We start from the raw sequence: 60,948 nt of genomic DNA, 5'->3' as shown, positions 1-60,948 counted from the left end.
CTTTTCTCCTCCAAATCTGCTCCATGTTCCCCCTCTTGGGCCCACCCCCAACCTGTCAGGACACACAGCGGCTCCCCTGCTCGCCTGTCAAGTGTGATCAGTTCACCAACGACCATCCTTGGGAGAAGGCCCACAGAGGAGAGAAGCGTGGACTGGAGCGAGGAGGGAGCCTCCCACAGACTTGAGCGGCAGCGGCTCTCCGATGCATCGTTTTTCTTTAAAATGTCCGTGCCCAGCATCCAGTTTAAAGACGAGCACGGCATGGCCAGGGTTCTGTGAACTTGTCTCATGGCCAGCAATCGCTGATGCCGCCTCTCCCAGCTTCTCACTAAAACACTACTGAAGGCGCAGAAACGAAAACGCTCACACGATGAAAACGCACTGGCAGCGATCCCCTGTGAGGATCTGGGGAGTTTCCACCATCGACAAGCCCTGCAGAGCGGAGTGGAGGCCCTCCATCGGAGCAGCACGTGCTGTGCTGCGTTAAGTGGAGAAAGCCCAGCAGCCTTCAATACAGAGGCCCAGAGGCACCTCCTCTCTCCTCGATGGCGTCAGAGCTAAGTTGTGCTGGCATGTCCGGAGGAGTCTCTGGGACGCCGGGGACGTGCCGCAATCCGGAAGCCTGCACAGCAGCCATCGTGCATGACGGCCGAGCCCTGGATGTGCAGTTAGCACATGGAAGGTTTTAAATAAGTTAGCGTTGGATAGGGACTAAATGAGATGAGGATCATGTGCAAACCGTTGAGCCGGTGCAAGCTACAACCACCACTCAGTGCCAAATGCTCTTATGCCGATATCACTTCTCCAGACGTACCAAGGGAGACAGAGAAAGATTATTTCTGTGCTGAGACAATTTCTCCAATGGGGACAGTTTTAATTTTTGAGAAAAATGGGAGGAAACCCCCGTGTTAGCTTCTCCTTTCTCGCTAAGAAAGATTGTGTTAATTAAGCACCCAGAGCAAATGGGAAAGTTAGAATTTCAAACGCTGACTTCCATTCTTTCCGAGGCCAAGAGTGAACGCCAAGGGCCTCTCCACACACACGTCATCCTAGGTGTGATTTGTCCCGGAAACCAGCGGGCACTTTTTAAAACCCCAGCTTTGTTCAAAGCCGGGTCTCCTGAAGGCGCCCGAGAGGAAGACGGCACTTCCAGGCCTTCCCCCCGCAGGCAGGTGAAGCTGCGGAACCCGCAGGGCACGAAGAGGGAGAAATGGCTTTGGGGCCCAGACCTCCCCCGGGGCCTCGGTTAGGGTTAGGGTCAGCGGTGGCCGCACTCACAGAAGCCCGGTCATGGTTTGTCGCTTTGTGTTGCTGTCCTAAATGCGTCTCCCTGCAGCTGTGGCAATGGCATCAGGGGCTCATCAAGGCCAGAGAGGGGCCCGCGGAGCTCACACAGGCCCCGGCTCTAAGGCAGTCACTCGCCCGCACATCATGTCATCGGGGGGGGGGGGGGGGGGGGGTCGGCCCCCAGGTCACCACCATGGCGTCTGCATTTCCTCATACTCACCGCCCTGGACAGAATTCAGAGGCCTCTCGGGGCGGCACTCAGCCGTGTCAAGGCTACTCCAAGCTCCTTCTCGCTCGACTGGGCCTCGGGCAGGATGTCCCGGGTCCCCCAGCTCTGGGGCAGGAGGAGTCTGCTTGGCCCGGGACCCTCTGGCTTTCAGACACCGTGCTTCAGCATCCCAGGGAGGCTGGCTAACCGGAGACTGCGACGCCCACCACTTCCCAGCTGAGGACAGTGCACGTCCTCCTTCCCCAGGTGCTCCTGCCGCTGCCAGTCCCTGAGAACCAGCTGTGAGTGGGCACCCTGCCACTGTGGAGACGCCTCCCTCCCTGGGAAAGGCCACCCTCAGACCAGCCTCCCCCCATCCTTCCTTCGGGGACCACGGAGCCGATGCAGGGCTCCCGCGCAGGGGCTGAGGGTCACCTGGGGTGAGGGCTCCCGTCCCGGAATCTGACTCAGGAGCCCAAGGAGGCAGGTAGGACGATAATCAGACCAACAAGAAAACCACCTGCCCTGAGAGTGAGGGCCAGGGACGGGGGGTTTGGGGGGAGGGGGTGCAAAGGGAGGGCAGGGCCCGTCCACCAAGCCCACAGCTGAGCCTGGGATGAGCCGGCTCTGCCTTCACCAGCAGCTCGGGGCAGGGCAGCTCTGGGCCGGAGGCTTCTACGCTGGCCCCCACACCCTGAGCCACTTCTGATGCCATGGGCTCGCTGAGGACACTGTGGGGTCAGTGGGTCTTTAGGAGACAGGCTCGGCCCTGGGGCCAGGATGCAAGGCCGAGCGTGAGGCCACAGCATCACACTCCCCGACCCCACCTGTGAAACTCGAGCATCTGCCACGACCTGCCATGACCCCGCTCCTGTCTTCCACGTGGGAGTTTATTATGTTTCACAACCATGAAGACACAGGAAGTGGCCGAGAGAACCTTCTGGCGGCAGAACCAACCACATGGCACCCCCCACCCCCCACCCCAGCCTCGTCTCCTTCCCGGTTGGTCCCATGTCCTTCCTCTGCGAATCCAAGGACATGCAAGGTTGACATCTAAAGTGGCAGGAGCCAGCGGCGACATGAGGCCGGACGCAGGAACACGGATGGGGATGTGGCAGGAATCTCATGTGTGACGTTGGTGGGAGAGATGCCACCTCGTGTCCACCTCCTGAGCCCTGGTCACACGGGGCCCTCGGTAGCGCCCTCCGGGGGCAGGCTGGGCGCACTGTCGGCCACCGGCACCTCCTCCTCCTTCAGCGAGGCCGGCCCCCGGAGGCTGATGTAGGGCTTGTGGCACGCTGTGTTGGCCAGAGGCGGGTAGTGCTGTCGGTAGCAGATGTAGGCGAAAAGGAGGCCAATGACGCCGCCCACGAACGAATCTAGGCAGAAAGAGCGAACCGGGAGAGGGGTTACGATGATGAATCCTTCTAAGGGGCCACGTGTGTCTTCCAGGGAGCACGTGTTCTAGGGCCGGCTTGCTCGCTGGGCCCTGACAGCCGCCAGGAAGAGAAGCTGCACCGGAGGAAGAACTTGGTGCCTCTGCAAAGTGTCCTGGACCTCACACATCCCTTCAGAATGTGTCCCTGGGCCCGTGGTTGAGCGTTGACCCATGAACCAGGAGGTCATGGTTGGATTCCCAGTCAGGGCAGATGCCCAGATGGTGGGCTCGATCCCCAGTAGGGGAGTTGCAGGAGGCAGCGATCGAGGCCTCTCTCCATCCCTCTCCCTTCCACTCGGGCGGTCAAAGTGCCATACCTCATCCTTAGCTCAGAATGTCATGTACAGCTCATCTTTCCGTTCTGTCTCTGAATCTGCCGTGAATGTGGGCCTCTAATTCTCTCATGTATGTGGGTCTCCCGTACGCATGTAATTAAATGTGGCCATTTTCTCATATTAATCTACCTCATGCTGGTTTGATTATTAGATCCGCAGAGAGAATCGAGAAGGGCCGAGGAAAATCCCTTCCTCCCCCACAGCCCCAGGTGCTGGGGGCAGGAACGGACTGCCGGTTCACTGCTCTCTCTCAGACGTCTCCTCTCCTACTCCAGTGGCTACTGCCAGGGCTGAGCGGCACACAGCAGGCTGACCCTGGGCCTCACATTCCTCTGAGCCTCCATGCAGGTGTTTGAAGCTCTTCTGTGACGCAGGCCACGAAGGCAGTCTGTGAGGTCACCAGTGGGGTGGCCTGGCCAGGCGGGACCATGGGAGTGTGCTGAGGATGCCTTCCAAGGGCCGGCCCTGCAGGGCAAGCAGGGGCCACAGGGGAAGTGAAAAATGGAGGCAGGGAGGCCCCGCAGGCTCCCAGCCGGAAGGAGAGGCTTAGCCAATGTGAGAGACGGGAGGCAGGGCACCGAGGGGCGGAGTCCATGGGCCAGGCTCCAGTGTGGGCCCTTCCGGGCTCCAGTGAGCTCTCAGACCAGCCAGGGCCCCCCTGGCTCCGGGGGCTCCTGTCTGCATCTCTTTAGTCTCTAAACCCCCACTCAGGGCCTGGTAGGGAGGCATCACACTAATCCAGGCAACAAGCAGCGGGGGTTTGCACTAGACAGGGACGCGGACGTTGGATTCTGGAAATGTTTCGGACACAGAACCATGAAGAGAAACTAGGGAAAGCCATGAGTAGCCAAGGGGGCGGGGGGTTGCCTGGAGGAGCAGGGAGCGAGGCTGCCTGTGGGCTGGGGAGCCGTGTGAGACCCCGAGCGAGGCCTGGGAGATGTTGGCTGTTCACTCGACATGAATGTGTCATCAGAAGCCAGACTGACTTCGCAAGAGGAACGCCGCCCCCCCTCCCCCGCCCCTGGGCACAGCTACTCAAATGGAAACAGAAATGGAGGCATAACATCTCGTCCTATTCATGTTAACGATGTCTATGAGGAGCTGCTCAGACTTTTCTGGTCATGATGGGTGGCCCCGCCCACGGACGCTGGCAGCTCAGTCACCACAGAAAAGCAGCCACTCCTGTGTCTCAGTCAGGCTGCTGCCCTGAGCCACCTCCGCGGCAGCCCACGCCTCGGGTCGGTCCCTTCTCCAGCTGCAAACCTGAGCCTCCTTGGTTACCCCCAATAGGTGAGTGGGATGGACAAAGCCCCCCAAGCCATGTGCATTGCTGCTCCTAATGAGTGATGAGGGGGAAGCTGAGCTGAGGGCTGTGCGGCTGGGGGTTTCCCCGGCCCTGACTGCTGCCTCCCCACCTGCACACCCCCCTGGAGAGGGGAGAAGGGCATCCCGCTGGCCTGGGCCGCAGGAACAGGGAGGGTGGAGGAGGAGCAGACCTGGGCAGGAGGGGGGCTCACCTTGCCAGTGGTGCTTGTAGTCGCACATGCGGGACAGCGCAATCATCATGGCGCAGTACAGGGGCAGGATGGCGGCGCACAGCCGCCAGCTCTTCCCCCGCCCGCTCTCCGTGAAGCAGTGCAGCTTGCCGGCCAGGTAGAACGTCGTGAAGCCCAGTCCCGAAAAGGCAACTGCCGGAGAGAAACGCAGGGTCATCCGGCAGGTGGTGAGTGGCAGGGATGCAGAGCACCCGGACACCTGTCTGCCCTCATGCTCTCCCCCAGGATGGCACTGGCACCATCTGGGCAACCTGTGCTCTGCTAGGACCAGGCGGGTATGAAGCTCTCAATCATGAGAATGCCCTCCCAGGCTTGCATGTGACCAAATCTATTTTATAATATCCAGCCAGCCAGCCAGCCATTTACCCATCATCTATCCATCCATCCATTCATGCATTCATCCACCTATTCATTCATCATCCATCCATCTATTCATCATCCATCCACATCCATCCATCCATGCATTCATCCATTCAACTTACCCACTCACCCACCCATCCATCCATCATCCATCATCCATCCATCCATGCATGCATCTATCCATCCTGTTGAGGAGCACGGGTTCCTGAGACACACCAAGCAGATGTGGTTCTCAGCTCTTCCATTTGCACCTGTGAGCTCCCCTCAAGGCCTCAGTTTCCTTATCTGTGCAATGGTGGTAGCACACCATTCACAGAGTGACCATGAGGGTTAGTCTGTGAGGAATTGTAAATTGCCAGCATAGTGCTTGGAACCTACTGACCAAGCTCCTCACACTGCTGGTTCAGTAGCCACCGCTGTGCACAGCCTCAGGTCTGGAAAGTTCCATCCTGGAGAGAAGCCTTTGAAGGGCTATCTGCGCTCCTGAGTTATGTAACAGCAGTGATTGCTTAGAGAGGATTCCAGAGCCAGGTTCTCAAGATCTCATCATGCTGCAGCCTTCGGGGCTCTCAGCAGATGCAAACCATCCCCGCTGGTGAAGTAACGAACCTGAAGGCTCTGAGGTGAATCAGGAGATGGCCTTCCCATCCTGCTCTGCAGAACGCCGAAACTCAGCTCTCGCTGAGACGAGAGGGACAGCCAGCCAGGAGCCATGCCTGCTTTTCTTCAAGATTCTTTGGAAACAAATTCCACTTTCAGAACCTGTTTCCATGCCTCCGTGGCCCCAAATCCCTTAATATGGTCAGGTTTTTTTTTTATTATAGTTTTAATTTCACAGCTTCTCAATCCAAAGTTTAGCCTCACTAAGATGCTTGTTCTGTTTCCTTTTTTATGACAAGCTCTATGCACTAGTATTCTAGAATATTAAGGAATTTCACTTTCAACAAGAGGGTGAAAGACGACGGTTACAAATCGGAGAAGGCAGGTCTGCGGTGCATCTACAGGTGAAACCATTCAATGAGCACTGGGCAAGGCAGTGACTTCTTCCTCATGAAATCACAGGAGCTCATTACCATCCAGTGACCCAGCCAGAGTTCAAATTTCAAGGAAAATCTTGATGAAAACTGCAGAGCAGACTCAATATGCACAGTAACTTAAAAAAAAAAAATCTCACTTCTCTAAACCCTCAGCCATGAGATACTTATGCTCTGTCTGATGTAGGAAACAAAGTCTGTCTCTGCTGGGTTAAAGAGAATTCTCAGATTCCTTGAAATCTGAATCTCACACCAATAATTCCTTTAAAATGTCTTTTAAAGACAAGAGTTCATTGCAATCATTGGTAGCAGTAATTCAACAGCCTAAAAAAATCAATTAAATTCAACTAGATAATTTAGGGGAAATGATTTGGGTCCAGATATAATTTTTTAAAATATATTTTATTGATTTTGTACAGAGAGGAAGGGAGAGAGATAGCTAGAAACATCGATGAGAGAGAGTCATCGATCAGCTGCCTCTTGCACACCCCCAACTGGGGATATGCCCACAACCAAGGTACATGCCCTTGACCAGAATCGAACCCGGGACCCTTCAGTCCCCAAGCCGACGCTCTATCCATTGAGCCAAACCGGTCTCGGCTAGGGTCCTGATATAATTTTATAGGCTTGTTTTATGGATGAGAAATAGAGGCTCAGATAGTCAATTATTTGCTGAAGGTTAAAACCACCCTTACAGAAATGAACTGCCCTGGTGGTGTGACCCATGAACCAAGAGGTTGCTGGTTTGATTCACAGTCAGGGCACAGGCTCGGCTGTGGGTCTGTCCCTAGCAGGGGGCATACATAAGGAGGCATGCATAAGGCAGCTGACCAATGATGTCTCTCTCTCTCATTGCTGCTTCTATCTTTCTATCCCTCTCCTTTCCCCTTTCACTAAAATCAATAAAAATGTATTTTTACAAAACAAACACCAACTGTGAATTATTTCTAAACAGAAAAGAAAAACACACCATAGGATTCCTTGCAGAAGGCAGTCACAGGACTGCTAACTGCCCATTTGTTTCTATGCTCTGCAGGTGTGTGGCCATCAGAATGGAGTTAATACGGAGGGAAGTCACCATCCGTGGTGACTGAATGGATATGAATATCACTGTCTGCTAGGGATTCCTGCAACAGACCACAGTCCTTGGGGGCAGAACGACATACATGGCCACAAAAGGTCATGCCCTTCACCCCTGTTTTGGGCAGGGCGGTACTTACACTACCTGAGCCAGTGCAATGTCCATCTCAGAATGGAAATGATAGTGCAATCTTGTGTGAGCATGAGCAATGGGGAAAAGGAAAAGGAACTAAAATGCTTGTAATTAGGCTGAAAGCAAATGTCAGCGGCAGGAAATGCAAACAGAAAAGAAGCAGACAATAACCTCTTTCTGTGGCACCAGCTTGCATCTTCCAAGAGGATTGTGTTTTGGGGGGGGGGGGGAATCCCACCTGGGCACAATGCACAAAGGCACGGAGGAAGCATGAGGGGCAGGGAGAACGGCTTTGCGGGGAGAAGTGGCTGCCCTTTGGTCAACCCTGTGGTCCTGGGAGTGGGCAAGGCCTTGCCCGGGAGGATTAAGGGCTTTGAAATGACAGTAGCCACTCTGTCCCTCCCGCCCCCCCTCTTCACCCCGCACTACTCAATGAAAAATTCTTATTAGATGCTGTTCCTTACCCTGGAGAGAGCTACGAACCGTCACTGAGATCGGAAGCAGTTTCAATCCCCAGGACAACCTTCGCATTTCCCATCTCAAGGATGTGCCACAATGATCAGAAACATAAATATGAGAACAAGACTTCAGAAGGGAGAAATTACCCTGCTCCATAGCACCGTTAGGGGAGCTGGTAAGAGCCTGGGCAGGATTACATAAAGATAACATTTTTATGAAAAATAATTGCATTTTACTTCCAAAGGCCTCACTAGGACATAAAAGTGATAGCAAGATTTGAATGCAACGTACATGTTTGAGAAACAACTACGAAGACTGTAGACCTTATTTACTGGGTGCTCATGGGATTACCATCTCCTGGGGGCAGGGACCTCAGGAGTCCTGTAAGCTGTAATGACCGCCACTGCCCAGCCACCATCTGAGGAGATGCCTCAGGTGCACCTGCGTTTCGTGAGATGTTGTATCACCTGCACTTGGGTTTGTTAAGAAAAAGCAACCCTTCGGATCAGACCCCTAGCCGTCGAGATTGGGGACTCGAGCCCACACAGGAGGGAAGGTATGAGAGAACAGAAATAGATATTGGCCTCTGCCCTCGGTTCCTGGCACAGAGCTCCTAAACTATGTGGTAAGAGCACCAGGAACAGCTTCTATCCTAATGAGGCAACATGGGTGGGTCCTGAATGGAGGCCGGTCACCGGAAGACCAGGTGATGAGAAGCTTAGATCACCCATTTTCCAGAGCAGGGGAGGGGCTGGGAGCAAAATGAAGACTTAATCAGCGTGATGAGCCTCAATGGAAATCCCACCCTGTGTTCATTGCAGAATTATTCAAGGTGGCCAAGACATGGAAGCAACCAAAGTGTCCTGCGATCGAGGACGGGATCATGAAGATGTGGTCCATATGCACAACGACACCACTCATCCATAAGAAAGGATGGAATATTGCCATTTACGACCAATGGATGGGCCTTGAGAAAATGATGCTGAGTGAAATACGTCGGACAGAAAAAGCTAAGAACCGTAGGATTTCATTCGTAGGTGAGATGTAAACTGAAACAGCTGTGCGGTGGTTGCCAGAGGGAAGGAGGTGGGGGGGGGGGGGGGGGGGCGGGTCCTAAAGTATGGTGACAGGAGAAGATTGGACTCGGTGGTGGGCACACTGTGCAATCAATAGTTCTTGTAACACAGAGACCTACCCCTGAAACCTTGTGCATGGTGACCAATGTCACCCCAATAAACTTAATTTAAAGAAAAAAAGAAATCCCAACAGCACAGGGTCTAGAGGCTTCCAGGCTGGTGAACATGTCTACATGCTAGGGGGTTATTATATAGCATGTGAGGCCGAAACCGGTTTGGCTCAGCGGTAACGCGGTTCAGTCTGCGGACTGAAAGGTCCCAGGTTCGATTCTGGTCAAGGGCATGTACTTTGGTTGCCGGCACATCCCCGGTAGGGGGTGTGCAAGAGGCAGCTGGTCGATGTTTCTCATCGACATTTCTAGCTATCTCCTTTCCTCTCTGTAAAAAATCAATAAAATATATATATATTTAAAAATAGCATGTGAGACAAAACCTAATAGAGAACTAGAATTGGAACATGATGGGTAGAGAGATGATAGAAAACATGAACATCTTGAAGGAGAGGTTAAGTGACATGGATAACATGGTGAGAAAGTCTAACGGATGTCTAACTGGAGTTCCACATTAGAGAGAAATGAAAAGAAAATGGGGAAGAACCAATATGGACACACATAACGGCTGAGGATCTCTCAGGATGTTGAGGGACACACACCTGATTCTCCTACAAGAGCTGTGACAGGAAACCCACACAACACTTGACGACACACAGGAAAAGCAAGGCACTGAAAGCATCCAGAATGGAGATGTGGTGTGGTAACAGAGATTCTAAAACCAGACAAGTGTGGTACAAGAAATGAGAATAATCAACCAATATCACTGAGAAGATATTTACAAAAATCTTAAACAGAATATTATCAACCAAATTTAGCAGCGAGTGAACAGGGAATGCATCTTAATGGAGATGGGTTAATTCCTGGAACAAACACTGGCTTAATGTTTTTAAAAATGATTACTATAAATCATCATTAAAGGGAAAAATACCAACTTGTTAGAAGCACAACATTCAAAATTCATCCTTAGCAAACTAGAGATAGAAGGAAATGGGGAGCAGGGGGCAGAGAAGTCTACAAAAAAGGTCATGCTTAGAGGTAAAATGCCGAAGATCCCCTTCATAGCAGCCATAAAACACGGGTTCAGGAAAGAAAACAAATAAAACTCATTGTTTGTAGGTGATATAATTATCCGTGTAGAAAACCCAAATAATTGACAGACAAGGAATTAGAATTACTAGGAGAGTTAGAAAATTTATGCATTAAAAAAACTAATACATCAAAGTCAATTGCATTGCCGGACACCAGGAAACCATCAGCTAGGCAATTCAATTTAAAGTATAAAATTTACAAGAGCAATAAGAACATAAAGTGCCTGTGGACAGCTAATAAGTACTGTGTAAGGCCTTTACAAAGAGGAGGGTAAACGACTGGAAGACACCAAGTCCTAAACAGACATACAACGCACTGAGACAGGAGGAAACCACTGCTCCCCCAATGGAGCCATGGAGTCAGCAAAAGGCCAATCAAATCTGAGAAGGATTTTCCTGGAACAGATTCTCAGACACACAGGGAAGAGCAGAAGACGGGACCAGCCACAACCACATGGAGATTCTGGCAGAGGACCAGCCAAAACCTCATGGAGAACACGGCAGAACATGACAGGCTCTCGTCCAGTGCACAGGTGAGTCGCCCTGCACCTGTGGTCACATGACGAGCTCCACTGAGGGGCGCCGGTGGAGCTGACGGGGGACCTGTCCGGGAGGAAGCTGCAGGAGCCGAGTGTTACTCCGAAGCTCTCTTCTCCCTTCACGCTGGGTGAGAGCAGAGCCTGTCTGTCTGAGCCCTGAGGGATGACAATCCTACAGGTAGCAGAAGCGGAAACAGCCTTCCTGGTTTTAAGCCAATGAGACTCAGATGCAAAGACAAGCCATCCGATCCTGACGACATGGCGTTTGCCCTACAAATTTCAAAAGTTTTACAGACCTACAATGATTGAGACACTCCAGAGAGGGATCAGAATAGAGAGGCCTGCCCTGGCTGGGGTGGCTCAGTGGTTGGAGTGTCAGCCCATGGGTTCAATTCCTGATCAAAACACATATGCACCTGGTTTGCATGTTTGGACCCCAGCCCCAGTCAGGGTGAATGAGGGAGATAACCAATCAATGTGTGTGTGTCTCTCTCTCCTTCCCCCCACCCACCTTCCCTTCCACTCTCTAGAAATCAATTAAAAAAAATATATCCTCAGGTGAGGATCAACAACAACAAAACAAAACAAGAATAGAGAGAACCAAGAAAAAAGCCCATTCTCACATGGGTATGAGATGCGGCAGATCAGTGCAGATCAAGCATGTCAAACTCGCAGCAGCCGGTGGGCCCCGTGCCTGATGCCCGCACCTCCCTCCGGTCAGGGGCGCTCGGCCTCTCTGCCTCCGCCAGCAGCAGGAGAGAGCAGTGGCCCCCCTCCCTGCACCAGCTCCATCGGCTCCCGCCTGGCCCACCCCTCGGGCAGACTGACAGCCTTCCAATCACTGAGCAAACCCTCCACGTGGGAATGAGGCTCAGGGCACAGGGGGGCATGGATTCAGTCAATTCCGTGTTTGTTTTAAAGAAAAAGCAGCCACCGCAGCAACCACCCGTCAATTCCGTCAACACGTCCACTGGCCCGCCAGCCAGCAGCTCTCCTGGGAATGAGCAGAGGGGGTGCGTGGGGAGCCCCAGAAAGGGGGTCGTGACCCACAGGTTGAGAACCACTACCAGGGTCGCCCAGGACCATCGGAAAGCACAGATATTTACATTACGATTCATTAACAGTAGCAAAATTACAGTTATGAAGTAGCAACGAAAATAATTTTATGGTTGGGGTCACCACAGCATGAAGAACTGTATTAGAGGGTTACACATTAGAAAGGATGAGAACCACTGGTCTAGAGAAAGATGACTTGATCCCTAACACAATGCAAGGTTTTGTCCAAGACAAAGAACCTGACTTGCCAGGATCTAGAAAAATAGGCAAACGTCACAAGACACACACATCCTCAAAAAGCAATGGCCATCATACCCACCTGGGGCCAGAAGACTAAGGATTCTACCTTAAAGGTGTTCTTCCGACAAACATGTGTTCAGTTCCTGCTGCACAGCAGGCAGATATGAAGCTCAGCTCGAACAGTGAGAGGCAGGGTTCTTGGCCTTAGCTAAGGACGCAGAAACAGAAGTGATTACAAACCTGGAGAGTGCTAGGAAAGGAACAAACGGGCTCTCGGAGGAGAGAAAGCTGAGGGGACCGGGAGGCATCGCTGGGTATAAGGTCAGGCGGTGAACATGGGAAGGAGCAGGAGAGTACAGAGCATGGAGAGAGCGTCCCAGCAGGAAACAGCACTGCAGGCCTTGGAGGACAGTGGACGCAACCAGGAGCTGTCGGAAGCCAGCGTCCTGACCCTGGAAAAGTGCTGGCCGTATGTCCCGGCCGGCATGGCTCAGGGGTTGAGCTTCGACCTATGAACCAGGAAGTCACGGTTCGATTCCCTGTCAGGGCACAAGCCCAGTTGTGGGCTCGATCCCCAGTGTGGGGCGTGCAGGAGGCAGCCGATCATGGTTGTCTCTCATCACTAATGTTTCTCTCTCTCCCTCTCCCTTCCTCCCTGGAATAAATAAAAACATACTAAATAAAAACATACTGAATAGTGGAGGAAGGGAGAAACTGCGTCTCCTGCTGGAGAGAGTGAGCTGGAATGCCGACCTCCTGCCCCAGAACTGGGACCCTCGCCATCAGCATCTGGTTCTTGGGCCTTGAACCCAAACTGGAACTTACCCCCAGCTCTCTGCCCCCCCAAACCCTTCTGTCTGCAGATGGCAGATCGAGGGATGTCTCAGCCTCCATAATTACATGAATTATGTATTAAAATTCCCCACAGTGAATCTCATTATAGCTACACCATCGGTTCCGCTTCTCAGGAGAACCCTGACTCGCATGGAGAGAAAATGCAACTTGCTCCAGCCTGGCTGGGGATCCCCCGACTAGAATTCCCAGTGAATTATTCAAGAAGCTGCTCGGCTGTGTTAACATAAAAAACCACTGAAACCTTAAACAATTTTTGTGAGTTTATTTGAGCCAAACTGTCAACATATGCCAGGAAGCAGAACCTCAACGAATTGAGATGATGCTCCGGAGAATGGCGGGTTACATCTGTACTTGTACATTGCCATCAAAGGAGGGACATAGGTGGGTTACATGAAATTCACTGGTGATGGATTAAGGAGGTGGGATAAAGCAAAGAAGGGAAACCCCTGGGATTGGATAAAAAGTAAAATGATGGACACATACTTAGGGGGTGCAGGAACAATTAATATGGTAATGAAGGAATTGGTGGTATCTGTCCTGGCGCCCATCACATTTGGTTGTACCCTGAGGGGTCCAGAAAAAGGGAGGTTACCAGTCACCTAGACATTTCAAGGGTGTGTTATCTTAGATGCAAAAAGGCAGAATCTTGTCAGGGAAGATACCTGCCTAGGAGGTGATTACCCACCATCACTGCTTTTAAAGTTTAATTTCAGACCATCCTTTGTGGTGACTTTAGCTCTGAGTTTGCAAGACCGCCACGCAGGCCTCCCCTGAGCTGACTGTCAGGTCAGCATGTGGCCCCTTCCGTCCACAGCTGCTCGGAAGGACGCTCAGCCCGTCTCAAGCCTGAAACACGGAGGAGCCGCGAGGCGTCGGGCCTCCATGCGAGAGGCCGGAAGAGGAAGACGGCACGTGTGCACCTGGGCGTCCGGGAGGTCACCCAGGTCCAAGTTTCTTTTCTGGGAAGGATTTAAACGCAAAGCTGAAGCACAGCCAAGCCTTCATCCAGTGGCCTTCGCACTGCACTGCCTCGACCCCCCGCCCCCGGGGCAGAGTGAGGGAAACGGAGTGACGTTCCAGGGACCCTCAGACCCGGCTCTCCACCTGGGGCCCTGGGGCCACCGTCTCCGCCTCGGGGTCCACAGGCAAGCCCGTGCTGGGAATCGCTGGGAGCTACAATGCTGATGATGCTGAGTGTCCCTAGGACTGGCTGCTGGGCCCTCAGCTGGGGCAGGGCCAGGGCGATGGGTCCTGTTGGTCCTCCTTTCTCCCCAAGGTGGCTCAGCCCTGCCACCCACACCCCGAACTGGCTGGGGAGAGAGCGGTGTCCCATCCTCCGGCCAACTTCGCCTCCCAACAGAGCTGGTCCAGCTGCCACTAAAGTGACTGCATTTCCCAAGCCGATGCCAGCGGATGGAGAGGCAGCCCCGGCCTGAAGGGGCCAGGAGCGAGCCTGGAGGGAGATGGTGGCTGGGGACCACAATGGCAATTGCTCAGGGATGTTTCTGAGTTTTATGCGAAAGGAAAAGAAGGACACATCTTATCTTTCTAAGGATGCCCACACCAGCTACAGGTCAGAGAAAATACGGAGGCCGTATATGCCCACGACTGCGCCAGCTGAAGCCCGGCACCGCTCAGGGCTTGGACACTTTCCAGAGGAGGGTTTTGTGAACACTGTTGGCTCATGATTGATCAATCGATTGATTGATGGACTGATTTCTCTCCTTTCCTTTCATCCATTTATCAATCCGTGAATCTACCCATATCCTCAAATATGTCTATTACAGAGGACATGTGGTGATTTGAATTTTCATCTTTAGAATACTCATAATATCTGGGACAATCTTTGGGCCAAATTGGAAGTCTGAGCTAAGAGCCAAAGGTCTGAAACAGCGGTGAGGAACCACACTACGCCGCCCAAAGAGGCGAGGAGGGCTCATGGGTCGACACTCAACCACTGAGCCGTGCCGGCCGGCGCGATGCATCTTATTTATCGTTGTATCCCCAGCGCCTGGCACCGCGCCCAACACGGAGCCCTCCAGCAAACATGGCGGCAAACGCGCAGAACAGCCTGGGCCTTGGCTTTGGCGATAAACAGCAACACGGATAACAATGTCCATTTAACACCAAGTACCTGACATACGCGAGTGGATCAAATAAGACAACGCGCCCGAACGCTTAGGAACAGCGGGCGCTGCAAAATGCCAGGATCAGCATTGCTTACCCCAATCCTCACCCACAAGAACCATGCATCGTCTCCCCACCGACCACAGGAAGGTCATCGCAGAGCTGATGCCGGGCAGAGCGGGCACTGCCATCCTTCCAAGTCCCGCTCTCTCCACCACACCGCCCTGTACCCCTCTCTCTCCACCACACTTTCCTGTACCTCTCTCTCCACCACACCGCCCTGTACCCCTCTCTCTCCACCACACTTTCCTGTACCTCTCTCTCCACCACACCGCCCTGTACCCCTCTCTCTCCACCACATCGCCCTGTACCCCCTCTCTCCACCACCACAGCTGCCTGCACCCCTCTCTCCACCTCACTTCCCTGCACCCTCTCTCCACCACACCTCCCTGTACCCCTCTCTCTCCACCACACTTCCCTGCACCCCTCTCTCTCCACCTCACTTCCCGGCACCCCTCTCTCCACCACACCGCCCTGTACCCCTCTTTCCACCACATCGCCCTATACCCACTCTCTCCACCACCACAGCTGCCTGCACCCCTCTCTCCACCACCTCCCTGTACCCTATTCTCTCCACTCCTCCCTGCACCCCTCTCTCCAGCACACCTCCCTATACCCCATTCTCACTATTTAGTCTTAGTACCAGCTGGAACATTTATTATAGATTACATATTGTGTGTAGGCACACATGTATACGTATGTGTGCTACATAGTGATACAGTCTCTCTCACACACACACACACACACACACACACACACACACACACACAGCACGTCCCTGAGGGAACAAACTGGAGCGAACCCGGAGCTAAAGGCAGCAGCCCGGTGAGCAGGCCCAGCACCCGAGTGGGTGAAGGTCACATGTGACACCTGCTGGGCGGCAGCGGCACCAACGTTTCTGAGCCCCGGAGCCTCTGAGCTGAAGTCCCTTTGTGAGCCGACGCCCCACGGCGAGGAGTCGAACCCGCCCAGCACTCACACCCTCACTGTCCCCATCTGACCCTGCAGGGCGACAGGACCGCAGGGAGCCATGTCCGCGGCACTTACAGGAGGAGTGGATGCTGGGGAAGCTCTTGCGGCCCTCGGACACCAGCTCAGGGTCCCCCGTGCAGTGCATCTCGGCGTTCATCACCCCATCTGGAAAGCAGCGGTGAAAGAAATCGGGGCGCGGTCTACAAGAGACACCACGGACACGTTCCATGTAAACGCTGCCGTCAAGAGCTGGAGCTCTGCCAGCCCCAGCCACACCCAGCCCCTCGGCCACACCCAACACCTCCACCCACACCCCAACTCCTCCACCTACACCCAACTCCACTCACACCCCAACTCCTCCACCTACACCCCACCTCCTCCACCCACACCCCAACTCCTCCACCCACACCCAACTCCACCCACACCCAACTCCTCCACCCACACCCAACTCCTCCACCCACACCCAACTCCACTCACACCCAACTCCTCCACCCACACCCCAACTCCTCCACCCACACCCAACACCTCCACCCACACCCCAACTCCTCCACCCACACCCAACACCTCCACCCACACCCCAACTCCTCCACCTACACCCAACTCCACTCACACCCCAACTCCTCCACCCACACCCAACTCCTCCACCCACACCCCAACTCCTCCACCCACACCCCAACTCCACCCACACCCAACTCCACCCACACCCAACTCCACCCACACCCAACTCCTCCACCCACACCCACCTCCTCCACCCACACCCCACCTCCTCCACCCACACCCCAACTCCTCCACCCACACCCCAACTCCTCCACCCACACCCAACTCCACCCACACCCACCTCCTCCACCCACACCCCACCTCCTCCACCCACACCCCACCTCCTCCACCCACACCCCACCTCCTCCACCCACACCCCAACTCCTCCACCCACACCCAACTCCACCCACACCCACCTCCTCCACCCACACCCAACTCCACCCACACCCACCTCCTCCACCCACACCCCACCTCCTCCACCCACACCCCAACTCCTCCATCCACACCCCAACTCCTCCACCCACACCCAACTCCTCCACCCACACCCAACTCCACCCACACCCCACCTCCTCCACCCACACCCCAACTCTTCCACCCACACCCCAACTCCTCCACCCACACCCAACTCCACCCACACCCAACTCCTCCACCCACACCCAACTCCTCCACCCACACCCAACTCCACCCACACCCCACCTCCTCCACCCACACCCCAACTCCTCCACCCACACCCCAGCCCCTCTGACCCCACCCTAACTCCTCCAGCCACACCCAACTCCTCCACCCACACCCCACCTCCTTCACCCACACCCAACTCCTCCAGCCACACCCCAACTCCTCCACCCACACCCAACTCCTCCACCCACACCCCAACTCCTCCATCCACACCCAACTCCTCCACCCACACCCCAACTCCTCCACCTACACCCAACTCCACTCACACCCCAACTCCTCCACCCACACCCCAACTCCTCCACCCACACCCAACTCCTCCACCCACACCCAACTCCTCCACCCACACCCCAACTCCTCCACCTACACCCAACTCCACTCACACCCCAACTCCTCCACCCACACCCCAGCCCCTCTGACCCCACCCCAACTCCTCCAGCCACACCCAACTCCTCCACCCACACCCCACCTCCTTCACCCACACCCAACTCCTCCACTCACACCCCAACTCCTCCACCCACACCCAACTCCTCCACCCACACCCCACCTCCTTCACCCACACCCAACTCCTCCACCCACACCCCAACTCCTCCACCCACACCCAACTCCTCCACCCACACCCCACCTCCTTCACCCACACCCAACTCCTCCACCCACACCCCAACTCCTCCACCTACACCCAACTCCACTCACACCCCAACTCCTCCACCCACACCCCAACTCCTCCACCCACACCCCAACTCCTCCACCCACACCCAACTCCTCCACCCACACCCCAACTCCTCCATCCACACCCAACTCCTCCACCCACACCCCAACTCCTCCACCTATACCCAACTCCACTCACACCCCAACTCCTCCACCCACACCCCAGCCCCTCTGACCCCACCCCAACTCCTCCAGCCACACCCAACTCCTCCACCCACACCCCACCTCCTTCACCCACACCCAACTCCTCCACTCACACCCCAACTCCTCCACCCACACCCAACTCCTCCACCCACACCCCACCTCCTTCACCCACACCCAACTCCTCCAGCCACACCCCAACTCCTCCACCCACACCCCAGCCCCTCCAGCCCCACCCCAACTCCTCCACCCACACCCCAACTCCTCCACCCACACCCCAACTCCTCCACCCACACCCCAGCCCCTCCGGCCCCACCCAGCTCTTCCGGCCACACCCCAGTTCTGCCCAGGGTCCCAAACAGGGCAGACAGACAGACAGACAGTCGGGGTAGAGCTTAGGCCTCAGGTCAGAGAAACCCGAGCTGAACTCCTGCTATGCCGCCTCCAAGTGCCTCCTGAGCCTGTTTCCACTTTGGTCAGGGGGAGGCCTTTACCTACAAGGTGAGGCCTGAGGGGAACAGGGCCCAGTGCTGGTGACGTCAGCACCGCACCCGCCCAGAGCCCTGCATTGAGGCTGCGTCGGGATCCAAGCCTCAGGGGGGCTCCTGTCCCTTCACTGGGCCTCTGGGTGGCCGGCTACCCCTCAGGGCTCAGCTACCCCCCAAGAGGACCCCGAAGGTCCCATCCATGAGCCAGTACCCGGCCATGCAGTGAGGAAGGAGATTGCCCTCTGCAGGGGAGCGCCCAGGCCTCCGGCTACAGACTCGGCTCTGCTCAGCCCGGGACCAGATGGTGCTGAGCGAGCAGCTGTGGGGGTCCAGGATCCCTGACAATCCTGCGGCTGTCCTGGGACATCTCACTTTACAGGTGCAGAACACAGCTTCGGAGGGTACCCCCTCCAGGTCACACAGAGCTAGCTCTGACCCCCCCCACACACACATGGGTTCCTGCACCCACACACCTCACCCTGCCACTCTGCCTCCTTCCCGTGAGGGTTCTCTCCCAGGTGTGCAATGGCCAACCACCCCTCATGGAGGCAACCCAGGAACGCCACCATGGGCAGGGCTGCCAACACGGGGCCCCTTTTCTGCACACACTGGGGCACCGTTCACACACACTGGCTCATGGACACCCCCAGCTCTAGGAGATAATCACCAGCAATCACCAGTGCCATGCCAATAATCAATGTTAGTCATCTATCAGAGTCTTCCCCTATTGAACCGCACCCTCCGAGCAGGACGGCCCGAGAACCAGCATTCCAGCAGGGCCCCTGGCGGCTCTAAGCACGGGCTGCTTGCAGGCGCGGCAGCGCAGGCCATGGACCGCCTGCCGGACAGGTGTCCCTCCCCTGCTCCTCGGAGCCAGCCCGCACCTGCCCCAGGCAGATAGATGGTCAGTAAAGGCCGAGGCTCTGGGGTAAATAACCTGCCTGAGACCTACACCTGGTCAGGGCCCAGGCAGGTCTCGAGTTCAGGCCATTTGGCTGCTCTCCTCTACGGAGACCGCCCTTCCGGGCAGGCGGGGAAGAAGGCAAGTCACAGAGAACGGAAATCACTTCCCAGGAGGGTAAGAGCACCTCTGTGCCGATCCACCCTTCTCATCCCCGAGAACGGGAAAGGCTGACCTGACTGATTCTGGAGGCAAAACCGATGAGCGAGTGGGTGTGGGAGGCCCTGGCAGCACAGGACTGGAAACACCTGCCCCGGCCTGACTCCTGAGGAAGTGGAGTCGGTGGGTCCCCCTTTACTCCTCTCCTCCCCCCTTCCTGAGACAGGGGCTGGGAATTCAAAGTGAAGGGAGGAAAGACCTGTGCTGAGGACACAGCCCAGGACAGCATCAGAGGGGAACCAGCCGAGCTGGCATCTGCCTCGTGCTGTGCCCTCCCCGCGGCCCAGGTGACCCTGAGCGCCTCAGTCACAGCCGTTTCCCTGGGAACTCACCTGCCCACGATCAGCTTAATGGTGTTTGTGCAGACACCGTTCAGAGCGAGAGCCAAGGACACGGCTGTGAGACAGAACCACAGACAGAAAAGTGACCAGCTGATCTCAAAAGTCAAAATCACCATCACATCACAAAGCACTATTTCCTTTACGGCCGCAGGAAGACGATCCAGCAGCAGCTTTCAACACAGGGATGTTTGGGTGGCAAGTAAATGTGATTAGGACAGGACTTCGGAAAGCGACTCATAAAATCCTGAATCCTGAGCTGCGAGATTTATCTCCTCCTCGACTGAATGCTCAGTATCACTGAGGAGCCATCGGTCACGGGCAGATTTAAGGCTGCACAGGCGGTTTCTTTTGCTGATAGCAAAAAGCGTGAACTTCTCATTTCCTTCTACAACCTTCTCAGACACAGTTTTCATGATTAAGTCCTTCTGCAAACGAGGACACACCCATTTGGCAAGTATCCTTTTCATTTTATTGAACTTCGGGGGTGACGTTGGTTAACGTGGTCACACAGGTTTCGGGCATGGACGGCTGGGTCATGTGGCGGCTCCAGTCGCAGCTTTTCTGAGGGACTCTGTGTTGCTTGCAGAGTGCCTGTACGTCTCCCTTCGCACCAGCAGTGGACAGAGGAGGGCTCCCTCTCCTCCACAGTGTTGCTATCACCTGCCTTGTTGATAATCGCCCTTCTAACAGGCACGCCATGGGTTCTCACTGTAGTTTTGATGTACATTCCCCTCATTGCTAGCGAGGTTGGACATCTCATATATCGATGGGCTATTTGTATGTCTTCTTGGGAGAGCTGTCTGTTCAGGTCCTATGGCCATTTTTTTTTTTACTAGTAAACCTTTATTTTGAAAGTATCACATGTTTCCTTTACTCCCCATTGACCTAGCCTGCTCCCAGCCCTGCCCCTCCCCCAATCCCAGGCCCTCAGCATGGCTTGTCTGCACCCCTAGGTTATGCATATATGCATACAAGTTCTTCGGTTGACCTCCTCCCACCCACCCACCCTATGGCCATTCTTTTCTTGGGTTGTTTGACTGGTGTTGAGTTTTTTGAGTTCTTTATATATTTTGAATATTAGACCTTTGTCAGAGCTCCTGTTTGCAAATATCTCCCACTTGGCCTCTGCCTCTGTTTTGTTGTCGCTTCCTTTTGCTGTGCAGAGCTTTTCAGTTTGAAAGCAGCAACTACCTCCTGTTGACTCGTCACCTGCCAACAGCTGCCATCTATTATCCAGCAGGCAGCTGTGTCTGAGTGGGTTCTGAGAAGGCTGGCCTAAAGCACCAGGAATCCCGGGATACTTCCTTTAAAATACCCACCAGGGGGCTCTCTGGCTCCGAAGGACTTTGATGTCTGAGGGATAGGCCATCCAAGGATGCGAGTAATGGAGTCAGGGAGCTGCCCCTGCAGGGACGTCATCCCTGTTTTCACTGTGACCTCACACGTGGCGAGCCGTGTGCGGGAAGCTCAGACGTGCACACGGAGAGCCCTCGGAGGCCCGTCCCCATTGCTCTGCTGAACGACGAGGCACTGGAGCTGCCCTTCCTCTGGCAAACAAAGGACCCAACAGGAGCCGAGACTCGCATGGGAACAGCAGTGCAGGGACATTTCTGGGAAATGCTGCCCAGAGCTCCTCATGGCCATCAGGGGACGAGCGTGTTGACCTTATGAGCAGAGAGAGCTTGGAGTGGCAATGGGCACCGCGGGCACAGGGACGAGACGGAGAAAGCCGCTTGCCTTGTTAAGATGTTTGTGTTGGGCTGGGGTGACCTTGGTTAATAAAAAATTATGAAGGTTTCAGGTGCACAATCCTACATCACCACCCACAGGCTAGTCTCTCCCATCATCATTTACTCCGTTTACCCTCCCCCCCCTTCCGCTGGTAGTCACTGCTGTCTGTGTCGTTTATTTTTGCTCAATCCCATCACCCTTTTCTCCCAAACTCCCTTCCCGCTGACAGCTGTCAGGCTGTTCTCGGTATCAATGAGTCTGTTCGTTTATTTTGGTTCATTATATTCCACGTGAGGAGACCCTTTGGTACATGTCTCTCTGACTGACTGATTTCATTTAGCATAATGCTCTCCAGGTGCATCCATGCTGCGTAAAGGTTAGACTGCCTTCTTTTTTACAGCTGAGGAACCCATCACCTCACACCCCAGGATGGCATCATCAACAAATCAACCTACATTAAGTGTTGGCAACGATGTGGTGGGAATGCAGACTGGTGCAGCCATTGTGAAAAACAATATGGATTTCCCTCAAAAAGTTAAAAATGAAACAGTAACCCTGGCCAATTTTGCTCAGTGGGTAGAGCATCAGCCCTCGAACTGAAGGGTCCCGAGTTTGATTCCAGTCAAGGGCACATACCTCTCGGTTGCAGGCTTGATCCCCGGCCCTGGTCAGGGTGCATGCAGGAGGCAACCAATCAATGTGTCTCTCCCTCTCCCATTCTCTTTAAAAAAAAAAAATCAATGGAAAAATATCCTCGGGTGAAGACTAACAAAACCAAAAAATTAAAGAAAGAAAAAAAAGAAACAGCATGACCCAGGGACCCACTTCTAGGAATATATCCCGAGAAACCCAAACGCCTCTTGGAAAGAATGTGTGCACCCCTGTGCTCGCTGCTGCGTTATTTACGACAGCCACGTGCCCATTGGTGGGCGAGTGGATGAAGCGGCTGTGGTACATGCACCCACCTGCTTTAACAAGTCGGGGGAAGCAGAGAGAATGGGAGCAACCAGTTCCAATGAGCACCTTTGTCAGAGAAAGACTGACCACCTGAGTGTGAGGTGGGGGAATTGCCTATCTTGGGGAGGGGGGGGGTGAGAGGAGCCACAGCGGCTCAGCTGCATGGTCCTACCACTTAGACACCACGCCTGGGGCAGCTGGGGGCGGGGGTGGCGGCTCAGGAATGGAAACAGAGTGGGAAACTCAGGGAAACCCTCTGGTTGATCCTGAGAGCACAGACCTCCTTCCTAAACGCTGGCCTCTGCCGTCTCGCAAGCTCGAGGCCTGCTGGAAGGTCTCCTGGGCTGAGGAGGGGATCCCTGGTTTGTCTTCATGCCGCTTCTCCCAGAGCCGTGACAACGGACAGGCTGTGAGGACACCAGGACGTGACTGGGTCTCCCGACACCATGGTCCGAGGGCACACTGCCATTCTCCAGCCGGTCCGACTTCCCACCTGGTCCTGGCCTGGCCTCTGGCACAGACCAGTCTCTGGGAGAAAGTGTCTCCAGCTGAGCTGCCAGTGCATCTGGGAACTTAAAGGGGAGGCGTCAGTCCAGAACCCCACACCCCGGCCTCTGCACCAGGGGCTCGCTGCCGCACAGAGCGGGTCTTTAAAAGACCAAGTAGCCGAGCTGGGAAGCGTGTGCATGTCACGTACTGCCCACAGCGGGCAGCCTCACTCCTGACCCGAAAGCCAAAGGAGAAGAAAGGAGGGGGATCTGGGTGACAGTATCCAGGGCGGATAGAATCTCCTCGTGGGAGCAATGGTGAGCTCCTGCTGCCAGAACACAGCCAGACTCCTCATTCTGGGAGCGACCTGAGTTATTTCCATCTGAGCAGCACCCCAGGGCATCGGCATGGCCTCTCAGGCGGACACCAGAGAGAGGGCAGCCGAGTGCAGATGCAGGAAAGGCCGAGAGCAGGAAATGAGTGACCTGATCCGGAGCTTCCTGACGGATAGCAGTCGGGGGTCTGGTGTGAGGGCTGGTCTGCAGCATCCACAGCTCTGCGGGCCCAGAGGCAGCATGCCAGCCAGGCTGTCTGCTGAGAAGATGCAAAGCCACGTGGTGTGAGGAAGGGGTTACTGGGGATGAAAGGGAGACTCTGTAATATCTTTAAGAATAAAGATAATTTTTTAAAGTGAGAAGGGATTTCCAAGTCAGTTAAGAAGGCCCCGAAGAGGACATCCTGGGACCACAGTGGTATCCATCCTAACCCAGCCCGGCTGCTCGGGACATGGGTGGGAGGGCTCCGGTGCCCCGGCTGGAAAAGCTGACCTCCCACCACCAGCCTCGGACACTGGGCCACGTGACCACCAAACCCAAAGCCACAGATGAGCAGCCGGGTCGTCGCCTGGCCTATGGGGGAAGCGGGAGGCATCCACAGGCTGGCCGGAGATGACCAGGCCTGAGAAATGATGGAGCCATACTTTGCGAGTGTGGACACGGTCAATTTCTGAACTGCCTGTGATATGGGCCTGGTAGCCACAAACATGAGACGGACAGGCAGTGGTGACCAAGGACCAGGTTTCTTTCGCCACAAGAGCTGCCCTGTGCTGAGCCCGAGCAGCACCATCTCTGGGGGAGGCAGACGCCAATGTTCAGCACAACGGACAGCGGCCATGGCTACAGGGAAAGCAGGGCTGCTCCCACCTGTGCCCTGGACTTTCCAGGCTTACAACGCGTGCTCTTGCTTCTCCCAAGCTTGATTTGACCCAGAGAAAAGTTAGCTGGAGCACCTGAGGTTTTCTTAAACCCAGTCATCTAATCCAGTCCTGCCCCACCCCTAAAACCAGAACAGTGGATACTCTACCTAGGAAGGCCTCCTTAATTTCAGTCTTGTCTGTCTGCCGGATAATTTTCACCACACAGATCACAGCCAGGGGCGTGAGGAACGAAATGGCCTGGAAGAGAGGACAGACCCCGTGAGGACAGCGCTGGGCCATCTGAGGCTGGTGGGTCATCAGGGCCAGAGATGCCCCCCCCCCCCCCCCCCCCCCCCCCGTGAAACCCATACAGTAAACTAGTCAGACACACCCCGGTCCCTTTGATCTAGGATTCACAGATTTGACTTAGAGCCAAAATGGAAGAAGTCTCATTTAATACTCAAGTGTTAGGTAGTGCTCTCCTTATAAACACCCTAGTTTTTAATTTCTCTGAGATTGATGAAAATCGTTTATTTTCCAGCAGAAAAGCAATGATTAAAAAGCAATGAAAATAAGACTTGAATGCTCACTGTGCTCTGAGCTGTTGAAGGAGTTTGCAGACACAAAGACCTTCCCCGTCATCGCTAACGACAAGAGTTCCTCCATAAAACCAGGGGATCTCTTTCAAAATGCAACCATGCTTCTCCTGTGCTCTGGGAGAGCTTTGGGACCCGGGCCACTGGCTCCAGAGGCAGAAAGGCTAGCAAAGAGGAGTGACCTTCCTCTCTCATTGCCGCGTGCCTGGAGGGCTCCTCTCTCCCGCAGTGAGGCCGGCACCAGCCAGGAGCCCTGAACCCGTCCCAGAAGCCGAGACCCAGGCACTGCCCAGGGCTGGCGTCACATTGAGTGCCTGGTCGGTGGCAGGCAGCTGACCAGCTGAAACCTGTGGCGAAGACCTCAGCTTCTCTTTGCAGCAGGCGAGCTTCGGTTTGCAGCCGATTTCACTGTGAACACTGGGGACAGCCCAGCGCAGCTTGGCTGGCAGGCCCCTCCTCCCAGCGCCCGGCATCACTCCTCCTCGCGTGAGCCAGCGGTGCCCACCGAGATTTGGTTTTGAACTCGAACCTGATGGACTGCTCACCGTCTCTCTCAGGCAGCCCCGTCTCCAGGGGGTTAGAAAAGCTGACAGGGAAACTCACTGGGTTTGCACTTGGGAGGAAGGCCGAGCCAGCGGGAGAGCTGGTACTTACAAACATGAGGCGGGTGGGGATGTTGTCCGACTGCACCAGGGGGTTTTTGTACAGCCAGATCTCCTCCGGCTGGATGACTCTCTGGAACGGGTCCAGAAACTCCGTGAAACTGAAACAGCAAAGAGATGCGTGAGGGCCGAGCGCTCAGCTGCTGTCTTAGTTCTGGGAAGGCCGCGTCCTCCGCATCCCCTGGGAGCACCAGCCCACCTCACACCCTAGGGGAGGACCAGCCCACCTCACACCCCCAGAGAGGACCAGCCCACCTCACACCCCCAGGGAGCACTAGCCCACCTCACACCCTAGGGAGGACCAGCCCACCTCACACCCCCAGGGAGCACCAGCCCACCTCACACCCCCAGGGAGCACCAGCCCACCTCACACCCCCTGGGAGGACCGGCCCACCTCACACCCTAGGGAGCACCAGCCCACCTCACACCCTAGGGGAGGACCAGCCCACCTCACACCCCCAGAGAGGACCAGCCCACCTCACACCCTAGGGGAGGACCGGCCCACCTCACACCCCCGGGAGGACCAGCCCACCTCACACCCTAGGGGAGGACCAGCCCACCTCACACCCCCAGGGAGGACCAGCCCACCTCACACCCCCAGGGAGCACCAGCCCACCTCACACCCTAGGGGAGGACCAGCCCACCTCACACCCCCAGAGAGGACCAGCCCACCTCACACCCTAGGGGAGGACCGGCCCACCCCTCGGGAAGAGCAGGGTGATGCTGCCCCAGCTGGTGGCTCTCAGCCCCGACCAACTGGGGAAAGACAAAGAATGACAGAGTGGGTGGTGTCTTCCCTCGACACCTGCCAGCGGCATGGGCCGATTCTGGGCATGAGAACAGCTGTGAGCATAACATGCAAAGACCCTAAGAACCGGGATTTCAAGGTGAATGGTTCTAGCTCTGCCTGATGCCGAGCAGGTGCTCAAAATGAGGGGCCCCTAATTTCAGAGAGAAAACACGTTCGCTGCTGTCCCCTCTGACAAAGGATCGTCATCGCACTCTAGCTGCAGAAGAGAGTTCTGGGAAATGAGGGGTCACGCCCTTCCCGCCCCCCGCCGCCCCCAGACACCGGGAAGCAGTGTGTCGGCAGGATGGCAGGCTGGCAAAGCCCACAGCTCGCGGCCAGGAGCCTGACGATTCGATGCTCGCCCGTCCCTCTGCTCTGACAGCTGACTGTTAGGAAGAGCTCCACAAAGGAGCGGGCTCACGTGGAAACCCTCCCTCCCTGGTTCGTGGGAACGCCCAGCTGGACAGGCTCAGCTGAGCCGAGACCCCGGAGGCAGGCGGGAACACCTGTCGTCAGTGGCCGAGCCGAGTGCGTTACAGACCGGCTGAGCTCTGAGTCAGTACGTGGCCGGACGTGGCTCCACAGCCAGGAAGTGGCGGCAGGGCCTGACCCCAGGGCTGTGACTTCTGCTCCGAGCGGCCCGAGGGAGACCAACGCCTGCGTGGCACCAGCACGGGGGGTGCTCGGCCGCGTGCTGCCCGGGGATCTCCACCCCGAGCTGCTGGCACCGAGGAGGGAGAGCTGCGGCCGCTCTGCTCGGGCGGCGCCCGCCCAGGAGGAGCCACGCTCAGTCCCAGCACCAAGACCGCGAAGCCGAACGGCGAGAAGCCAGGTGAGTTCGAGTCTGGCATCGCCCAGACTGCCGGGACGGGCGACAAACTCGGACCTCAAGGCCCAGCCCCGGGACTGGACGTCACAGCGGCCAGGGAAGTGACGTTGGTGGCAGTCGGAAAGCTATCATCTTTGTTCTGGTTCCTCAACTCAAGTCTTTACAGGAAATCCACGTCCGACTGGACCTCGAGCTGAGGTGGTGGTCCTGGGAGGCACGCGGTCTTCATCGGGCAGAGGAGAGTCTGTCTGCACCAACCCCAAAAAGCTGGACAGAGGACAAACAGAAGCATCTGGAGCCGGACGCCGACTGCCATCCTGGAGCCTTGCTCTTCCGAGAGCCATCGTGGGCAAGAGGATCTGCGAGAAGCTGGACGCAGCCGGCTCCCAAGGTGCATCGGGACACAGTGCAGCACAAGGCTGAAACTTTCTCCCAAGTCTGTAAGCAGCTCATGGCAGGGACGTTAGTTGTGAATTCCCAGAGTTCCAGTTGAAAAGAAAAATGACTAAAACATCGTTCCCAGTTTTAAAAAAACGAAGGGTGAGGTGCCAGCCCACACACAGAGGGGCAGGGGTCGGGGGCAGGGGGGAAGGGCAGGGGTCTCTACTGGACGGGCAGAGTCCACAGCACTGATCCCACAGGAGCAGGTGCTGCAGAGCCCAGGGCACCCACAGCATCCCAGGCCTCAGGGCCCAGACCAGTGACTGACAGCGTCTCAGGGGCCTGGTCTGCTGGGTGGAGCCACGAGAAGCACACCCCTCAGGGAGGCGGGAAGCAGTGTTGATGTAGGGTTCGTTATCACCATAGTTTTTTGTTTGTTAACCTTCACCCAAGGATATTTTTTCTATTGAGTTTTAGAGAGACTGGGAGAAAGGGACGGGGGGGGGGGGGGGGGGTGATTGGTTGCCTCCCAGATGCACCCTGATCCTCGAGCCTGCAACCCAGGTTCGTGCCCTTGACCAGGAATCAAACCCAGGACCTGAGTTACAGGCTGACTCTAACCACTGAGCACACCGCCCGGGGCTATCCTTCATTTTCAACTCCTCCCTTTCCAGTTGGAACATCCTCTCCACAATCAGCCGAAGGTTAACGGAAGGCCCCCAAGCCTGTTCAAGGAGCGGTGTCACCCCCACCCCCCGCCACCCCCGTGCTCCTCCGGACTCCCAGGATGGTCCACACCTGGGCGTGGTCTGGCACAGCCTCCACAGGTCCATCACCTGCTCCCACAGGATAGGTCTGCACACCTGTCACTACCTGGTGGTGAGGGGGGTGAAAATCCGAAGATGTGGGGCCCAGAGCCCTCGCCCACAGTCTAAATGGAGAGGCCCCTGGGCATCTGCTGTGTGCCAGTCGCGGTGTCGCTGTTCAGGGCAAAGGACTGACCGCAGACAGTCAGACTTGCAGGAGCCCCAAGTCTGAAGCAGATGGACAATCAGACAATGGCCGCCTTAGGGGAGCACTGTCCAGTGGGAGAGGCTGTCGGGTGACGGACTCCACGCTGCAGACTTGGAGGAGCTTCTCAGGAAAAGTCAGAGCCTGGCTGGGCCCGGAAGCCAGAGCGAGATCCGTCAGGGTGGGGCGGGGTGGGGGCGGGGAGGGGAGGGGGGTGGGTTCGGGAAGCCGAGCTCCAGGAAGGACGCTGAGGCAGTTCACATCCTTAGACTTGCAGCTCCTACTGCAGTTAGTGACAGTTACATTTACAGTCACCACCTGGGAGCCCCAGGCCTTGCTCTGCACCACCTGCCTTCAGGCTGGGCCTCCCTGCCCTCCCCCCTTCCCCCCCTCCCCCTCCACTGCCGGTCTGGCTGCCTGCCCAGCAGGACCTCACAGGTAATCCTGTTAGGCCCCCTTGTAGTTCAGCCCCATCATTCCTGCCAAGATTTTTATGAACCTTGATTCTATTATCCTACGTATTAGCCTTCCACCCGGGTTCTGTGTCATTCGAAAATTCAATAAGCTGCTTTCTATGTCCTTATCCAAGTTGCTGATAAAAACCTTGCACAGGAGGTCGGAGGTCAGAGGCCAGAGGCCTGAGGCCTGGCCCAGGCAGCACACACGCACACGCACGCGCGCACACACACACACACACACACACACACCGCTATGCCCTGAGCACAGCCAATGCCTGCTCTCTGGATGCTCTGCTGGTTCACCCTCCAGCTACTTCAGCAGCCAGAGGACTTCCTCCCCTGTCCCCCAGGGGCACAGACTCGGTAACAATGGTAACGCCTCACCCCGAATCACACCAGCCAGCCAGCACCCAAACAGCCCCTGGGTGTGCAGAACTTGAGCCTAAGCGGGAGCCTATCGGCCCCTCGGCTGAGCCTATAATCTCATGTCACCCACAAGCATATTTACACGTGACCACCTGCCTTTCTTCCTTTCAAGGAGCATAACTTGGTTTAAGTAAGTAAAAGGTCTGTAGCCTTTCAAGAAGACAAACCACAATGATTAAATTCCCACTACTGCGCCCGGCTGGTTTGGCTCAGTGCATAGAGTGTGGGCCTGCGGATCAAAGGGTCCCGGGTTCGATCGAGTCAAGGGCACGTACCTCAATTGCAGGCTCTTCCCGGGCCCGGGGCCCTGGTCAGGGCACCTGCAGGAGGCAACCGATTGATGTGTTCCTCTCACAACGATGTTTCTGTCTCTCCCACTCTTCCTAAAAATCAATGGAAAGATATCCTCAGGTGAGGATTACAATAAAGAAAAAAAAAATCCTACTACTGCATGGGAAAGGGGTCTATGCCTCAGTACACCAAAAGGAACCACGGACCTCAGTGGTTGAGCGCTGACCTATGAACCAGGAGGTCACAATTCAATTCCCCATCAGGACACATGCTGGGTTCCAGGCTTGATCCCCATTAGAGGAGATGCAGGAGGCAATCAACTGATAATTCTCTCTCATGGATGTTTCTATCTCTCCCTTTCCCTTCCTCTTTAAATCAATTGAAAGATTTTTATTTTAAAGGAATCACAGGTTCCACCAATGACAGGTGGGACAAACAGAAAACAACCAGGTGGCAGACTTGTCAACCTTAAAAATAAAACAGCCAGTTGTTTTTCCAGCAAGAATGACTTCACTTGGGAATAGCAGAGGAGCTGCAATTTAGGACTTGCAAATTGTTTGAACTCACGCACGTGTGGAGAACATAGGGGGGAAGTGTTACTTTTTAGAGAAAAAGGAGGAAGTTGGGAGGAGCAGTTAAGAACAACTCCGTCGGAGAGCCCGAGTTCCTCGTTGCAGTGGCTGGTTTCTCATTGGCTGTGTTGTTGCTGGGCAAGGAGAAAACCTTCCTTCCAATGCTGGGGTTACCACGTCAGCTTCTTCCTGCCCCCCACTGTCAACGAGAGGGGGGGTGTCCACTTAAAATTCCACTGCATGCCCGACCACATCTGTTTCTGCACAGTCTTGCAGCCCTTGGTTTTTCTTTAAATAGTTAGCAGATATAAAACATAGAAAGGCTGATTTCTGACACTCACTACAGGATTCCCAAAGCAATCATGAAAGAATTAGAGCTGCTCTGAGGATATTTCTGTTTTCCCCCAAACAGGAAACATCAATACTGATCTTCCTGATTATGAATGAAAGTAATACACTTTACTGTAAAATAGTTTAGACCATAAACAGTATTTAAAAAAACAAGTATTACAAAGTTCCATGCCTTGAAATAATCATCATTAAGATGTTTGTGTATTTTCATAGACATGTTTCTTACAGACGCGGACGCAAATTCGGGTACTGCATCGCTTGCATTGCGCACACTCCTGTGACTGGCTTCTTACCACTTAACAGATTGTGAGTATCCTCACAACTCATCTACGTAATCAATTCCAGTGGCTGCATGTTCTTTCCGTTGTAGCACATAAAGCTTGCTCCCATCGACTCTCAGAGCACACCTGGCATTTCTATGGGAACCACAGCATTGGGGTGTCTTAGTTATCAGCATCTGCCAGTTCCCTCTGCTCATATCTGCTACCCCTGTGTGGACTGAGGCGCTCTTCTCTACTCTCCCTTCTGATGGCAGGCGCTGTGTGTGAGGCTCTAACGCCTCACCCTGTAAGCTAGGACGGGGCGGCAGAGATTAAACCATCTGAGGGTGCCAAGCCCCTAGCACGAAGCCACAGGCAGGGAGCTCTGCTGTGGCCTCCCTCCCTCCCTCTCCCTGCTCCACCTCCCTCCCTCCTTCCCCCCAAGGTGGAGGCCCAGGGCATCTAAGAGGTACCTACACACGCGCACACACTGGCCGCTTCTCTCCCAGGGGGGTCCCGGGTAATTCTTCAGAAGGCCTTCCCAACTTCCTACGTGCTACTCCGGCCTCAGCTCCGAGAGCTGCACCCTCATCAGTACACTGTGACATGAGGAACCTTTTGAGTGACCTTTGCCTCCGCCTCCTCCGAGGAGGGAAAGGGGGTGGAGAGGGGAGCGGAGATGGGCTTTAGCGCGGACCTCGTGCCAGCGTGTGCTGGGCACCATCTCACACGACATTTCATCTTCACAGCTTCCTGGACGAATACACAACTCAGTCAGGATGCTTGTCTCACAACCAGTAGGCAGGTTTCGCCCCAAAGCCTGAGGGAACGGCCCTCCTGCAAAGCGGGGCCCAGCTCTGGGCGTCCTTGTGGCTTCACCCAGAGCAGCTGCTCTGCAGACCGAGACGAAAGCAGCGCCGGGCCGTTCTCTCTCAGAACGAGGGCTGTCTAGAGAAGCTAATCCTTCTTACCTCAGGTGAATGCCAGCACGTCCACTCCTTAGTGTATACCAGTGGTCGGCAAACTCATTAGTCAACAGAGCGAAATATCAACAGAACAATGACTGAAATTTCTTTTGAGAGCCAAATATTCTAAACTTAAACTTCTTCTAATGCCACTTCTTCAAAACAGACTCACCCAGACCGTGGTGTTTTGTGAAGAGCCACACTCAAGGGGCCAAAGAGCCGCCTGTGGCTCGAGAGCCGCAGTTTGCCGACCAGGGGATCATTCACCAATGAGACAAGCATTGGGCGTAACAGCCCAAACCTACAAACAACCCAGGAGTCCTCAGCAGCAGATGGGTGAATGAGGAGAGGTACCAGGATGCAATGAGACATTCACCGAAGTGCAACCCACAAACCACCACCACACACCACGAGGACACCTGTGCTTCCGTTTCTCCACCCGCAAACAGCGCTGTCAGCATCCCCATCTGAGGGCTCCCCACAGACTCGGGACCCTCCTCCTCGGGGCCTGGCACACGGTGAGCCCCGCATGCAGTCACCACCGGAGTAAAGCTGGAAGGAGCGGGCGCTGGTCTCAGGGCTGCTGACCGGCCGCCACGTCTCCTCGCTGTCTTGCTCACACAGGCCGAGGGCTTCAGCATCTGCAGAGATGCCCCCAGAATCTCCCCTGGATGATGGAGGGCATCTGTGTGCCCTGCTCCTGCTCTGCTCTGCCCACATCCGTACATGAGGGCCAAGGGGCCTGTGAACCCAGAGCTTCACGGTGCCCAACACAGCCTCCACGACGTCGCACTCGGACTTTTCCTAAACCCCTCGTCCCTCCACCAGTGCCTTTCCTGTTCGGTCACCTGCCTGCACCAGCTCTGGTTTGCATTACTCACCCCTCATTTCCTTCCCAGTGATGTTCTCAGGCTGGACTGTCCCAAAGGCACGGAGCACCCTTCGGGGCGACTCTCAGGGCAGCTCTGGGGGCTGGGAGCACCTGCCTGCACAGTGAGCACTGGTCCCCCGGTGAGCCGGGGACACTGTCACCCCACCATGGTGGTCCCAGATGCACGTCATTCCCGCAAACACAGACGCCACAGGACCCCCTGGCATCGGGGGATGGGCTTCCTGGCCTCACACAGAACAACTGTGGTCAGAGAACAGGTGCGTCCACAGGTGATGTTTCCCCAGAGGCACCAGTTTGCAACGCAAGGTATCCCTCCCACCAGATTTTTCTCTTGTCTGGGGCAATAAACAGGGTAGAAACACCAAGCAGAACCAGGTGAATTAGATCAACATCGGAGACATTGGGTTCTGCCTGCCCGAAGGGACTGTCCACTCCTGCCCAGGTGAGGCCTTTGGCTGAGACCACCGTCTTCATGAGCAGAGTACAGCCCGCCCACCTTGCCATCCGACCAGCGCCGGCAAACAAAGAATAAAACTCCCCTGCCAGCCTCTGCCCTTGCCAGGCCTGTCTGAGAAGACAGAGGGTCATCTGTGTCTGGGAGCCCAGGGCCTGCGCTCCGGAAGCCGCCATCTGCCTGCCAGTACAGCTCTGAAGTCAGGGTCCCACAGGGAGGCTCCTGCCAACACTGACGCTGGTCTGTGCAGGTAAAGGAGCCACTAGTTGACACAGCGATTTGATATGAAAACCAGGAAATCGGCCCAAAGTGCCATCCATGCCCAGGTGTGCGTCCCTCTGGGTGAGAGCAGATCCCCCGTTAAGTCGTTAATACCAAGGGGGGTTGGAGAGAAGAATATAAACTGGCTTGCTTTTACATATCAAGGGCACAAGAAGCACATTCACAGTAATCATAAAGCTTCCAATTCCACTGCACAGATCTTTATGTATTTGTAAACATCTCATAAATGTTTGAGGAAACATGAAGGAAAACCTGAAAACAATACAAATACGACTGGACTCTATTTTTTTAATCCTCACCCAAGGATATTGTCCCATTGACTTTTAGAGGGTGGAAGGGAGGGGGAGAGAGAGAAACATCGATGTGTCAGACACATCAATTGGTTTCCTCCCTCCTGCTCCCCAACCTGGGGCTGGGGATCAGGCTGAGACTGGACCCTTCACTCCCAGGGCCAACGCTCCATCCACTGAGCGGAACCAGCCCCGGGGTGTGGACCCTCTCCCACCTTGATGTTCTCAGCAGCAGGCAAACCAGGCAGCTCTCCTCACTGCCCTTCAGCACTACTCAGGCCCCAGCAGGTGCTCAGTTCTACCTGCACCCAACTCTCATTTCCGACACATAATTTCATGAGCAGAGTACATTGGACATTGTCCAGTCACTAGTCTGAATGTTTATTTCAAAGGTAGAAAAGCACAGTAAGAGGGAACCGTGTTGTCCCTTTTCCCAAGATGCACTGAAGCTCCGGGCTCCTGTTCCCTGAATCGCCGGTGTTCCCTGAGGCGGGAGGGCTGCCTGCACTGGGGGTGGGAGGAACACTGGTGGCTTTCACCCGGGAAGGACCCGGGGAGACAGGGCACTTCTGTCCCCGGTGCCCGCTGCCAGCAGCTCCCAGCCTCCCACCTGCCCTCAGCCACTGGCTCTGCAGAAACCCGGGAGGGGCCTCCCCCTGGAATGGCTCAGCGAGCTTCTCAGCAACACAAACAAGCGAAACAGCCAGCAAACCCACCAAGTTCACGCAACTTGAACCTGTGACACGTGTCAGAACAGCGTGGGCAGAGGGAGAGGGCCTGCGGCCACTGGGGGGACAAGGCCCGGGGAGCCCTGGTGGCAGTGATGGGGGCGGGGTGAGCTGGCAGAGGCGCCAGGGCTCCTGCTCTGGGCCCGAGGCCGGTGGGTGGCGGGCCCAGCAGCACCCACACCTGTGCCAGGCGGACCTCCTCCTTCCCAGATCTCTGTTCCGCCCACCCCCCCCCGGGGCTCTGGGTCCCTCCCGGCGGGCGGGCGGCGGGCGTGGGGAGCCCCCTTCCGAGCTCCCGGCCAAGAAGCGCCGCCGGCGCCCCCCGCACCGGGCGCTCCGCCGGGGACACGGCAGCACCGAGCCCGGCCTGGGGCGGCGGAGCCACGGGAGCGGAGCCCGGAGCCAGGGCAGCCACAGGGGCTCCGAACTCGGAGCAGAAACTTCCCGAGGGCGCGCCCGCCTCCGGGGGATCCCCGAGCCCCGGCCGGTGCGGCGGCGCCGGCTCCGCCCGCTGGGGGGGCGGCGGCGGGAGCGGGTCTGAGACCCGCGCGGGGGTCCGCGGTCCCCAAGGCGCAGCCCGGCTGGAGCGGGGCCGGGACTGGAACCCAGGCCCCGCGGGACGCCGTGGCCCCAACAAAGTTGGGGCGCAGCATCGCTCGGCCCGTGGTCCCCGGCCTTGCGCCGCTACTTACACGAAGACCCCGAAGAGCAGGGCTCGGACCCCGATCTCGACGGCCAGCTCCCGCATGGCGCGGCCGGGCGGACCGAGGCGGCGGCGGTGCGGCGGCGGCGGCTCCGGGCTCCGGGCTCCGGGCTCCGGGCTCCGGCCGGGAGGCGCTCCAGGCCGCGGCGGGGGCGGGCGCGGCGGGGGCGGCGGGCGGGCTCTGCCTAGACCTCCCGCCTCCGGCCGGGCTCAGGGACGCCGCTCGCCCTGCCTCCCCGCCGGCCCGCGCCTGGGGACTCCCGGCCCCGCCGCCTCCTCCTCCGCCTCCTCCGCCTCCTTCTCCTTCTCCGCCGCGTGGAGGCCTCCGCCGCCGCCGCCTCCACGCGGAGGGAACCCCGCCGCCCCCGCCTGCACGCCGCTCCCCGCGGGTGGGCGGCCCCTGCGCCGCGTCCTGTCCTCCGCGCGGAGTCCCTGCCCTCCCGCTTTCAGCTCAGTGGGCGCCCCCCGCCCCCCGCACACGCCCCCCCTCGCCCCCAGTACACGCCCCCCGCACTTGCACACGCCCCCGGCACACGCCCAGGCACAGGCACGCACGTGGCTGCAGCACAGACGCGCCGGGATCCTCGGAGCTCCTGGCGCTTCTCCCTCCTCCCTCCGCACCCCTGCACCTCCCGGACCTGGAATCCTGTTTCTAGGAAGTTTCCCTGCCACTCGGGGGAGCCAGGTGCCCATTGATGGGACAGGGTAGTCAGTCAGTGTCTGTCTCTGTCTCTCTCTCTCTCTCTCTCTCTCTCTCTCTCTCTCTCTCTCTGAATTTATAATTAAGGACAGAAACGCTTTGCTCCTATGAAAGGACTGGCATGGCCCCATTGGTGTCCCAGATCCCATAAGGCAGCCAGCCGCTCCAGCAGCTCCCGGATAAAGGATGGACCTGCAAGCAGTGAAGGCAGTTTCAAAAGCCCTCCAGCCCCAGCACCCAGGTCCCAGCCGGACTCCTCTGGTCTGCATGACCCCAATGTTCTCTCATCAAGGACGCCTGGGTGCGAGGGCCTACCTGCTCAGAAACCCTCTCATTAGAGAGTCAACAAGTTTGCCTGAACAAAACCAGCTCCGTAACTGAAGTGTGAGGCTGATCTTTGAAAATCACTTCAGGATGCAGCCACTCAAGTAAGTGCAGCGCCCTCCAAGTGCCGCTCTGAAAATCTCTCCTTTGGTGTCAAGGAAGTCACCTCACAGCCGTGCCTCTGCTGGAGGATCTTTTAAACCCCCAACAGCACTGTCCGGTAGGATGGTAGGATGACCCCATGTTGACCAGACTAATTTCAAAGAGAAAGCCACCGAGGAGAATATCACTTGGCAACAAATTCTTATAATCTAATTTCCCAATGAGAGGGTTGGCATGGAGACCCTCACCTATAAGAACCCGTATTTCAGGCTTTCCAGGGTTACCTGGTGTGAACTTGCTAATAAGCCTAAAACACCAAGGATCCAAGAAAAATTCCCAAGAGGTCATCAAGTTCAACCCAGCACATGACTGTCTCCCATGATGGTCTCAGTAAATAGGTCTTCTGCACACCTCCAGGATGTGCAGCTGGTGGGCCGACAGCTGTCATGTCCTCTCAGTGACCTCTCCTAGTGAGTGATTGTCAGATGTTAATGATTCCATTCTGAAAACAATTACTGCCCATCTCTCATGCTTCTGGAATTTGAAGAATCCACACTGGGTTGAAAAGGAGGTCTTAAAAACCCCGTGTTTGTATTTGTAGCCGTGTACCTGTATGAAGACAGACTTTTTCTTCTCCACACGATCCAAACACTGCTATATTATCATCATGTTGCCTGTTCTGAGCTTACTCTCTCCTGGTTGAAAATGCAGATGAAAGAGTATATTTGAAAGGAGTTTTGTGGGGATTTAAAAAAATATTTTCTATTGATTTTGAGAGAGGGGGAGAGGGAGAGAAACATTGATGTGAGAGCAAAGCATCAGGCTGCCTCCTGCATGGCCCCCACCAGGGATGGAGGCCAAAATCCATGCATGTGCCCTGACCGGAATCAAAACAGCAACCCCCTTCCGTGCAAGGGACGATGCCCAACCCACTGAGCAACATCAGCCAAGGCAATAATAGCTATAGTTTCTCAGCACTCACTCTATGCCAAGCATTGTCTTAGGAACTTTATATTCTTCATGAACTTAATTCTTACTCAACAGTGTCATCTGTATATTATTATGCCCATCGTTCAGATGAGGAATTTGAGATACAAATAAATTAAGAATTGGGCACAAAGTCACACAGGAGTAAATAGTGGAGGCAGGAGGTGAACCTGGGGACTTGAGTCCCTCTGTCCCAAGCTGTGCTTCCAGGGAGGAGGAGCATGTGGACGTGAAGATGAACAGCCATGGGGAGAGCCAGTGAGGGGGTGTTGGCTGGAAGGATCCTAAATGCTGGGAAAGTGTTGAGGTTTTAGCTTCAGGAAATGATTTGTAGGAGACAAAAGGAGGGTGAAGCCAGCCCTGGGCAAGAAGTGCAAAAAGAAAGCTGAGTCTGCCCTGGCCCATGTGGCTCAGTGGATAGAGTGTCAGCCTGCAGGCTGATGGGTCCCGGGTCAATTCCGGGTAAAGGCACATGCCTGGGTTGCAGGCTCAATCCCTGGTGTGGGGTGTGCAGAGGCAGCTGATCAATGATTCTCTTATTACTGATGTTTCTATTTCTCCCTCTCCTTCCTCTTTGAAATCAATAAAAAATATGCTTTAAAAAGAACTCAGTCTCAGATGAGAAACAAGCACTTCCGTGAGGACTGTAGCTACTCGAGGGACTTGGTCATATAGGATAGAAACCAGAGTTAACTAACTTAACAAGCAGTTCTTCAGATGGGTTTTATAACACGGACAGAAAAGACAAAGAACCAGACTAAAACAATAACAACAACAAAAAAACACCAAGAAACAAGGAAGATCCCGCAGCAGGAAGTACATGTGGCCACAGGGAGAGAACTGCCCGCTGAGCCGAACAGAGGGGCTCCTGAGTCAGGTCAGGTGGCAGAGTTCTGGGGACCAGTGGGCCAGGTGCCAAAGGAGGAAACCCAGCAAGGCGTTCACGACCGGGGGAAACCACACGCCCTCTGCGATGGCTGAGCACCGCAGACATCTGCTCTCAAGGTCTTGCTTCTGGGGTCAGCGTCATTGCCTTGTGCAAAGGTCCCGCTACATAGAAGACCAAGTCCCCATCCCAACCCAACGCCAGACCCTCATAAGTGATGGAGGTCGGTGGCCAACGCCATGGCCGCGTGCTGCTGGGCGAGTACATGGCCGGGAGCCGCTGCTCAGAGGAACCGGGGCAGGAAAGCGAGCCTGATGGGGGAGAGGGTTCAGGGCTGCCTGCTGACCTCAGATGACCTTGCAGTCTCTGGTGTTTTCTCCATCTGACCAAAGGCTGCGCCTGCGTCGTTTCCCTGCCTGTGCCTGTGCCGACCTGACATCTCAGCGTGAACCCTGTTGCACAGAGATGCCCAAATCTGCTGTTGTAGATTCCTCTTTTTCCTTTTTTCCAGCCTGGCCTGGCGGGCTGTTACAGCGAATCAGTAAGCAGGACTTGATGCTCGTGCAGGTGCCTGACAAATCTGTCCACTGACGCCAAGGCAGGAACTTGGCATGACAGAGGGAACACAATTACCATTGGGAACATGGCCCCAATGGGTGATCGAGCGCATGAGGAAAGGAAACTTTTACTGGGGAAGCTTCATTTAAAAGGAAAAGGCTCCAGATAATTCTAAAAACAACCCTTTGATTTAATCATTAGCATCTAAATTGCTCTGCATGAGAAAACGCCTTTAAGCATTCATAAGATTAAGGTGCCAAAATTAATGTGTAGCTATTATAGAAGTGCTTACAATTGTCCAGAAATCGTGCATAATTAAATAGCAATTTTTCAAACGCTTCAATAAAATGCAGTCAAAAAAGAACAAGAAACGTTTGTGAGCTGTGAGCCCTCTTGTGGCCACAAAGCGCAGTGCAGCCAAGACCTCCACCCTGTCCCCCACCTCAGTCCTGGAGCAGGCGGCTTTGGGGGCCAGAGTCTAATTGTGAGGCCTGACTCCCTCATCTGCGGGCCTCTCATTCTAAGGAAGCTGCTGGGCAGTAAGCAAATGCTCTTCTCTCTTTCTGGAGCCATTGAGGACATCAGAACAGACCCAGCCTTCCCGCGCCTCCCTTGTTACTGGGCAACAGCAGGCAACACTTAGGGAGCTTAGTTGCTTTGAAGGACAGGTTGTTGGAGAGAGAAAGGACCAGGATTCCTGTGTGCAGATGCTGCAGCTGAGGCTCCAAGGGGCTGTGTGACTGGCCCACGGTCTCACTCTTCCCGCCCGATGTTAAATGCCACCCTCCTGGGTTTGTTTATTTATAAATATTTTATTGATTTTAGGGAAAGAGAGAGACAAACATCGACACGGGAGTGATTCCTCCATTGGCTGCCTCCTGCATGCCTCCTACCGGGATCCAGCCAGAAGCCCAGGCGCTGACAATTTACCTCCCATGCACCCACCCGGGGGCACCTGCTGCTTCCCACCCTGCTGCACTCCTTCACAGGTTGTCCTTGTGCCTCATTGGCATTCGGACAGCAGCCAGCCAGCTGTCCTTCCGGCCCAGGCCACTCTCCAGGGGGCAGCCAGAAGGGCTTCCAAACCTCAGAGCGAGCCAGTCTGTCACTTAGAACCCTCGGGGGCCTGTTGCTTTAGGAGGAAGTCCAAGATGGCCACTGTGACCCGTTCAGCGGCCTGCTCCCCCACCCTGCTCCAGCCTCACAGACATTCCTCAGGGCACGCACTAGTGCTAGCCACACCACCTGGTTAAGTTCCACACCTTCGACAGCTCCTTCTGTTTCAGGCTGCTGCTCCACACCCTGATTACCATCACTGACAACGCTGTTAAGCCCCTACTGTGTACAGGACACCATGCGAGGCAGACTCCAGGGCACTCTCTCCACTGAACAAGTCATAAAGCACCTTGTTCACACACTGTCAGCAAGGTGCTACCTGGAAACCACCTGACTCAGCCCTTTAATCCCAGAATCTAGGACAGTGTCCAGCATATAATGGTGCTCAGAAAGTATTTGTTCTTTTCCCTACTCCATGCCATCTTTCAGGATGTGTAGTTTGTAGTGTTTCTAGAAGTCTCCTCTTATGAAAGATAAAACATAAGAAAATATGAGCTTTGCTTATGTTCTTCCTTGGCCTTTGGGCTCCTATGAATCTAGAATTTATTTTTTTATTTTTTTATTTTTTATTTATTTTTTTACCTCTCCAGGTAAAAACTATACCATCACGCAAGTCTCTCCCCCTATTGGCAGTTTCGATGAGGCTGTGGTGACGATGCTGGCGGATGTGAGCCATTCGTGGACCATGTCCCGCAGTTCCCATAGAACAGGAGCCTCAGGGGTGGTCGGTGTTGGGGCTGGAATGAGCTCTTGCAAAGCCCACTGGCTGCTGGACGGGCTACCGACCTAGAGGGAGGAGCCTGCCAGGCAGCTGCTCATCCGGTGACAGGCGTCGTCTTTTTCCCAGTGTTGCCTCAGCAACCTTGCCTTTAAGATTTGGAAAGTTTCATGAACAAGATCGCCCTGGTGGTAAAGATTTCATTTTTTAAAAAACAAGTAACAGGCCGACTCAGCCCCGGGGAGTGTACTTGTTTGGAGGGCCTTTCCCATTAAGCCAGGCACAGGATGAACAGGTGGAAGGCTCGGACCATGAACAGGAAAACAATGAAAACCACTTTAATGTTCATCCCACTAATTCAGGATTTGTGGAAATCGGAAACCATTGCCCTGGGATGCACTTGTTCAAAACTATACTCTGAATATCTGAATGCAGGAATGTGTTTTGTAAAGTGGACTTCTCCTATAAGTAGACACAGCCTTAATGGAGATACAGATCCGTCTGCCCCATAAGGCTGCCTGGGAAAACACAGCAACGGGTGGTTTACGGAACATCCCCCTGTCAGTGGGAAAGCTGCATCTCCTTGAGGATCAGGTGCCACTAGTAAGTGACTGTCTCAGTGAGGGTGGTCATGAGAATGAATAAGACAGCACATGTTTAAAACTACTGCAAAAGCTAACGTGCTAAGCCACTGCTAACGGTTTTATTTAATCCCATCTCACCGGATTCTGGGGCTCACGTTTCTGCTCACTCAGACCCTCCTTCTCTTTCCCAGAGTATTACATAATACTATTCTGCTGCCTTCAGCAAGCACATCACCAAGAAGGTCACAAGTGTGATGTTCAAAGAGCAGAAGTGTGTGTGGGGCGGACACGGCCTCAGGACACCAGTCACTGAGCAAAACCCCAGCCATCCTGGCCCAGTAAGCACAGTCCTGGTGACTGACCTCTCAGCATTGGGTTTGCTTCGGGACAAATGACTTCACTACTGGACATGGTTGGCAGGTCTGGCTGAAACGTGCTTGTACCTTTTATGTGCCCCTGAGCCACAAAAATTCCTTCCTCCACACAGATCAGTTTCTTGGAAGGAATGATAGACCTAGGAGCCACGTGTCACTTGAGGGGCCGTCAAATCCCTCCAAACTGAGAGGTCTACTTGCCTCTCTCATCCTCCAACTGGTTAGGATGCTCACCTGCTTTTGCAGAATGAATGGGAGGAATGGACATGGGCAGATGGTATCTGAGAGCAGAAGAAAGCCTCTCACCTATTCAGATCATCACTTTCTTCACTCGTTCATCCATTCATCACTCACTCACTCTATGAATCTGGTGGGTACCACACAGTGCTATGTCCACACTGGGTATTACAATGCCTGAGGAAGAGGACCCAAACCTGACCCTCACCTCTGCTCTCCATTCTCCCATCTCATGGGTGCTGTTCCTGCACACCCTGTTCCTGCCCTGGGCATCTGCACTGTTGTCTCTTCTGCCTAAAATGTCCTTCCCCCAACTCTCTAGGGCTTATGCCTCCCTATCCATCCCTCTGCCACAAGTTCCAGCCATCTTTACAAAGAGGCGTCCCCCGACTGCACCATCTGAGAGGAAATCTCCCCTCCCCGGCCTGCATTCATTTCCTTTTTAGTTGCTGTGAAACTTTTCTGATTTTTGGGCAGTTCTTTGTTTTCCTCCCTATTGGGTCTTCAACAGCTGGCACACTGCCTGGCATATAATGAGGGCTAATAGATTGCATTGATCTAGCCAGTTGCCCTTTAGAGTGCTTTCCTTTTTATGGAGTGTTTTAATTAGTCATCCCCACAAGCCTACGAAGTGGGTACCAATAGAGGCAGAGAAGCTATGCAACTTGGCCCTACAGTTAGTAAGACCTGCACCTGGTACACTGCACAGCCACATGCTGAGTAAGGAGAAACAGGCTGGTTTTTGAACTCATGAATTTTGGTTCCAGTATTTGGACCCCTGACCCTGAACCAGAGTTGTCAGCCAGTGTTAGGAATGAATGAGTGAATGAGTAAATGAATATAAGAATGAATGAATGAATCTAGGGTGGAAGACAAGATAAATGGTTAACACCTGCAAAAGTACGAAGAGCTGTAGGCTACTGAGCATCTGACAGTGATCAAACCTCCCATCAGGGGACACCTGCCACGCCGTGACACGCAGTGACAGAGAGGAGTGTAGGTGGGAGTTCCTGCAGAAGATCTGGGACAGGCTCCAAGGAGGAGATGAATGAGTAAGAGCATCAAGGGAGAGGAAGATGGGGAAGCAATGGAAAATGCATGAGATCTGAAACGAGCAGACTGGCACGGCTCGACCAGTAACGACCATCAGTGATGACTGAGTGGCCAGAGAGGAGGTGACCCAGGAGAGGCATGTGGGCCTGGCCAATGGGGAGCCTGGAACGGCCACTACCACCACTTCCGCTGCCTGAGAACACGCTCACTGGCACGTCAGTGCTGACCCTCCAAGCACTGCTGTTACTTCCGAATCCTTATATCAAACAGATATGACTTACCTCCCATTTGAATTGATGGAAATTTGTTTAATCCTGACTTTCTTTATAAAATGAAAGGTTTACTTTTAGAAAGTCCTAGAGAATGAGCATATGGATGATGGTTGTTCGGGGCCAGCCCCCAGCATGTTAACAGTATTTACAATGGCAAGGAGGCGAATCTGGGTGTCTGGGCCAGTCTCAGGGTGGCCAGGAAGCTCACTGCTGCATGGACCAACACACCTGCCCCAACCTGTCATCAGCTGTTTCTCCTGAGTGATGGGAGCTGCTCCAGCCCCCTCCCTCCCGCACGAGGCTGCTCCACTGCAGACACCTGACAATCTCTCGTCCTCCAGATGGCAGGTAAGACACTGAGAGACTCTGAGCACTGACACCTAAAACCCTTCCTGGGTAATTTTCTGAGAAACTCAGAAACAAATGTTACAACACTTTAAAGAGATTTGGCATTTGAGGCCACAGGAGGATACATAAAGTGAATTAATTATTTAGCTATTTTCTGTGAAGCAGCCAGAAATGCCTTGGAGGCATCTGAGTTTAATTCTGCTAAAGAATTAGCAGTCTGCTGATTTCACCCTTTCATATTTTACTAATGTTTTTCCCCTCTGTTTACACCATTAAAATCTGTAATGGCAGAAAAGATGAAACAACACACTCAATTGCTATAAAATGCTAATCTCACTCTGGCCTGAGGTGGCTGTTCAAGGTGCTTTCTCCTTTAATGAGGAAACGCCTGGGTACATTTCTGCCTCCCAGCGGAAGCTGCTGGTGTGGGTCACAGCCTCCTACTTTATGGGTTAATTTGATCAAAAGCAGTTTATATTGCAAACCTGCATTTCCTTCACCGTTGGCAGCAGCGAGGAGCCAGTTGCACAGCCAACATTTGCTCCTCCTGAGAGGAGTGCAGGAGCCGCAGGGATGGAAACCACGAGTTGTTGGCACTTTCTTGTGCTCAGAGGTGATGAGGAAGGAGAAATGATGGGACAGAACGAAACTCATGGCAGCGGCAGAAAAGGGCACAAAGCATTGTTATCCTGAGTGCTGGACTCTAGGAAAGGGGCAATGAATGGCCACCTGGGGGGGGTTGGCACGAGTTAGTGATGTCACCTCAACGAGGCAGAACCCACCTGGCGTCCTGTCCCTTGGAGGCCCAGTGAGGAGGTGACAGTTGGGCAGAGATTTAACTGAAGCAAAGGAGTCGGCCCAGGAAGCCAGAGGTGACGGGTTTGGAGCAGATGGTCTGAGGCAGGAGGCGTTTGATCATTTGGGAGCACAGACTCATGAGTGATCTTGAGTGAGGGGCGGGGCGGGAGCCAGGTCTAGGCATGGGAGTGGCTGTGCTATGTTTGATAGGAATCTATCCAAGGATTTTAAGCAGGAAAGTCACATGATCTGATTGGCTCAATTCAGAGATGAAGATCACTCTGGCTTCTCAGCCAAGAGCTGACTGTGATGTGATGCAAAGGTGGAAACGGAAAAGGAGAGAAGCTAGCACAGGTGCGAGGAGGACCTGGTGGGGAAGTATTGAGAGAGCCCAGTGGGTCTGGGGTGCAATGTGAAGGCCGAGGAGACCAGGAACAAGATTTGGATGCAAGTAGTTTACGGAGAGGTGGATCCCAGGAAGCACCCCCACCTGCCGTGCCCTCCAGGCTGGGCCAAGAAAAATGGGGGGTTAGGGGGGGGAGACTCCCACTGCACCTGCTCCTCTCAGACCTTTGCATCTTCAGAAGCAATGGGCCTGGTGCCCAGGAGGAGACTGGGGGATAGTAGTCAGGGAAGGTGTCAGGCATTTGAGGAAGACGCGGTGTGAAATGGTCATCGGGAAGCATGAGGAGAACTGACCAGAAAATGGCCTGGGCTGCAGCAGAGCGGGTGCCCACTCTGAGCTCAGAAGCGTCCCCTCAGTCCTGTGTTTGTCCGCCACATTCAGGTGCATGGCAGTCAGCGAACAGGGGGCTGGCTTCCCGGGGCTGGGGCATGGTCAGGTGTGTGTGAAGAACTGGGGGAGGGGGACTAGGGAGTTTGGTTTATGCCATGCATCAGGAGAAACCCAGTTTTGTGGGGCCTGAAATGTAAGCAGCTTGGGGCCCTTATTCAAAAGTCCACAAAATCAAATACAGAATTAAACACAAAAGTGAGTATATTTTTAGAATAAGAAAATATATCATAAAAAATTTAAGTCACAGATATCACAAAATTCAGAAGAAAAAAAACCAATTTTTTTTTTTATGAATTAGCTGCTTAGCACTTCATGGTTCTTTCTTTCCTGCTTCTTTTGCCAATCCACATGACAATAACTCTGTGTTATTTTCTACACAGAGAATAGAAAGTTAGTTCAGTCTTTCTCCTAACAAGGTTGACTGATAGTTCTTTTTTCTGATAGTTGGGACAAAGAAAACATGCACTTTCAGCCAGCTAAACGTCACTGCTTGTAACACTGACACAGGTTGTAGGCCCCAAACAGGATGTCTGATAAGTTCTACTACACATGATGCCCATCAGGAAACACACAGTGCATTTATCATGCAAATATTACATCACTAGGATCTGCCCACCATTCATTTACTCACCCACAAATCCACCCACCACCCACCTAAGCATCCAGCTGTGCACCCTGTGCACCTGTCCACTTGCTTGTTCATCCATCCACCCACACCCACCCACCCACCTATCCATTCACCCACCACCCACCTATCCATTCACCCACCACCCACCCACCCATCTATCCATCCATTTAAACCCTTAAGCACTTGATAAGTGTAAGACATGAAGCATACTGTTTTATTTAGACAACAGAAGCCTTTCAATTTTTTTTATTTCTCATCTCATTCCCCCCTTTTCTCTTTATAAGGATGGGTTTTATGCAAATCCCTCATCTCATTTATAATTCCTTCTTCAAGATCACAGTAAGCCATTTTCTTCCCATAAAGGCCCCTTCTCCACGCTACTTGCCCTGCTGGTGCATGACTAATTAGCTCCTCTGTCATAACGACCTTCTTCTAACATTCAGGCACTCAGCATCGTGATGTCACTTCCTAAAATTTAATAAGAAACAATCGCTGGGGTTTGTAATTTGACCAACAGTAGCTACATTGCCCAGTGCAAGGTGAAGAAATAAGAGCCAGCTCGGTTGCTAAGAGAAGAAAACTGCACAGAGGCCAGGACTGTGGAAAGTAAGGGAGGTCCCTACCACACAGGCTGAGCTGCCCGTTCGGGAGCCTCAGGGATCACGCGTCTTGATAGGCATCCGGACTGTTCTCTTCAGCAGCTGAAAATCTCTCTACTCGCACCAACCTTCTGACATTGACCGCCCTCCTCCACCCCCATCCCCAACCACATTTCTTAACTTTGGACAATGTGACAGGTGAACAATGGCATCTCTCTTGATTTGCATTTTTTAATTATGGAGTGAGGTTCTCACTTTCATTTTTAACCTGTCACTGCAGTTGGTGACAGGAGGAGGCAGCTTAAAGCCGAAGGTAATGTGAGCAGCTTCCTCTTAATCCCAACACCACCCTCACCAGGTGAGATAACAAAAAGCTGACTCTAGTTTAGCTTTCAGAGAGCTGGGCTGTGAAGTCTCAGCAGCATCTGGAGCCCTAACCTCTGCTGTTTCCATTGCAATTCTCCTTAGCACACCAGGAGTCGGGGCTGCCTCACGCCTGGCCGCTCCTGGCCGCTCCCAGCCGCTCCTGTGGCTTCTTGGAGCTGTTGAGGCAGGTGATCGTGGCTCCACCCCAGCACAGGGAGGCTGTGAGGACTTGCCTGCACGTAGCAGCTCCTCGCAGCCTTCTCTGACCCACAGTCTGAGTGTCCAGCCCTCCCCGTGGTTGGACACTCTCTGAGGAATGTGAGCCCAGCCTTGTGGGTTTCAGGAAGCACTGAGGTGGCTTTGTCAGTCCCGGGGCAGCTGTGTTGGTTCCTTGGACAACCTGGGCGGCTTGAAACAACAAAAAATAGTCCCAATCTGAGGCCAGGGTCTGAAATCCAGGTGTGGGCAGGAATATTCTCTCTCCAGGGCTTCAGGGGAGAAGGTTGAGAACGAAGGAGGCGGCGGAAACAATCTGCTGCTACCTGGCTTGTAGCTGCGTAACTCCAATCCCTGCCTCCATCCTGCCGCCTGGCCACATCTTGTGGGGAACACAATTCAACCTGTAACAGCTGCCTAAAACTGGAAATTTTCCTCTAAAATCTTACTTTCCAACCCATTCTTCACCTCGCCACTTGGGTCCACTTTCTACATTCTAGGACTGCCCTCCCACCTTTTTCTCAGGAACCCGTCACATCCCTGGCCATCTGCAAAACCAAATCCGAACTCCTCAGCACGTGTGGGTCTTTGCTAATTTCTGCCTCTTCTTGAATGTCTTTTCTGTCCCCAGGTTTTGCCTTCCAGCAGCCCCCAGCCATCTGCCCTCCCCAACATACCCTGCACTTCGACTTTTATTTCTGTGTCCAAATATCCTTCCATCATCCACTCACCTCCTGAGCTCTCACTCATCCTTCAAGCCCCAGAGCAAGTGCTGCCTCCTCCAGGAAGCCTGCCCCATCCCCTTCTCTCTGTAAACAGAAACTGCTCCCGGTACAAGGTCATTCTGCCAGGTCTCAACATGGCTGCTTCCCTACAAGGACATTTCTTCCCGCCAGAACTGTGACCTCCATGAATGAGCCTGGGGCACAGAAGAAGCTTCTGAACGAGACACATGGATGATCACATGATTCTCTGGTTGCAACAGAGTAAAGCTGGCACATTCTTGTGTCTGATGATCATAGAAGCACCAAGAACCTGTCTCTCCCTGGACAGCAACTGTCCTGGCGGAATCCAGCCGATGGAAGCCTTTGGAGCGCTGGAGTCCGTGAAGATTCACGACGGCAGCAGGAGCATGTTAGGCGGCCAGTTGTGGCCAATCCCATGCATTTCAGAGGCAGCAGCTCTCACCTGCCACTCCCTAGTCCCGTGGCAGGGATGACTCACGAGTTCCCAGGGTGGCAAAGGGACCCTCTCCTCCAAAGACGGGTGTGTGCTTAGCCCTCTGATTGTGGCTTCTGACCCCAGAGGTGCAGACAGAAAGGCAGCACCTTCGTTGTGACCCCACCCGCTCTGGGGCAAGCCCCTCCCCTCTGGCTGAAATAATTTGGGGGGGGGGGGCTTCCTCTTAGTTCTTCTCTTGTCCCCTTTTGGGAGCCAAACGTTAAAGGCTAGGGTATGACAAAACAACTGTATACAGGAGGGAAATTAGTGATCACTTTAGTCAGGGTTTCTGATCTGCCCAGACAGCCTGGAGCATGAATTTTAATCAGACCTGGGATTTCCCCCAAGGATGTTTCTCCTGTTCCCAGAGCAGCTTATCCCACAGCCCCGGCTGGGAGAGCCAGCCCAAATCTTCCTGCCAAGAGGCTGAAACTGACCTCTGATTGCTAACACCCTCCCTCCCCTGGAAGGTTTGAACAATGCCACATCTCCCGGGAGACCCAACAGCCTCCAGACACTTCCGAGCCAACAAAGCCTCAGAGTGACGGACTCTGAACAGTTTAAATTACATTCGCAGAGAAAGGGAAGGAGTCAAATCCAAGGGAGAAATCCCATCAGTGTTTCCCAAAGAAAAGGTCTCTTCCTTTATGACTTCAATGATTCTTTCCGCATTTCCGATTAAAATGTAATCACTCTCACATGGGTTCACAGGAGCCAGGATTCTGGGAAAGAGATGGCTCTTTCCACAGAGATAAATTCACAGATTGGGAGACTATTTAGTCAGAAGTGTGGTGGGGGCAGGACCAGACCTCACCTCTGCCTGTGGTCAGGAAGGGGCTATGGGAGTGTTCACAGCCAGAAACTCCACAAGGGCAGGCATCTTGGTCTTTAGACTCTAGAGCAAAGGCTGACATTTCATAAATGCTTAATAAATGTCCACTGAATGATCAAATGTGGAGAGCGGCCACAGTGTTTGTACACAGTCAAGCCTCAGAGTAATGAGAGGGCACGTGCAAGCCCTCCAAGCACAACTATAGCCAAAGGCTATACATGTAAGCTTGAGCCTGTGGTCCGAACCTGTGGTCCCACGTGGCTGAGTGACGTGGGCTTGACAGAGCTCTGGTGCACCTAACGGAGTAGATTAGAGCATCAGTAACATCCCCACCAGGCCCTTACTCTGCCTCGTGGAATCTGCCTATAAAATAAAGACCTGGCTGCAGGCAGTGTCGCTGTCTCTCCACCAGAGAAGCAGTGTCCCACTGAGACCCGCTTTCATTCTCGTCTGTCTTTTCGAAATCCTTCACTGCGCCCCCTCAGGTTCACCCTTGGCCGTGCTGGCGAGGCAAAAAAATTGAAACAACCAAAATATCAATCAATGGGGAATAAGAAACAGAGATCAACTGTAAAACACACGTGGACATATAAGGTGTCCCTGTCCAAATGAAAAGAACAACAGCCGTGGGAGGTGGTGGTGGTGGTGGTGGTGGTGGTGTGTGTGTGTGTGTGTGTGTGTATGTGTGTGTATGTACAGGCCTGGCTAAGGGTACACTGAGCTGTGAGCTAGCACAGTAATCGGCAACTCATTAGTCAACAGAGCCAAATATCAACAGTACAACGATTGAAATTTCTTTTGAGAGCCAAATTTTTTAAACTTAAACTTCTTCTAACACCACTTCTTCAAAATAGACTCTCCTAGGCTATGGTATTTTGTGGAAGAGCTACCCTCAAGGGGCCAAAGAGCCACATGTGGCTTGAAAGCCGAAATTTACCGACCACAGAGCTAGGAGATTGGACAAGAGAGGGTCGAGGGAATAAGTCACTAGTTATTTTATATTCATCTGTTGGGTTTTAATTTTTAGCAAACCACATGTATTAATTTTGTAATACAATAGTACGTTGCCTGTTGATGTATAAACTGAGACTCAGCTGTACCAGATTTTGTTTTCAATTCTCTGAACTGAGCCCTTCATTGGGATTGCTCTGTCTCTCGGGAACTCCAGGTGGGAATGTCAGCCAGGCTTGGCTGTGGCCACAGGACAGGAGTGACGGGTGGGCAGGGATGGAGATGCAGTTTACAGATGAGGTCGGGCACCTCAGGGTGGAGTATGGCTATAGACTATAGGAGACAGCTTACAAAACAACACGGCTGAGCCCTGGTTAATCGCTTTGCATGAAGCATCAGAAATCAAATGATCCACCTGACATAACTGGGAAAAGCATGAAGTCATCTGTCATTGGAGTTGTGAGACAAGGCTCCAAATGCCACCAGAAATTCGTATGTCGTCCACCTGAAAACCATGCATCTGCCGGGTGAGGGCTGACATAATAAGAGTTAAGTGCTCAGCACCCAGAAGGGCCAGGCAGCAAACCACCGTGTGGCCAGGCAGGGCCTCTGAGACAGCAATGGTGGCCTGAAGGCTACCTACACCCATTCTTTCCCCTTTTCTGTTTCCTGTCTCCTTCCTCCCAGCCCCTAGGTGGGCATGCTCTGTTCCTTCCTCTTCAACCACCCCCTCCACCTCCATCTCCTGGGTTCCTCTCCTGTCCCATGGTTGGCTCTGGAATAAAATACCAGTTTCCTATTGTCTGACTCTTTAACATGACACTCCAGTCCCCTTCTTGTTTATTTGAAGAGAGGTGTTGCCAGTTATGAGAGACAGAAAGGATTGGCACTTAGGGAAATGACAAAACTATGAAGTGGTGGTTCTAACTTTAATATTCATCAGAAAAACTGTAGAAACACCCAAAGACTCCTACGGCTGATATATGTTCAAATAAAACTGTCATGTACATTAAAAATTTTCCACATGTAACTTATATTAGTGAAAACACTGGGAGACTTTTTTATTTTATTTAGCCAAATAAGAAAGCAAAACAATACAGTCCAACTAGTCACAACCCGGTAATAACAGAAGGAATCCAAGGAAAGCAGGAAGTGGAGGCCACAGAGAAAAAACATCTGTGCCTTTTTATGCCTAAAGTTAACTCAGAATATTTTAGAAAGTATTCCAGAAAATATTCAATTAAATATTCATTGTATCGTCCATTCTTGTGTATATTGAAAATATAGATCATTGGCTCCCCTTATAAACCCTTAATTCTAAATTTAATATTTAGAAATTAAAGAAAAAGTAAGACAATAAGGTTCTTCTATTGTCATTTCCTGAAATAAACATCAAGATGTGAACACACAGGTCACGTGGAAGACCTTGCACAAAAGCAGCCGGGTCCCCCCTCCCTCCTCCCACTCCCCTTCCTCCCCACTCCCCATCCTATCCCCTAGGATCATCTGCTGTGGTGGGGGCTATTCTGGAGAAGAAACCTGTGGTCCAGCTGCAGCCTAAACCAGATGTGGGGATGCCAGGTGGGACCGGACTGCAAGGGCCATGGTCTCCCTCTGGTCACCTCCAGGGGAGCAGACTCGGGGAAACCAGGAGTAAGACCCCAGCTGAGAGGGGCACCATGGGCTCCTGACAGCCTCCTCCTTGACCCCAATGACCAAAGTCTCTTTGTTTTGCCAGGAACAGACCTGCTCTAGCTAGATAGAAGTGAGGGAGAGGTGAATGGAAACTCTTGGACGGACACTCTCAGAAGCAGTTGTAATGGCTGAGGAGCCTGAGGTTTTTGCTTGAAATCTCTACCATTAACATGACATGGCTCTGCAATGCTGCCATGAAGCTCTGACATAACCGTCTGGAGTTAGCCAGACTTCGCAAGTTAAGGGCTCAGACCCCAACAAGACTCTCACTTCAGACACAAGTCATCAGATTGGGTTCCAGGCCACCTGCTCTTCTAACCAGTTGGCTACAAATCCCCTGAGATTCCAGAATTAGCTAGAAAGACACAGAACTCAGGAAAGCGTGTACTTACTATTGGTTTTCTTGTAAAGGACGAGACAAAGGAGAAGACGTACTAATAGAGGGTGAGGTCGGGAGGTCTCAAAGGCAGAGCTTCTGGGTCCTCCCCCATGAGGTCAGGGCACATCCCCCTCCCAACATCTGTGCTCACAACCAGAGCTCAGCCAAGCCTAGGTGTCCAGAGTGAATCCCTGGCCACGTGACTGGACTTGGTCTCCAGCCCCAGACATGGGATGTGCTACCCAACTCAAAGCCCAACCCTCTAACCAGCCTCTCCTCCCCCCAAGCCATTGGAGCATAAACTCGGGTGTAGTCCATTGGACCACCATGACCAACACACACACTCCTCCCACTTGGGATGCTCCAGGGGTTAAAGCTCCCTCCCAGAACCAGGGACGAAGGCCAGGCATCGTCTCTGCTACGCAACCGCTCTCCATAGCTCTCCAAGTATTTTCTCGAGAACAAATCTAATTAGTCCAGCCTGGATCCAGAATCCACCCTTAGTTTAATATGCCAGAGACCCAAAGGGCACAAATCCAGCTGCTCGGCAGACTGCTACCTGGGAGGGACTACAGAGGAGGGGCAGGCGGACTCCACTCCCCACAGGTGCCTGTTAGGTCCTGAATAATAGCATCAAATTGAGAACCCAGCAGCCTGTACCAGGAGACCTGGTTCTATCCCAGTTATTCCCTTGAAGAAAACAATCCAGTAATTTGATATCATTAGTTAAAGTATTGAATGTATTCTCAGAATACTGTCAGAGTTTAAATGAGCATCATAAAATCCATCAGAAATGTGACAGGAAAACCTGAGTTCTGTGTCTTTCTAGCAAGTATGGAATCAAACTTTGTATGAGACATATTTCATTAAAATGACAACATTTTCTTCAAGTAATTGAAACCTTCAATCTTGCTACAGCAATACCAATAATAATATTTTTATCTTGTGAGGTTCAGAAATTATATTAGGTCCTCAACTTCTTAAAAATAATTTAGAAAATTTCATACTAAAGAAAATATACCACTCTGAAGATTCTAAATTCTAAAGAGCAAAGGATAAAGTGAAAAGTAGTTCAGTTTGAACTACTGAAACACATTTTTGTGTGATTTTCATAAAAAAAGGAAGCTGAAAATATGAACGTCATTGTCCTGCCTGATTCACAGAGCAAATCCTGCCGCACGAGCCTGGAGAATGCCACCTGAGGGTGATAGCCCTGTGGGTCATGTGTCCACTGGAGCTGCTGTGGGAGGTCGTCGGCTCATCCTGTGAGCTGACAAGGAAGCACTGTTTCTCTTTTAGAATCAACCAGACAGATGCACGTTATGTTTATGAGATACGTGCCCTTTCCAACTCGTCCAGTCGAGTGAGCGTGGCACCTGTGTACAGGACGCCTCTGATGACGCTGATCTGCATAAATGTGGTCCACAAACTCCCGCTGCCAGAGGAAGGCAGTGTGGTCCATCGCCTCAAGCCTCTGGAAGAACAGCACAGTATCATCGACAACCAGGACTGTTTTTGAACCCACTGGCCATTGTGTTAAACCACTAAATGTGGGCTCAAGGCCCAGCCAGATTTGGGTCCCATCACCTGGGGGTGGTCTCTACAGGGTTTTGACTTGGCCCAGGGACTGGGGACCCTGCAGTTATCCACGGGCTTGCCTCCGTGTCTGCATGGCTTCACCCATGCTTTCACCCACAACAAAGAACTTGGGAACTCAGATTCCTCTCAACAGCTGGGGGGAGAGCGCCAACAGGATCAACATCATCAAGACTCAACTGCAAACTTGGAGAGTTACCGGAGGGTAGTTTGCTCTCCCAGCCATGCGTTCCCACACAGCTCCTGCAGAAGACTCCCACCCTCACTCCCTGGAGGGCAGAAGACAGTATCCCTGACACACTCTAACAGGGGCTTTCTTAACCTACATATGTCACAGACTCCTGGCATCTTCAGACGGAAGAGGAAAAGAATAGCTCCATGTGGCTACTTTGAATTCCTACATTTTCAGATATTTTACAGGAAGTGGTATTGTAAGATAGTACTCAGAAATCAGTATTTTAAAAATCTTATGACCCCATTATTCAAATAAATGTGCCAACCGAGCACTCCCTTGCTCCAAGTGGCTCAGGGAGCCATTAGAAGTGGACCTTACTCCTTTAACCTCCTGCATGTGTAATTCTATTACTGCTCAAATCTATGTTATTGTCATAATGGCTCTATGCTGCCAGCTAATGGGGTGCATCATAAAATTGAAGAGCTCCATAATCTTCAGATTATGGGAAACCTATTGTTAATGGGCACCTAAATATGTATTTATTACCTCCTCACAATAAATCACAGAAATGACCCAGAAGTGTTTAAGTACACATTTAAAAACTCCTAACAGCCCTAGAAACCTCAATACATCTCTTTGTATAAACTATTAAATTATTACATAATGTTCATTGGGCTCCCACAAGAAAAATGTATTCTTAGATGCCTATGAGCAAAACAACAACAAACTACATCTATGTAGGTCACTTTTGAGTTCATTTATCAAAAGGAGAAAAGGGGGAAATGTGCCATTTAACTGAAAAATCCATCAATTTAATTCTTTCTCATAAATGAGATATACCCTACAAAAAAGAAAACTACTTTGAGGAGAAACTTTGAGTTAACTATTCAGCTAGTTTAAATTAATATGCATTTGAAATATTTGGATTATGTTCAGATGGAGGTAAATTGCATGATATAGTCACATAGGTTGTCCTTGGACTCTCTGTGTTCTAGGATTGTTCTGACTCCCAACCCAACTCGTGTGGCTATAAGATTGTGGTACTTTCTGAACTCGTGTGGCTATAAGATTGTGGTACTTTCTTAACTCTACCCAAGAAGACCTCGCTTGCTGCTTCTTCGTGGGAAGAAGGAAACATCCTGCTGACTCAGCATGAGCACATGCCCTACAGAACCTGCTCTGACCTGAGCCGCAGCTCATTGGCTGCACATGGGTTTTTCTGGGCCAGGCTCCTCCCACTCTCTGGGCTGGGTCCTCCTCACCCCACACACCCCGCAGACCAACCTCGGCTTTGGGTCTGGATGGTTTCTGCTGACCCTACAATTTCGCCCTCCGTCCTCCATCCTGCACTGAATCCTAGAGGCTCCTCCAGGGGCAGTACCCAAGGACTCCACTGGTTCCACGTGAGAGGCACCCCAGGGCATGGAGGCAGGAACAGTGAAGCTGGGATGTGATGTCCCATTGGCCCAGTCTCTGTCTTGTTCTTAGCTGGGTTGTTCTACCATGGCCCATCTTTTCCCCCAGCGCCTGTTATTAGGTGTACCGGTTAATAATGCAAATTTTTTTTTCAATAGATGGAGTTACACATATGTTGATATCTATGCCAATTTGATAAGTATGCTATTTTGTTGTATTGACAAGAAGCTTCAAAACTTCATATGTCAAATTTGCTGAAGGTGTTAACATCATAGATATTTTTACACTTAAAAATGTCAAATTTTGTGCCATGAAAAGCATTTACAGCAAGTTTAATTCATTTTTTGAAGAAAAATACTGCTGAATACTTTGAGAAGCTTATGCTCTATCTCATAATGCTGGTTATGCTCCATCTGAATGCTAGTTTAAATGCTTTAAAAGTGATGATTTTGATGTGAAAGACAAAGAATGTCCAGGTCAACCAAAAAAATTTGAAGACCAAAAATTATAAGCATTATTGGATGAAGATGTGTGTCAAACTCAAAAACAACCTCAGAAAGATTAAATGTTGCTCAGCAAACAATTTCCAATTGTTTACAAGCAATGGGAACAATTTTAAAGGAAGGGAAATGGGTGCCACATCAACTGAAGGAAAGACAAATGGAAAACTGAAAAGTCATCACTAAAATGTTGCTTCAACTGCACGAAATAGTCTTTTTTGCATTGAATTTTCATTGGCGATGAAAAGTGATTTTGAGAATCCCAAATACACAAAATCATGGGTTAATCCAGGCCAAACTTCAACATCGACTGCAAGGCCAAATCGCTTCGGAAAGAAGACAAAGCTCTGCGTTTGGTGGGATCAGGAAGGTGTGGCGTATTATGAGCTTCTATGACCGGGTGAAACCACCGTTAAAACAGATGGCTACCAACAACAAATAATCTACTTGAACCACACTTTGATCATGAAAAGACCAGAATGTGTCGGAAGACACAGCAAAGTAATTTGCTTCATGATGATGCACCATCACACACTTCAAAACCAATTAAAAACATGTTAAAAGATCTTGCCTGGGAAGTACTAACCTACCCCAATGTATTCACCAGATTACCACTTGTTCCGATCAATGGTGCACACACTTTCTTAGCAGCACTTCAAAATGTACGAAGTGGAAAATTGGGTCTCTGAATGGTCTGCCTCCAAACAAGAAAAGTTCTATTGGGACGGTATCCACAAATTACCTGAAAGATAGGGGAAATGCGTAGCTAGCGATGGACATTACTTTGAATAAAGCACTTTTAATGTTTCTCTTGAAATTATCGTGTTTCTTTTATTACAAAATCCACCGTTATTAATTGGCACACCCAGCAGAAGGCTCTCGCCTCCAGGTTGGCTCACCCTCCTGGGTCCTAGCAGCTGCCCGCCAACCCCAGGGGTAGGAACATCTCCCGAGCCTTGCATCACCCTCGGCATTTTCTCTCCCCCACCCACACCTTATAAAGAGCCTCTGATGGCTCATTTCATGACTGGGCCATGGATGCCCAGATGCCTGACTGAACATTGTGTGTGTGTGTATGTGTGGGGGGCATGTTTCCAGAAGGGATAAGGGATTTGATTGGTAGGCTGAGTGAAGCAGGCGGCTCCTCTCAACATGGTGGGTTTCCTGACTCCACTGAGGGCTCCCACAGAACAAAGAAGCGGAAGAATGTTGGCTTCCACTCCCGGCTGCCTAACCACAGAGCTGGGATGGCAATTCTCTCCGGCCCCCAGCTCCTGGCCTCAGGCCTTGGCACTGGGACTGCAGACACATTTACACTGTCGTAAGCAGGGGTGGGGCTGCCCAGGGACAGGCAGGGACTTCAGGGGACATAGGGAGCTGGTGAGAGTTGATTAGAATCCCCTCAGCTGAGTTCTTATGATGTGGGCTCTTTTCTATAAGTAAAATAAAATTTAAAAAATTAAGGTACAAAGAGTTTAGGACAAAGTGGGCAAAGACAGAGATGGAGGCAGAAAGAGATGAACTGGGGTGGGCAGGCCAGGACGGCATCACAGACCACCCTCAATGAAAGCGTGACACCTGGCCGTGTTGGGTGCTAGGATACCAGCTTGGGGTGGGGTGGAGGTAAAAGATGCACTGTTTGCAACGACTAAATCTGGGCCACATTCCAACTCTCAGGCAACCACAAACATTGCACCCATGGACCAAGGTACTGGAAATTATGAATTTCAGAATGAGCAAAGCTGTGCGAACTCTCATAAATGCTCAGCCCAAGAGAAAGGACTTGTGGAGCCAGAGACCAGCCTCCGCACTGGTTTGCTGAGTGGTAAATACGCAGCCTGCAGTGTTCCTAGGGGGAAATGCTGCTCACTCATAACTCACTGCCATTTAACAACGGTAATAAACGTTAATGATTTTTTCAAACACCAGTGGAAGTGCTGGGATCCTGTAGCAGCATAGAAAGCTGTTGGGAAGGCGAGCTATCACATGCCCCACCTCCCGGTCCCGATGGACCAATCAACAACCCACACAGCCTTGCACGTGACAGTCAGTCTTCTGCTTCTCAGCAGAGACCCAACAAGGTGTTTTCCAGGGGCCTGAGGCTTTAATTTAGTCGGGGGTGCGCGAGCCCTGGGGGGCAGCGCCATGAATCAATTGCTGCCATTCGTGTACCCAAGGCACATATACTACTGTAGTATTTGGACATGGCCCTCACTACTCAAGTGTTTCTTCACTTGATTTATTATTCCCCTTTAAATGAACGTGTTGATAATCTGCATTACCAGTCCTCTAATGATGCTGTGTCAGATCCAAATGCCACCTCATTATTTCTGACACTCAGAACCCACAACAGTAAAAGCCAATTATAGACGAGAACTCCCAGAAGACCTTGCCTGCTGCAACAGCTAATAAGCCTCAGCATCATTACACCCTGCGACAGCCCCACAGGTGGCGCCTGCGCGTATCCTTCCAGGCAGTGGGTCCTCCGTTCACGGAGTAGAGACCCCCTGGGGTATGGACCGGGGGCTGTGGAAGCCGTTTAGAATGCCCTGCAGAGAGCCAAGGGCGTCCGCAGCAGCGTGGCGACTGAGTGCTGTGTTTTATTGCAGCCCACACAGGGCTCGGTCTCAGATGCTGGCTCATTGTCCGAGCAGCAGCCAAGCAGGGACCATGTTTCTGGGTCCAGCAGAGAGCTGGCCAGAGGAGCACGCTGCCCAAGACCTTCACGGTGGAAGTGAAGGGGCAACCGTCACGTTCTGAGGGTCGCCAAGGTTACACAAGGTGAAAACAAGCCCTGAAAGGCCAGTGGGTTCCCACTCACCCTCATTCTCCACCCAAACTGTGTCTCCCTCTTTTTCCCAAATGCCAGCCTGCTCTCCAGATCACCTCAGACACAGAGAGAGGCCTACACAGACTTCCCCAGCCTTGACCCCCCCACCACCGTTGCAGGACCTGCTGGCTGCTTCCCAGGTTTGCCTGCCAGCTCTGACTTCCCTGCCGAGCTGGTCCCTCTGGAGGCTGGTGAACGACTCCCACACGCCTTTCTGCACTTTCCTTCCAGCTTGAAGACTGTCCTGACCGAGCCCTGGTCATGGGGTCAATGGGAGCAACCAGTGAGAGTTCACTGCTTCAGCCTGGGACATGGACAGCAATTCTCCAATAATGACTGTAGATGTGTCTTTTCTACTTTATATTTGTGGTATAGGCCTTAACCCACCAATAAGAAAAACATGTTTTAAGAATTACCATTTGATTTTGATTATGTATTCCAGTTTGCAAAGCAGTATTTCCCTCTGGGACTTCAGATGCATAGAAACACAGGGATGTGGTTAATCCAACCACTTCAGGTGGTGGGCAGTAGGTCGGTAGGCATCAAGACCCACCAACAGCTTCATTTTGTGCCTGCAACACTACCAAACGTATTAATTCTGTCCCCTTCACCAATCCCTAATCCATTCCCATCCCACTCTGTGCACATGCTCATGTATTTAACATACAGCTGCCCCAAAGGACTTCATTTACATCTAGATGTATCTTGACAATATCTTACTGTGGTGGGCTATTTCTTCCCACAAGCAGGATTGTGCTGGGTATCTCATTTAACTTTTTACGTTTAAATTTAATTTTACATATTTAAGATGCATCAATGTGTGGGGGTGTGTGTGCAGGCACACACTCACACACACTGTACTGACTACTGAGACTGACAGTAAAACTACACCTGCAGTGAGGTCACCATAACCATCGGAACTGCAGGTGCCCGTCTGACCCACCACCTCCCTGCTCCCATGGGGAGCTGTTTTCCAGAATGCTGCTTATTTTCTTACTTTGCTTTATTGGTTTTACCATATATGTCAGATATGCCTAAATAATACACTGTCTAGTTTCACCTGCTTTTAAATGTTACATAAGGGAAATCATATGTATTCTTATGCAACTTTTAAAAATGCAACTTTATGTATGAGTCATTCCTGCAGATGCTGTGACCATTGTGTGTACACTCCCATAACTGCGCACCATCATGGACCCACAACCCATCCTCGGGGCAGTGGCGGTTTTTCCCTACTACAAAGCTGGGAAGAACAATCCTACGCCTGCATGCAGGAGCGTCTCGGCCACAAAGGGAAATGGCAGGTCAGGGGTACACACCCCTGCAGCCTCACTGGACAGTGCCAAACGGTGGTCCAACGTGGCTGTGGCAGTGGGCACTTCCACCAGCACATTTTGTGTTCTAGGTACCCTGACCCCAAGGTCCTGACAGCATCAGAATTAAACTTGTCCCATGATGTAGCTTTAAAATATGCCTTTAATTTGAATTCCCTTATGACCAGTGAACTTGACAATCTTTTTATGTTCATCATCCATTTGGTAATGACCATTTCAATGACCTTTGTGTATGTTGTCCTTTGTGTGTGTGTGCATGTGTATGTGTTAGTGGTTTTTTATTTTGTTTTTTGTCTGTCAGACTTGATACAAGCAGATGATCATTTTTACTGTGTGATACTCCATTTTACACGGATACCACTTTATCCATTCCCCTCACGGGTCTACTTAGCTTATTTCCAGCCCTTGTTATTACAAACAACACTGTGATAAACCCCCTGTACAGTCTCTTCCTGTCGGCAAAAGATCCCATCTGAAGTGGATGGCTGTGTCTGGAGGGTGTGCATGTTCCGTTTCCTTCAGGCTGACAAATTGCTCTTCCAAGCAGCGGCACCCACTGGCTCCCTGCCACAAGGTAATAAGGCTTCCCGTTCATTATCTCACCCATTGCCAGCACTTGGCATCATCACACAGAGAAACTTCGGGTATAGATGGTCTCATTTCATCTGTAAACAATCCTGGGAGGTAGCAAATTTAAAAGAGCTGACATCTTTCTAGTTCTTTACAATTTGCAAAGCACTTTCATTTGCATTATTTCCCTCATTTCATGCTGAAATCCTCTCGCTCATTCCCTTGCAAAGTCAGATTCAAAAATCAATGTACTTGTCTGAATTCAACGTGCTACTTCACAAGTCCATGTAAACACAGACGTCCTGCCCACCTGAGTACTCCACAAACCTTCCCAAGCCCCGCTTAGTCATGACCTGGCCTTGATTCCGCCCTGGGGAGCAGATGAAGCCAGAAGCTATCCTCTGTCATTGGGTCTCCAGGAGGAAGGATGTGGCTCTGTCATCCTCTCCCA

General features: G+C 52.9%; 1 protein-coding gene across 2 annotated transcripts; it reads right to left on the bottom strand.

Annotated features, from left to right (window-relative positions):
- Positions 1-2,367: 2,367 nt before the first annotated feature.
- Positions 2,368-35,490, bottom strand: PLPP4 (phospholipid phosphatase 4). Of its 2 annotated transcripts, XM_036423075.2 has the most exons (7): positions 35,326-35,470; positions 25,646-25,754; positions 24,563-24,653; positions 20,015-20,078; positions 16,092-16,216; positions 4,786-4,956; positions 2,368-2,874 (listed from the first exon to the last, which is right to left on the bottom strand). In XM_036423075.2, exons 1-7 carry the CDS (start codon positions 35,379-35,381, stop codon positions 2,675-2,677), a joined length of 816 nt encoding a protein of 271 aa, XP_036278968.1. In that variant the 5' UTR covers positions 35,382-35,470; the 3' UTR covers positions 2,368-2,674. The 2 variants fall into 2 exon arrangements, with proteins under 2 accessions (XP_036278968.1, XP_045432106.1); XM_045576150.1 differs by lacking the exons at positions 2,368-2,874; positions 4,786-4,956; positions 16,092-16,216; positions 20,015-20,078 and adding an exon at positions 22,911-24,108 and having other exon boundaries at positions 35,326-35,490.
- Between the last annotated feature and the right edge of the window lie 25,458 nt (positions 35,491-60,948).

This window comes from Pipistrellus kuhlii, unplaced genomic scaffold (genome assembly GCF_014108245.1).
Source record: "Pipistrellus kuhlii isolate mPipKuh1 unplaced genomic scaffold, mPipKuh1.p scaffold_m20_p_75, whole genome shotgun sequence".
Classification (NCBI taxonomy): domain Eukaryota; kingdom Metazoa; phylum Chordata; class Mammalia; order Chiroptera; family Vespertilionidae; genus Pipistrellus; species Pipistrellus kuhlii.
The sequence above is the reverse complement of the archived record's forward strand: the minus strand, read 5'-3'. Positions and strand labels throughout refer to the sequence as shown.

Excerpts from the sequence above, each read along its gene's own strand:
- PLPP4 (XM_036423075.2), bottom strand. The coding sequence starts at position 35,381 with ATGCGGGAGCTGGCCGTCGAGATCGGGGTCCGAGCCCTGCTCTTCGGG. Across the intron at positions 25,755-35,325 it reads CTGCTCTTCGGGGTCTTCGT|TTTCACGGAGTTTCTGGACC; the intron begins GTAAGTAGCGGC and ends TTGCTGTTTCAG. Across the intron at positions 2,875-4,785 it reads CTACAAGCACCACTGGCAAG|ATTCGTTCGTGGGCGGCGTC; the intron begins GTGAGCCCCCCT and ends CTTTCTGCCTAG.